At 39.7% G+C, this 60,948-nt stretch overlaps 1 protein-coding gene across 5 annotated transcripts; it reads right to left on the reverse strand.

Moving 5' to 3' along the window:
- Positions 1-19,781: 19,781 nt before the first annotated feature.
- Positions 19,782-47,899, reverse strand: LOC134355533 (suppressor of cytokine signaling 2-like). 5 transcript variants are annotated; one of them, XM_063065540.1, is made up of 3 exons: positions 47,672-47,899; positions 42,994-43,211; positions 19,782-29,968 (listed from the first exon to the last, which is right to left on the reverse strand). In XM_063065540.1, the coding sequence occupies exons 2-3, from the start codon at positions 43,121-43,123 to the stop codon at positions 29,496-29,498; spliced, it is 603 nt and encodes a 200-aa protein (XP_062921610.1). In that variant the 5' UTR covers positions 43,124-43,211; positions 47,672-47,899; the 3' UTR covers positions 19,782-29,495. The 5 variants fall into 5 exon arrangements, with proteins under 5 accessions (XP_062921610.1, XP_062921613.1, XP_062921611.1 ...); XM_063065543.1 differs by lacking the exon at positions 47,672-47,899 and adding an exon at positions 44,590-44,637; XM_063065541.1 differs by lacking the exon at positions 47,672-47,899 and adding an exon at positions 44,148-44,286.
- Positions 47,900-60,948: the final 13,049 nt, after the last annotated feature.

Consider the following 60,948-nt stretch of genomic DNA (forward strand, 5'->3'; position numbering starts at 1 on the left):
CACAGCAAAGGTTCACCAAACTGAATCCTGGAATGTCAGTTTTAACCATGAAAGAGATTAAAGATACTGATTGAGAAATGAATTCATTGCAAGACATAACATTCTTAACGGACGTGATATGGATGACATTTCTCCTGGTTGGAGTATCTACAAATGAGGCTCACAGTCTTAAAATAGGCAATTGGCTATTTGGGACTGAGATAAACAAAGGGGAGTGAATCTTCTAAAATCTACCTAAATGGGCTCTGAAGACTAGCTACTGAATAGAGTCAAGAGAATACAATAGATTTTTGGATATTATGGGAGTCAAGGTTTATGGAAAGAAAAACCAGAAGTCAAAGATCATCCATGGTCTTATTCAATGACAGAACTAGCACAAGAGGAAAAAATTTACTTCTGCTTGCATTTCTCTCATTCAAATATTCATAATGAGAAACAATTACAAAAACAGAACAATGCCATCTAAGATCTATATCAGCAGCATGTTGTCACATAAGAGACAGCTGAAATCTAGCATTAAGACAGAAAATACTGGAAAGTTCAGCGACATTTGGAGAAAGAACAAAATAGCCAAATAAATCTTATTGCAGAAATGTTATAGACAAAGCAAGCTTTAAGATGCAGGGAAGAGATTAATAGTTAAAAACCAAAAGGATTGATATTGATAGGTTAGGGGTCAAGAGAAATAAAATGCATATTTTTTCTTTGAAAGATTATTGATATTTTCATGATTGAAATTGAAAACATTCTTTCAAGGATATTATTAATAGAGAGCAAAGGTGAAGAAAGGATTTTGAAGGATATATTAGAAATATTGAATTGACTTGTGAGACTGATTCCACGTTCATAAAATCACACTTCAGAAAAATTCGCATTAAGCCTAAATACTGTAGTATCAGTAAATTATTCTAAAAAGTGCTACTATAATATGATTTTGTTTAGTAAAATAGGTGGTCTGATAAAAACCAATTTGTTACTAACTGGTTACCAAAATGAAAATTGAATTAAGCCTGGATTTCTTCTCAATAAGAAATGCGTACAACTTCCTATCACACCCGTACATTAGTTAGGTTTAAGTGGGATGTTTGTTACAATGGTGTCCCATATGGCCCAAAGATAAGTTGCCAAGTCTACATGCTCTCCATCAAAATGATTATTACCTCTTGCCTCCATTCTTATTCAGTTCATCCACTGCTGGACCCCTTGTCATTGTATTTGTCACTTACAGACATGTCTTCTCCCGTGTGATCTCCTGCCAACATGCAATTTTTCATGTCATTGGTTCACAACATATTGTTCGTAAGCCACGCACGGCCTGCAAGATCTTTCCTTCTGGTGTGCTCTAGCTAACTACCTAAAATGTTTTTCTTTTTAAAGATTGATTTTATTTGTCACATGTATATATGAGGTTTAAAAAGGCACTGGTGAAGCACAGTGATGACTTCCTGGCAGCAAAAACAACCATTAACTACTTTATTAATCACACTTTTTCTGGTAAACGATCACTGCAATCAATAGTCTGTAAATTCCCTTTCGGAGTCAAGCTTATGAACCATCTGTGTGCCCTAACATTTTTGCAATGTGAACCAAAGTCTCAAAGGCGCAGAACAGTTGCGGTGTGGCCGAATCAAGGCAGTGGGGCCCAGGCCCGAGAGCGGTGAATGAGCCAGTGTTTGGCTGCTGGAGCAGACTTGGAAACAATTCGTAGCAGAACCTAAATGAAGCAAAGTCAAGGCAGTGGGGCCCGGGCTCAAGTGTGAAGGAGAAGCCAAAGATTGACCGATTTAAGTACCAGGCCAAATTAGAAAGGTGGGGTAATGACTGAATTGTGGCAGCAGGTCCTGGGCCCAAAAGTGTATCGAAGCTGCAGGGTCCAAGAGTCAGAGCGAGAAATAATCCATTATTTGGCCAAATCAAGTGCTGGGCCAGATTGAAAAGGTCAGGGTGTCGGGGCAGGAGGCGAGGAAGATGTGGAGTTCAGCTCGCTAATCTGTGACATTTATTGGTCTCTGTGCTGAACTGAGGCTCTGGCCTGCAACTAATGGGCTCTTGGATTGGTTGTCACTGTCTTCATGGCTGTGGACTCACCTTCGTGAACTTCAGTTCCAAATGTTATTTTGTTTGTTTTTATTGTTTGCACAATTCGATTTTTTTTCTGCATGTCGAGTGTTTGATGGTCTTTTTCTTAATGGTATCTGTTGGGTTTCTTTGCTTTGTGGCTGCCTGTAAGGAGATGAATATCAAGGCTGTGTATAGTACACGTACTTTGACATTAAGGGTACTTTGAACTTTGAAACATGCAGTATCAAATCAATCAGCAAGGATTGTGCTGGGCAGCCCACAATTGTTGCCATACTTTCAGTGCCAACACAGCATGCCCACACCTCCCTGAAACGTGGGAGGGAACTGGAGCACTCAGAGTAAACCCACTCAGTCGTGGGGAGGATGTATAAACTCCTAACAGGCCATAGCAGAAATTGCAACCTCGCCAGTGAAGGCAGGAGCAATAAAGCAATGTGCTAATCTACTACACTAACGTGCTACTCTTTTTAGTTCTAGTTCGTCGTCAACGCTTTGCAACATAGACATTCGACAAATAGAGCTACTTATGGTGAATGAGAAGAGCTCCTCCATTCCTGTAATGTGCTAATTTGGTTTTGCTTTTCCGTAATAATCATTCAATAGCTGAAACACAGAAAGACAGCATTATCTTAATGTAATGTGAGCAAAACAGAAATAACAAACGTGAAGGCCACTTATTCCAACTTCCGTTATCAGGAAAGACTGAAATCCATTATTAAGGATATCAGTAAGACATTTAGAAAGTTATAAGCTAATTACTGGGTAGCACAATAGCATAGTGGCTAGCACAATGCTTCACAGTAGAGGAAACCAGGGTTCAATTCCCTCCACTGCCTGTAAGGAGTTTGTACATTCTCCCTGTGACCACATGGGTTTCCTCTGGGTGCTCTGGCTTCCACCCACACTCCAAAAGTTGGTAGGTTAATTGGTCATTGTAAATTGTCCCGTGATGAGAGTAGGATATCGGGGTTGCTGGGTTTTATGGCTCAAAGGGCCAGAAGGGCCTGTTCCATATTGTATCTCAATAAATTCAAAAAGACACAGAATCAATTTCAGCTTTATGAAGGGAAATTCATGTTTGACACGATTCCCAGCATTCTTTAAGGATGTAACAAAAGGGTGGATAAAGAAGAACCAGTAGATATAGGGTATTTGGTTTTCCAGAAGGCAATTGGGAGATCACACCTGGAGTACTATGTAATGTTCACCATATTTAAGAAGCATCATACTTGGAGACAATGTAAAGAAAATTCACTGGTTGATTCCTGGAAGGAAGGAGTTCATGAATCATGAGAGGTTCTGGGAGTGATTCTGCGTTCATTGACGTTTAGAAGAATGAGAGGGGAACCTATTGAAATAAATTAGATTTTGTGTTTTATGTTGAGAAGGCATTGGGGGCTAACATGAGCCAGAGAGGGGCATACGTACAGAACAAAGGGTCATCCACTGAAGACACAGTTCAGGAGAAATTGCTTTTGCCATGGTGCAGTGACTCTTTGGTATCCTCTGCTCTCGAGAGCCATGAAGGCACATTTATTAAGCCTGCTTCAGAGGTAAAGTGGGGTTGAGGCCAAGATCAGACCAGTCATGACCTTATGGAATGGTGAAGCAGGTTTGAAAAACAAATCAGGCTCCTCCCACTCCTGTTTCTAAGTTCCCAAATCAAACAATTGAAGTATCTAAACTGCCACAATTTTTTCACCAGTTCTGTTGTGACATTATTCTTCTCTCTCACTCTCTTTCCTGCTCCAGTGCCATAAATATGGTAATTAGCATGCAATATATCCAAGCAGGAATTTCATGATATTTTTAGGAAAATTACATTCATATATTCCAAAATTAAATGCCCTATCCCTCATTTTGGTTCAGTACTATGCTGTAGATCAAATGTTTGATTTTCAGTCTGTAAAACATGGGTAGGAGTCCTATGCATATTTGGTAGTGCCTAACTCCTTATTTGTAAGCTTATTGGTTTATATGCAGGATATATGACCTGTATGTTGACAGCTGTATGGTGCAGACTGTAATAGTAACCATAAACCAGTAGTATGTCATGTAAAAGTAAAACTTATAAAACTAAAGAAGCAAAAGCCTGAACAATCCCTTGACTACTTGCAATTAATTAAAGAAGAAAACTTAAGACAATTATTTACAATTGAAGTAAGGAATAGATTTCAAAGTCTAGAAATAGAATCTGTTGATGATAGCAATCATGTAGAAATGAAATTTAACTCTCTAATGGATGCCTTGGTAGAATCAGCAAAGTCAGTGATTCCTACAAAAGAAAAAAAACACAAAGAATAAATGGATGACAGATGAAATCAAAAATCTAATGGAAGAAAGGAGACGGAAGAAAGCAAATCCTGTAGAATATAAGTCCTTAGATAAAAAAGTTAAAAGCTTATGTCAAAAAGCCAAAGAAGAATGGTTAAACCAGGAATGTGAGCAAATAGAAAGAATCCCTATTACTGATCCAAAAAGGCTACATCAACAAATCAAGAATATCACTGGTAAAAAAGCTCCTCTGTTCTTCAGTTGGATGTTTAAAAGCAAAGCATGGTACCATTATCATGGAAAAAGATGAGATTATGAACAGACTGAGTATATTCAGGAATTGTTTGAAGACGATCGAGGAGAAAAACCAGAAATTAAGAAAAATATTGAAGGTCCAAGTATTTTAAAACCTGAAGTTCATAATTCAATAAATAAGATGAAGAAAGGAAAGGAAGCAGGTCCTGATGAATCAGTAATAGAACAAATTATCACCCTTGAAGATTATGGAATTGAAAAACTTACTGATTTAATCAATGACACTTATGAGACTGGAATAATACCAGAAGAGATAAAAAAATCAGTATTTATCACTCTTCCTAAGAAACCTGGAGCAATAGAATGTGAATTACATAGGACCATAAGTTTAATATCACCAAGATACTTCTAAGAATTTTGATGACAAGAGCTAAAAGTAAGATACAAGCTGAAATAGGTAAAGAACAATGTGGTTTTGTGAAAGACAAAGGTACAAGAAACACAATATTGATGTTAAGGATACTATCAGAACGAACTATTCAAGTGCAAAAAGCTTTGTTTGTTTTATTGACTACACAAAAGCATTTGATAAAGTGAAGCACAATAAGTTATTTGAAATATTACAGAAAACTCTAGATCTAGATTCGAAAGACCTCTGCCTAATCAGAAATCTGTACTGGGAGCAAACTGCCGCTGTAAGAATAGACGGAGAAGTAAGTCAGTTTACAAAAATCAAGAGAGGCATTAGACAAGGGTGTGTTTCCTCCCCTGATTTATTTAATGTGTACAGTGAAACAATATTACAAAAAATAAGAGACATCTGGGAATCAAAGTTGGTGCGAAAACATCAATATTTTCATATATGCAGATGACACTGTGTTAATCGCAAGAACGGAGGAAGAACTACAAAATATAATTGATATAATTGTTGAAGAAAGTGCAACAATGGGTCTATCTATCAATTGCAAAATTCAGAATGTATGGTGACATCCAAAAAGAAGGAGAATCCTATCTGTAGGCTGAGAATAAATGGGGAAGGCATAAAACAAGTACAGAACTTTTGCTACTTAGGAAGCTGGGTGACATCAGATGGCAGATGTGACTTGGACATCAAAAGAAGAATAGGGATGGCAAAAGACACCTTTACGAGAATGAAGAGTATACTGACCAACACTAAACTAGGCATCACAACCCACCTCAGAGTACTGAAATGTTACGTTTATCCAGTTATGTTATATGGCTCAGAATGTTGGACAATATCTAGTAACATGAGGAAACGAATTGTAGCAGCAGAGATGTGGTTTTTGAGGAGGATGCAAAGAATATCATGGATGAAACGAATATCTAATGAGGATGTCATGAACAGAGCAAACACAAAAAGAGAAATAATGTATGAGATCATGAAAAGGCAACATAACTTCATTGGACATGTGATTAGGAAAGAGGAGTTAAAATGCACGGTAATTATGGGAAAGATTGAAGGGAAGAAAGCAAGAGGAACACAAAGCCAAATGATGATGGAGACAGCAGCCAGAGAACTGGAAATGAATACCAATAAATTGATCCACTTGACCCAAAACAGGAGTATGTGGGCTATGGCAGTCAAAGCATAAACTGGGCACGGCACCTGATGATGATGATGATGATGTTGTTGACAGCACAAGACTTTACCAAAGCACAGTGGTATGCAAAAGTTTGGGCACCCCTGGTCAAAATTTCTGTTACTGTGAATAGCTAAGTGAGTAAAAGATGAACTGATTTCCAAAAGGCATAAAGTTAAAGACGACAAATTTCTTTAATATTTTAAGCAAGAAAACTTTTTTATTTCCATCTTTTACAGTTTCAAAATAACAAAAAAGGAAAAGGGCCCGAAGCAAAAGTTTGGGCACCCTGCATGGCAGTACTTAGTAACACCCCCTTTGGCAAGTATCACAGCTTGTAAATGCTTTCTGTAGCCAGCTAAGAGTCTTTCAATTCTTGTTTGGGGAATTTTCGCCCATTCTTCCTTGCAAAAGGCTTCTAGTTCTGTGAGATTCTTGGGCCGTCTTGCATACACTGCTCTTTTGAGGTCTATCCACAGATTCTCGATGATGTTTAGGTCAGGGGACTGTGAGGGCCATGGCAAAGCCTTCAGCTTGCACCTCGAGGTAGCCCATTGTGGATTTTGAGGTGTGATTAGGTTCATTATCCTGTTGTAGAAGCCATCCTTTTCACATCTTCAGCATTTTTACAGATGGTGTGATGTTTGTTTCCAGAATTTGCTGGTATTTAATTGAATTCATTCTTCCCTCTACCAGTAAATGTTCCCAGTGCCACTGCCTGCAACACAAGCCCAAAGCATGATCGATCCATCCCCATAACAGTTGGAGAGGGGTTCTTTTCATGAAATTCTGCACCCTTTTTCCTCCAAACATACCTTTGCTCATTGAAGCCAAGAAGTTTGATTTTAACTTCATCAGTCCACAGGAGTTGTTTCCAAAATGAATCAAGCTTGTTTAAAGGTTCCTTTGAACCTTTTGAATAGAACTTTTTGGCTGCAATAAGCAAAGGCATGCTTGACTCACAGTGCATTCTTTGGACTCTTGACAAAGCATTCCACCAAGCCATTTGCGGCTGGGTGGTATGATGCAGATGTAATGTGCCATATTACATTCATTTTCAGGAATGACTGAAACTGTTCTGCAACAAACTGTGGTCCATTGTCACTGACTAAGTGTTCTGGAACACCAGTCCTTGAGAAGAGGCTTCTGAACATGTCACCAGTGTGCAAGGCTGTAGTGGAGGCTATTGGAAACACTTCTGGCCACTTTGTATCTGCATCCACTACTACCAAGAAATTTATGCCCATCTACAAAATCTGCATGAATCCTCTGCTAAGGCAATGCAGGCTATTCTCAGGGATGGAGGGGCACTGCTCTGATATGGAACCTGTATGGACTCGATGGGCCAAATGGCTTTCACAATGGGGTGAGTATTCTATGATTCTGATTTGGTATCCAAATCCTTTTATGGCTTTGTGGTACCTAACCTTCACAGGCAGCATAACAACTCTTACATTCCTTCAATTTCTTTCATACTCTTCCCCTCATTATTGGCAGCCATGTCTTCAACTATGTGGGAAGTATGTTCTGAAACTAAACATCAAAGAACAAAAAAAAATCAGGAAATTCCTTGAGGCTGCTCTGGCTTCAGAAGTGAGGCAGAATTCTTTATTCACACATCAATTCTCAATTGCAATGAAGCTTCCATTTTTTTTTGGCTAAAGCCTAGTCTGCACTGAGCTGTTCCTCTTGTTTTCTTCACATCCTTAGGTATGTACGTCATAATTTCTGCATGTCCTAAAATGTAGATCTATTCAAAGATTCAAGTGAACTTGGTTCATATCATAAATTCCATCAGTGCAATGATGCAGTTAATGGTGCTTTCTACTCAGCTTGCTGATTGGTTGCTGTGGAGCTTGTTGAGGATTGATATATTATTTCAGTGTAACTACCAGTACAATTAAGATGAATCTTAATGATCATGAAACAAATCAAGTGGATCTTTGCTGCACTTCATTTATTACAAGCACATTTTTTCTTAAGTAGATTAAAACTGTGCAGGACACTCCAAGTGCATTCTCACAAAGGCCTTACACAATTGCAGTAATACTTCCATTAGCCTGTATTCAAATCGTCTCATAATAATGGGTAACATACCGTTTGCTCTCTAAACACTGTACCTACATAACAGCCCCCAGTAACTTATCTACATGCACACCCTAATCCCCTTTGAACAGCAACATCTTATAATCTCTCCCTATTTAGCAAATACCCTGACTTTTGGTTACGTGCACTGAAGTGGATAGCCTCAGCTTTTCCCATAAACTATTCCATCTTCCATTTTCTTGCTCACTCACTCAGCTTGTTCATGTCCCTCTGATGCCTCTTTACATCCTCCTCCCTACTCACAATCCCATTTAGTCTTCTATCCACAGCAAACTTAAACAGATGACATTTAGTTCTTTCAGCCAGATCAATGTTGTAGATTGTGACAATCTGAAGTCTGTGCACCAATCTCTATAGTATGCTTCCAATCACAGCATGGCAGAAGGAGAATAAACAGTTTATGTCCACTCTGGTTTATGTTCACTAATTAGTCTTTAATACTTTAATCCTCACCAATGTATTACCCAAATCCTAGCTGTTTTAATACTATTGCTCTGCTTCCCATGCAGGACCTAATAGAAAGCCTTTCACAAATCCAAACAAACGATATTTACTGGTTTCCCCTTATCTATCCCTCTGGTCAAATCTTTAAAGAACTCAAAACAGGAGTCTGAATCTCAGCCTGACTTAAGAACTTAAGAAATACGAAAAGCCCAAAGGAGGAAGCAAAAATGCGTATTATAAACTGGATTTTGCAATGTACAGGGGACAATACAGAATATTGAGAAATATAACTAAAGCGTTAAGGCAGAGAAGTTAGAGATAGAAAAACTGATACAGTCAAACTCTATTTCTTTTGTTGTGAGGATGAGATTCCATGGGTGTAAGATTATTATCTTCAAAGATGGTTATTCAGTGATAGCTATAATTCATAATACTGAGATTTGGAGCAAGTGTTGATGGACAACAAAATTGGGCTTGATAGTACCCGAGGCATGGATATTACTAAAATGTGTATCCCCTTAATATACCAAAACAATTTCTGAAGTGTGCATATGAATACATATACACACATCAGTGATGTGAAGTGCAGTGTGCATCAACTTAGTAAAAAAAAGATGTATTTAATATTCAACAGAATTATATAGAGTAAACAGATCATGGCATCATCAGTAGGCAAAAATGAGTTGGTATCAAATCCACTCTTCACCAACTGGCTTCTGTTGGCCACATGATATTAAAAATGTAAGCAAAAGAAGATTCTCTCTTTAATAAGATGTTCTGGAAGTGGAGCACAGTAAATGCTTTTAATGCTCTCCATTGCAAAGCCAATTTCAAAAGTCTGCGGGGAGTGGTGCAAAGAGTATCGGAGGATTCTCTGTTAACTTCAAGGCTTTAGACAAATTAAGAAATAGAAGCATTATTGAGCCTTTCTCTTGAATCAAACATGAATAGAAAAATAAGAAGCTTCCCTGAGTAGGATATTGGTATGGAGAGGGAGAAGTAGAAGATTAAGCAGGAAGAGGAGGAAAGGAGACTGGAACCATGCAGTCCCTCAATGCCCAATGTGCTTTGTAAGTGAAGAACAAGTACAATGGCCCTAGTAACCCAGAAACCCAGAATTGCACAAAATTATCATCTTCCGTTTCTAACTGACCATCAATCATCCTCTTAAACAAATGCAAAAAAAAACTAAGCTAATTAAAAATGTCCAGTCAGAATCAAATATATAATTTAAATCAACACTATACTGCGTATAAGTTTAAACCAATTGAATGGATGCACTATCCCCACTGCTTGCCTTCTGTACATCTTTCATCTTGTTAGTACTGTCAGCCTGAAGACCCACACTCAATGATTCAGAAACAGCTTCTTCCCTGCCGTCATCAGATTTTCTGAATGATTCATGAACATTACCTCATTATTCCCTCTCTTTGGCACATTTTATTCTGTAATCTATAGTAATTTTATGTCTTTGTAGTATACTACTGCCACAAAAACAGCAAATTTCATGCCATATAAGACTGTGATAATAAACCCAAGTCTGATTCTGTTCTCACAAACTACTAGTCCAGCTGCTGCATTGTGCCTGATGGAGAGCTGACAGCTGTCAGTGGAGAATACTGCCGTGCTGGTATATGACCCCAAGCAGCTAACATGCTCATCTCCACCCAAAGCAAGGAAAAAGGGTGCCATGGTAGTGTAGCATTTAGCATGATGCTATTACAGCTCAGAGCGATTCAGAATTCAGAGTTTAATTTCAGTGCTGACTGTAAGGCATTTATATGTTCTCCCTCCAAGTGCTTTGGTTTCCTCCACTGTTCCCTCTATGCTGTGTGGGTCCATGGCCATGTAATACCTGATATGATCCTGCACACATTGCCTTTGTTGACAGACAGCTGGAATTTTCTTTTATATAATGTTTATATAATTTTGAAATTATGCTAATATGAAGTACCCTGTAATTGTGTTAATGAACATAATCCATAAATTTTCTGAATAATAAACATATCACAACCTTTACTTTGAAACATTTTAGAGGTTCGATATATTTCCATTGTTTGTGTTTCAAGTTACAACACTGTTATAAATTGTAACAATAAACACAGAATGAAAGCCAGTAGTTCATTGTTGGATCTGACTGTTTAATTGTTACTTTCTTTATAGTTAAACAATTAATTATCTACTTGTATTTTAAGTATTTCTTATATGCATGTAGCAGTTCAATGTAAGATTCTGGAAACTTTGTGTTCTGCATTATTTTATTAAGAGCTACCTCATTGGTTAACTCTTGTCTACAAATTTGAATGCAATTTTTCTTATCTCTGTAGTACAAAAATAACTGACAAGGCAGCACCATCTTTCTTTTGTCTCACCCTTCACTTATTAGACTTCTATCATTTCAATTTACTTTTGTTCTATCAGCACTTAATAAAACAACTGGGAAGCAACGCATTTTGTGCCTCTTTCCTGACTTCTGAATGAACTTTGGATTAAAACATCAGAACCCTACAATGACTAAGTTTCTTTCTCCATGGAGCCACCGTCACTCCCCTGGACATTGCAATGTAATAAAGCACGACTTCATTAATCAGCACCATCCCGGTTCAAGTGAGGAAGTAGAAACCCCATTCAAATGGTAAGGAAGAGAATAAAAATAAAACAGTAACTAATGGCTGTTTGAACATCGCCATGGAATCTTTGACCTACCACATTTCCTTCACGTTATAAAACTATGTTCAGTCTCCATAATGGTATCTTCTTCTTTTTCTTCGTTTGTCCATTGAAATCCGATGATGACGTCCACTCCTTTAACGGTGAGATCTTTGATGACTATACCGTCCTGTCCTGGACCCACAAGCTCTATTGCAGGTGGAACATGTATACGTGGTAGTGGTGGCAACCATGGCTGCATTTCTCCTGGCTCTCTTCTGCTGTCTTCTGGTTGTTCTTTCCATCTCCAGAATATGAACCCCATCCCTACACAGCCATCGCCATGTGGTACGGTCAGCAGCAACATCCTCCAGGTCCTCGGGTCTGATCTTGCACTTCCTTAAAGCATTCTTCATCTGATTCTTATAGCACTTCTTCGGCCTTCCAGCTGAGCATCGACCATGATGTAGCTGACCGTATAACACTTTGCGGGGTAGCCGACATGGGGGCATCCTTATCTCGTGCCCCAGCCACTGCCGCTGACGCTGGGTGATCATGGCCTCAATACTCCTGTAGTTGGTCTTTACAAGTATTTCAGTGTGAGGCACCCGCTCACGCCAGGTAATTCCCAGGATGTGCTGGAGGCAGCTTATGTGGAAGCGCTCCAAGGACTTGATGTGACGGCTGTAGGTTACCCAAGCTTTCCAACTATAAAGGAGGGTGATGACACAGACCGCTTTGTATACAGTGACCTTTGTGGAGGGACGAAGGCTCCTGTTCTGAAAGACTCTACGCCAAAGTCTCCCAAAGGCAGCTGATGCCTGTTTAATGCGGCTCTGGATGTCGTTGTCAATGCTGTTGTCCTCAGAGAGAATGCTCCCCAGATATTTGAAAGATGGCACTACTGACAGCTTTTCACCTCCAACAGTGAAGGCAGGTAGAGTGGGTGGGACACTGGCACTCCACTGGCAAACCACTTCTGTCTTGGTGGTATTGACAGTCAGCCCCATCCTGCTGTACGCTCTCACTGCCACAGCAGGGACAGTCTGAACATCCTCTGGAGTATGGGCCACAAGAGCACAGTCATCTGCATTCTGCAGCTCCTGGACCCATTCTCTACAGAGCTTAGTGGTTGCATGAAGCCTCCTGATGTCAAAGAGGTTGCCATTTAATCTGATGTCCACTGCCACACCACTGCTGTCTTCAATCTGGTTGTGAAGAAGCTTGATAACACACAAGAGGAACATGTTAAAGAGCGCTGGCACTAGTACACACCCCTGCCTCACCCCTGTGCGTACAAGGAAGGGCTTGGACTCTTGTCCTCCTATGGTCACCCGAGCAATCATCCCATCGTGGAACTGGCGGAGAATATTAACAAATTTATTGGGACAGCCAATCCTAAGGAGGACATCCCATAAGAGCTCTCTTTGCACATGCTTAGGAGAGGTTGACAAAGGCCATAAACAGGTCCTGATGTTGCTCCTGGCACTTTTCCTGAAGCTGCCGGGCTGTAAAGATCAAGTCGATCATGCTTCTGTTCTTCCTAAATCCACACTGCGGTTCAGGCAGCATTGACTCGGTGATGTTGCTGATGAGTCTCTGAAGCATCACCTTAGCCAGGACCTTTCCAGCAACAGAAAGGAGTGATATGCCCCTGCTATTGCCGCAGACAGCCTTATCACCCTTGTTCTTATAAATGACAATGATGTTTGCATTTCTCCATTGCTGTGGGATGTTCTCATCAGTCCAGGCCCTGGTGATGTACTGGTAGAGGGTGCGCATACACATGTACCCTCCGTTCTTCAGTAACTCAGCGGGGATATTGTCAGTGCCAGGGGACCTGTTGTTCTTAAGGGAATGGACAGCTGATAGAACCTCCTGGAAGGTCGGTGGTAGACTGAGGTCATGGATAGGTGGAATTTCAGGCAGTCGTCCAGGATGGTGGGGTCTGTGTCAGAGTCCTGATTAAGCAGGGTGTTAAAATGCTCAGCCCACCTCAGCAGAATGGTATTCTGATTCTTCAGAAGTGTTCGACAGTCTGCTGCTTTCAGGGGGGTAACGCATCGATTTATTGGGCCGTAGGTGGTTTCGACAGCATTGTAAAAATTATGCATGTCATTATTATCGGCAAAGGACTGGATTTCATGTGCCTTTTCAGTCCACCACTCATTTTGTATGGCCCGTATTGCCTTTTGCACTTTCCTCCGAGCTGCCTGCCAGTGCTGCCTGATGCTGGTGGATGACGGGTTGTCTAAAGTTGCCCGGTGTGCCTTGTGCATGTCCTTAAGCAAGTTGTGGATGGTGTCTGAGTTATCGTCAAACCAGTCTTGGTGGTCCCTGCTCTTATGGCCGATGGATTGGGCTGCTGCCTCATGGAGCGCAGAGATGATATTGGTCCATGTAAACACGAGGAACTCTGCAGATGCTGGAAATTCAAGCAACACACACCAAAGTTGCTAGTGAACGCAGCAGGCCAGGCAGCATCTGTAGGAAGAGGTACAGTCGATGTTTCGGGCCGAGACCCTTCGTCAGGACTAACTGAAGGAAGAGCTAGCAAGAGATTTGAAAGTGGGAGGGGGAGGGGGAGATCCAAAATGACAGGAGAAGACAGGAGGGGGAGGGATAGAGCCAAGAGCTGGACAGGTGATAGGCAAAGGGGATATGAGAGGATCATGGGACAGGAGGCCCAGGGAGAAGGAAAGGGCGGAGGGGGGAAAAAAACCCAGATAATGGGCAAGGGGTATAGTCAGAGGGACAGAGGGAGAAAAAGGAGAGAGAGAAAAAGAATGTGTGTATATAAATAAATAACAGATGGGGTACGAGGGGGAGGTGGGGCATTAGCAGAAGTCAGAGAAGTCAATGTTCATGTCATCAGGTTGGAGGCTACCCAGACGGAATATAAGGTGTTGTTCCTCCAACCTGAGTGTGGCTTCATCTTTACAGTAGGGGAGGCCGTGGATAGACATACCAGAATGGGAGTGGGACGTGGAATTAAAATGTGTGGCCACTGGAAGACCCTGCTTTCTCTGGCGGACAGAGCGTAGGTGTTCAGCGAAATGATCTCCCAGTCTGCGTCGGGTCTCACCAATATGACAGCGGTATCGTTGGTAGACTGGATGGTGAAAAAGTCAGGGCATAAAGCACAGGAGTTGGCATATTATGTCACAGTTGTATAAGTCTTTGGTGAGGTCACAGCTGGAGGACTGTGTATAGTTCTGGTTGCCCTGTTATAGGAAAGATGTGGATAAAGTGCCCAAAAAGACTGTGAGAGAGATTGGATTTAAAAGGGGTCTTGGGGGAAAACCTTTGGCAAACAGAGGTTGGTGAGGAAGTGGTTGAGTTAGATACAGTAGTATCACTTAAACAGCACTTGGATAGGTTCCTGGAGGGATGGGACTTAGAGGGGGTCACTGGAGTCAGTGCAGTTTCATTCAAATTCATTTAGATGCAAGGGTAGAGGAAGTGCGAAGGGAGTAAAGAAGGTCAAAAAAATCGCAGATGTTCCTCCAGAGAACCTCACAATTGCGTAGGGCCAGTTTCAAGATTTGTTGTATTTGTGGCAGCAGCAGAGTGCAATTTATAAAATTACTACAGTGCTGTGCAAAGGTCTTAGGCACCCTAGCTATATATACTGTATGTGCCTAATAGTTTTGCACAGTACTGTAGTTCAGAAATATGTCTGCAAGTAGAAGGGTTTGTAATAATCTTTCACCCAGGAACAAGTGAAGAAGTCTATTTCCTGGATGCCCTAAAAATGTGGCAATATCATTCCGTGGTCCTGACTGCAGATGTAGCTGACGGACTTTGATCTCTTCTTGGCAGATCTATAATAATTTGAGAAGATGGATACATATTGCCCCTGGGAGGCAGCAACTTTATCCCCATCAGATACAGCCAAATCCAAGATGGCGAGCCCTCCCCTCCATGTATGAGTGATCAGTATGAAAATAGATACCAGGACAACAAGAGGGCTTCCTACCACTTCTCCATCACATACAAGCCTGAGGAGAGAGCATGTTAAAGAGCAGGACAGTAGGCTGACGACCAAGTGAAACTCCTCTCATAGCAGTTCATTGCTTCTAACACCATATGTCCTGGGCTCCTTTTCACTTGAGCTGCTTTATAAATGCAATGTTACTTGCAAGTAACAACTGCTCAGTTGCCAGGAGCAGTTTCGTGGTCTTTTCAGTACCATTCACCCATAGCCGATGTAGCAATGCCTATCCTATCTATCCATGAAACACGGTTTATTTTTATTTTGTTTTGAGATACAACACAGTAACAGGCCCTCTGCCCTATGAGACCGCATTCCCCAATGACACCCATGTGACCAATGAACCTACTCGGCCATACGTCTTTGGAAAGTGGAAGGAAAGTGGAGCACCTGGAAGAAAACCATATGGTTACCAGGAGAACTTACAAACTCCTTACAGTAAACAACAGGAATTCTGCAGATGCTGGAAATTCAAGCAACACACATAAAAGTTGCTGGTGAACGCAGCAGGCCAGGCAGCATCTCTAGGAAGAGGTGCAGTTGACGTTTCAGGCCGAGACCCTTCGTCAGGACTCCTTACAGTAATGGGATTTGAACCAGGGTTGCTGGCACTGTAATAGAACTATTACACCACCGTGACGCACCACCATCTCTTCGTAATCACTGAATTACTCACAGAAACCCCATTTGCTTCTGAGAAATTGGGCCTAAGCTCCCAAAATATTCAACCCAAAAACAATCTTCCACAGGAACTCATCTGTGGGACGGACGGTGGGGGTGGGGGGTTGCGAGGGATTGTTGACACTTCAGGCCAAAACCCTGCTTCGGGACTGAGAGCAGAGAGGGAAGAGAGCCAGTGTAAAGAGGAACAGGAAGTGGTGACACAGGTCAGTAGGTGATTGGCAGACCAAGGAGAGGTGAAGGATGATGGATTTTGCATCCTGGTTCCATCCTGATACTGCTCTCACGTTTGATCACAAGATCAGCCCCTCTCCAGTCAGGTTCCATTTGCCTCTCTCCATTATCATCTTCTCTACCTTTAGTTTCTAGCACTGGTAACCTGCATATTCCTGCTTTAAACCATCCCAGCTGTCTCTACCTTCACCTTCCCCATGGCTCTGTCAACCTTCTCTTTATCTGCCTCGATCTATCATCTACCTCTCTTCTAAGACCAATGCTCTCCCTTCCTTGCTGTCCCTTACCCTTCACCCCTCCTTGCTCCATTAATTACCTACAGGCCTCTGCCTTCCTCCTTCCTCTCCCATATTGTCCATCTTCCCTCTCAACCCCCAGTCCTGATGTAGGGTCCAACTTAAAACAATCCCTTTCGCCCACAGATATCGCTTGACCCACTGAATTCCTCCAACAGATTGTTAATGCTCCATATTTTAGCATCTTCAGTCTCTTATGTCCCCAAATATTCAACAGGACGATGTGCTCTCTTTAGGCGACATGGCATCATTGCCAGAAAATTCACAGGAGCAGCATATTTCCATATATAGGCAAGCTTTACTAGGCAATGGGATCATATGACTCGCCTACTTTACACAAATATCCAGTCACTGGAACAATCAGTGCAAAATAGGAACTTGCAACAATTACACATTATTAAACAAAGTAAACTTGGAAAGAATTGTAAAGTACTATTCTTTGATCATAGGCTACTTGTTAAGAACTGCATGCAGAATACATTACAATGATTACGGAGAATCAACCCCTCTGAAATTTATAGAAGACAAGATCAGCTTTCACCAAAGATGACTCACCAGGGTAACTTATTCTTGAAGTAAATCTGGGTCCAATACCAGGCGATGGCACTTCTTCCAATTTTCCACTAAATGGCACTGACTACCACGGTCAGTGGGGAAAAAAAAATCTAATGTCAGGTTATAATTAAATATTCACTGCAAGATAGAAAAATAATTATGTGGTAGATTGGTTCGAAAGGAAGATTGGAATGGAGAATAAATGGAATAATTCACCACCTAAATCTAATAATAATTGGAGAAGGGCACTTCTTTGAAATCCTCATTTGCTTTGGCAGTTCCTGCGTACCTTGGGCTCATGTAAAATATTAAGTAAAACATAATGTCCTTGGCTATGATATTATGTTTTATTAAAGTCCTGGCACTGAGAGATGGGTGAGAACATCGACTGCCCTGTCTGAAGCTAACAACGGGCCCAGTGGAATTGGGATTAATGGAATTTGCCTCACCCTTCAGTTGTTGCTCTGGTATGAGCGGGCACTCGAATGTATCAGCAATGGGAAGGGTGACTATCAGCTGATCCAATACTAAACATTTTTGAACATTTTTTGACATTTGGTGGGCAAGTCTTTCTTTGAGCTTTTAGAATAAACTTGAATTTACATTAAATAATGTACTTGAAATCTAAAAATGAATCAAAAGAATAGTTGGCATAAACATAAAACAAAGGAAAAAATATTCAACTGCAATGGGCCAAAATGAAGCAAGGAATGTCACTAAAGGCTGCTATGGAAAGGCTGCCTGGATACTGGATACATCACCAAATACGTTCTTTAGCTGTCAAAACAGATTAGGAACTTTGGCTCCTGCACTGAAATCTAAAGTTGCATGTCATTGGAGGGATACTTTTTCTGTTTTGTTCCAAGAACATTTGGATTTGCCCTTCGCAAATAATTACCCAGGCACCTTTAGGACAAGATCAAACAAATAAGTGATGTCATCAAAAGAGTTAAAGAACTGAAAAGCTGAGGAACAAAAGTAAACCACCCACATCTGGTAGATCTTAGCAGCAAAATAAGCCTTGATGATTTTAAGGGAGCTGAAAGCACACATGGTCAATGTTGTATTTACAGGCATGTTTTGCTTTATAGTGAAAGAATACTTGATATGCTATTATTCTTATTCTGTAGACATACTATCACTTTCTGTTTTTAAAATGTAGATCAATGTGAATGTAGACCAATGCCTTGCACTGGTCAGCAGGGTATTCACATTTCATTTCAGATTGTATGAAATAACTAGGTGTTAGTGTGGCATTGTTAAATTTTAGAAGAAAATCAGATAAAGAACGTACCCAATACTCAAGTGTACCTGAAATTGATTACATCCTTACACACAAAATAAATGCTATTTACTTATGCAAATTTGGAATTTCACACAAATAAGTTGATACCAGACTGAATTTTAGATGCCAAATTATATTCATTAATCTATACAATTTTAATTATTTCTATAGTTTAAAGGCAGCCTTACCCAGCAAAGCAATTTAGTTTATGACTGTATTATAAGTCATCCACATGCTTAAATACTAAATGTATTATCAACCTCATCAGTGCCATTGGGAATAGTCTTGTTTAACTTGCACTAAAATGTCTTTATATTAGATTCCAAATTTCCTTTCTCTCTCTCTCTAATTTAATATTACTTCAATAATATTGCATTTTAGACAAAATAAACATTTTTCTTCAAAATTAAATTCTTCATTCGTGCTTGCACTTTCTTTGAATTAAAATATTGATAAATACAGCTCTCAAAATATGGTTCAGATCAAGAAATACCTTATAGTATTTGACTGAGATATAATTTTAACTCAACTGATCTAACCAGTATTTTAAAATTGAATTTTAGTGGATCTTTAACAGGTCAAATGGCTGAAGGCTATAAGCACTAACATCGCCATCTATACTATTTGGAGTAAAGCTTTGTTCCCTTCTGATGTGTGGTATAATGCATTTGTCTATATTAGATTGAACCTTTCAATAATTCACCTATTTTTAGTTTTTGATCAAAGTCCTTCAGAGGTTCCCAAATGCCTTCTCCAAAGTAGACCACAGTTTATAAACTGGGTTATATTTGAGCTTACTGTTGTGATGTTGACACACAAGATCAGAGTTAAATAATCAAGAATTATTTAATAATAGTCAATAGCCAGAATCTGCAGGTACTTAAGATGATTAAGATGATTAACACGATTGTAAGAGAAACCAGACAATAACCTGTCAGAAACACACCTTAAAACTGAATCAATGAGGTCAAGTTTGGAACATTAACCCTCAGAACTTTTAGTTTATTGGGTGCTAAAATTGTCATTATGAAGACTGGACTTTTTTTTAAAGTAACTTTAGTTCTTACTGCCAGCTCATTTTCTGAGATCTCTAAGGGCAGTGTAAATGCGTAGGGACTGAGGAAGAATTAGTCTGGTTTATCCACAATCAAACTCGAGCATTGTATTACCTTGTCTCCTTTCATGAAGAACAATTACTTTCAAAGATCTACCATCATAAGTTAGTGGGTTTGAAATGGGAAAGATGGGGGGGTGGAATGTAGAAGAATAATTACTATCTCAGTAACCATTTCTATAAATCACTCAGATAATTTGTACACAGAATGAAAAGATTCAGCAGTACTTTATTTGCGTGTGAATGAAAACAAGTTTCACAAATTCCAAAGACGTGGTGTAAACACCAGAGAATATATTTTACAGTGCCTGCAGTTCCAGGAATGTAACAAACAGTACTGTCACTTAAATATAATACAGAATATCAATGTCTACAGGCCTATCAAAGTTCAATTTCAGGTCAACTGACAAAGCTTATTTATATATATATATACAGACTTGCATACAGAATCTATTAACAGTAACACAAGAACTGTGCTAGTCTCAATCACTTTATATTCTGTATATTTATGGGTTTTTCTTTCATCTAAAAGCATAAGGTTTGAACAGTCCAGTGTTTACCTGATGGTAAATTCCAATGTTAATACTGGACTGAGGAAAGATAACCTTCAAAAAGTGTCATAATATTCAGCAAAACAGTGTAAAGAGTATATTTATGATAATCTAGTATCCATGGAGACTATATAAAGTGCAGACTGCCATATATGATTATTTTAGTTATTTTATTTTTTCTCATTTCATATCCCAAACAATTATGCGCCAGCTAAAAGCCTAGACCTTGAATACGTCCAACATTTTACTTCCCTTGTATCTCCACAGAGACAATACATTAACTGGTGATACTCTTCCTCCAGCACATTTTCTGCTGGAGATGAGAAGATCAGTTTTCCCCAACATCACAACACAGATCTGTTGGCCAGACCAGCTGACTCCTCTCAGCTAACAACCACTCAGTTATCTTGTGACTTTACCCAATCTCTGCTGTATATGAGATTCCGATGTAAAGTAAAAGCCAGAGATACCACTCTGTCAGTCATTGAGCAAATATTCCAAATTTATCAATATAATCATTATTTCAGAAACAATATAAAAATATAAAATAAAGAACTACATATATTCCTGTATCTTGTAAACAGAATCCTATATATTTTACCTTGTGCTTTATAATCAGACATACTGCTAATAAAAAGAATCCAAAAATTATTTGCACATATATGCAGACCTTCATTTCTCAGAAATGGATGCACCAACACTAATTGGAGGAGGAGAATAAAATTGCTATTGATGTAGTAATTACTAGACTCCAGGAATTTAAAGTGGAACCCTTTCAAAACGTGGTTAGCAATCATTTCTTCTAAAAATCAATGTTTTATTTAAAAAAACTGCAAAACAATAATTGAATTACTTTATTTGGTTAACAAATCATTTATCATGGTAATAAACTGATTTAATTCTTCCTATAGAGAAGAATGGTTTGACATATACTTACATGCTGCCTCTTTAATGGTGCAGCCATTCCCAAAACAAGGCATATTATTCTATAGTGATTTTTGGAAACTACCATTCAAAATACTTTTTCCAAATACATTTTAGATATATTATGTCAGAGAAAAGAAATTAGTAATGGTTGAATAGTCACCATTATAAATTTAATGACAGCTTTGCAGCTGGAAAATGGAATTGAGCATATTTGGCAGTTTATTACCAAGAAAGAATGACATGTTAATTACTAAAATGGTTCAGCACCAATAAGTTGTTAAATATTAACACAAAAGACAGACTTTTGTGTGTGCACCATTTTCATAACTTGGCTATTTCCCAGCAGATGATAAATCAGCTGCTTAAATCACACTGAGATAAAGCAGCACATTGGAGTACTTAAACTCCTCCTGAGAAAATAGATCTGTTCACATGAACAAGACCTTCTATACCGGAGAAAATTTAGTTACAAGATTTATATGGGATAGATTCATTCAAAAAATTCCACAGTTCACATTACCGGAAGTCAGTAAAATGGAAGCCAGGTGCACTGTGAATAGTTGTAGCAAAGCTATTTGCAAAGCTTAACTCGCGTTAAATTTGATGATTATTAATAACAGTTCAGTTTTACAAATATTTAGGAATACAAAGTGATACTCATTAATCTAAATCATTACACATGCTCCAGAATATTTTGAACAAATGCACAATAAGGAACTATAAGCACCTCAGCCAAGTCAGCTAAGCTATTATTTTTGTCTCTGTTGATTTCATTACAGAAATATATGCTGCTTTTTTTAAAAAAAACTTTTTAAGAATATAAAAAAAGCAGTTTCTTGTGTAATGTCCTCACTGACTTGCAGCTCACACAGTGTGTAATTGACAGATGCACGGCATCAAAGGCTGTAAAATTCCTGCATCACAGGTGAATTCAAACATAAAACATGAGAAGCACAGGAGATTTCTCTGACAGAAATTAAATACTAATTCCAAAACTTACAGTATACAAGTTATATCACTCATTTGAAACTTCACAAATTCTACAGACACCTTTAGCAGACTGAACCTCTACCACCCTAGAACGAAAAGGTCACATACAAACAGAACTTCACAACCTCTCGCCACCAACCTCTTTCTCACCCATCTAACCACAGATACAATACATAATAATAATTTTAAAAATTAGGTTACTAAACAGATTATTCCTCATAACTTTCCCCTTATGAAGTTTGACTAGATTAGATGCAGCATTGCTCAGTTATGATAGAGATGAAAAGGAATTTCTTCCCTTGGAGGATCATGAATCTTTGGAATTCTCTACTCGAGAACTGAGGAGGCTGAATCACTGGACGTACTTAAAACCAAGCCAGACAGTCGTTTGGTCTCTGATGCATTCGAGGGTTCTGGGAAATAGGCTGGAAATCTCCAAGCTAAGATTAGTCAATATGCTATTGAATACATAGTGAGCAATCTCAAAGGGCGACAAGACCCATACTGCACCTATTTTCCTATACGTTTTATATTCTTTCACCACTGTAGAGGATAATAATAACTGGCTATTTTTCTACATAACCAATCAAACCTGGACTTGCTTCTTTTTAATACATATGAATACTTCCCATTTTGGGGTACAATTATGTGGTACAATTAAAACATCCAAACAGTAGCAAAGTGTGAAGATACATGTTTTCGCAAATTTGCACCTCTATCATTAGTGTGGAGTGATGGATTATTTCCAAGTACTGAGACAGAGACGATACTTTGGTGAATTTGGATTTGGCCACTGGTAATTGAGCAGAATTGCTGCCCAAATGTCCATAACATTTAGACACAGATGGAGGGTGTTAAAATAAAGTTATAACATTTTCTTTCACAGAACCAATACAACTTATTCATAATTATATAGAATAAATCTCAAATAACCCTCCTTATCTTTCAAGTTAAATGAAAAGCTGGCTGCCATTTTAACAGTACAAAGGACACTGCCTTGATTCCTCTATCGGGTGTCTGTCCTATTTTAATCAGGAAGTTAAACTCAAGGGTTAGGGATGGTGCGGATGTGTATGTGCATGTACATAAGCAATACCAGCTAACCGACTTCTTTCTTGACAGTCTCAATTGGTTTACACTAGTATTTTGTAGTTTAGCCAACAAGTATGATAACTGAATATTTAATAAGGTTTCTTGAAACAAATATTCAGGAGGGGCATATGCAGTATATGCATATTATGGATTTCCTCATGTAAAGCACTACAGTTTATTTCCTCATCCCACCCTTACCATCCCAATCACACCATCTGCTCAAATAATAACCTCTGAGTTTTTCTACTCATGCAATGGGTCACACAAACTGTATATAGGCACAATGTAACCTTATAACTAAAAATCGCACAAGACATGGGAGTACCCTGAGCCCCCACATGATTTGACTCCTTATGGCTTTACATCTTCCTTATTTTAAACAGGTAATTCCTGATGAACATTAACCTCTGATCTTCCACCTTCATTTTGATATTATGTGGATATTAACACAAATCAGTTAACTAAGAAACTTTTGTATTAGATGCTCTAGGTTTTGAAAAGGACTGCTTAATTTTAGAACATTTAATCAAAGCTAAATTATTTTAGTTTCAACGCAGATTTCTCAGCGACCTGATGATGTTGGGGTTTTTGCAGAAGTCACTCTCCAAGATTAAGATGCATGGATAGTTTAGAAAGAAAAAAAAAATCAATTGTGTCCAATGATGTCACTTTCCAAAATAAAACATGATAATTATTCAACTTTCAATTAAAGTATTTAACGAACAGTTTTATGTAACAGATCATTTAATTCAATTATTTTAAATTGTTATTTATTTCTACATTTTAGTATGTTGTCAATCCTGCTCTCATCACAATTTTCTGATTTTTCTATTTATTGGAAATATCAGGTTCACTCATTGTTCCAAAAAAATTATATGATTGATATCGCAGCACAATTTCCGACATGTACAATGAGCTAATTTGGGTGGGATCTTTTGCTATACCAAATATTCACTGTCCTTAGTGTAATTAGCCACACATTTTAATTCCATTAAGTAAAGACCATACCCACTTTATGCTCTCCTGGGATCTACTTTCAGAAGTCCAATCCATTATGGGTGGAAATGCAGAATTAAGATATGCAGAGTGACAACAAATACAGTGGCATTCCAGTTAATTGGGTAACCACTTACTTGGGACAACTCTTAAAGAGCAAAAACTAAGAGAAAATAGCCAGGATTCCCTTCATTATTTGGGACACTATGTTGCTTAATTGTGGCAGGAGACTGCCGGCAAATGGTTTCTAACTAGTGGCAGATGTGTGCATTTGTATGGCCAATAGATTCTATGTCATGCTTTGAACGAGCAGTTATTAAATAGCATAAGCTGCATGTGTTTGTGTTAAAAATGCAGTGATGTTTGTCACTGATAAATAGGAAAAATAAGCAGTAAGACAATTCAGAACTGCTCTGCTCACAGCAGTTTCAAGCATCCAGGCTTGGAAATGTCAGAAATAGCCGGGAGTAAAAATGAAATTATTTCATGACTTCAACAAGTTAGGAACTACAAAGAATTTGAGGGTATTGACAAACATCTCGAATGTTACAATGAAAATGAAGATTTGGAGGGTGCAATCATTGATCGCATTGTATGAAGCAGTCCTATATCTTCACTAAGTTCTGCACTGATTTTCTTCATTTACAGTCAATCAAAATAAAGTGCTTACTGAATAATCTCCTCCATCGATAACTATTGGGAACTAGTGAAGTTTTATAGCACTGTAGTATTATTGGTAGTGTTCTAATTTGCTCTATTTCATTTAAATACATAATTTGCTACTCAGTTAAACAGTAGTTTGTCTGTTTTTAAATAACTTTTTAACAATTTCTATGAAATATCAGCTAATTAGGACAGCCACTTAATTGGGCCAGAATGTACAGATCCTGAGGTGTGCTAATGAACCAGAATCTGCTGTACAACTAAAAGAAGGCAGCCTGTTAAATCAGAATGCACCTTTATAACTATCCTATCAACAGAGATACTTTGTGAAGAAAACTAGGAAGGTACAAAATAAATCCACCTATTACTATTGCTGATCTGCCATTCCAATAACTTGTGTCGTCCCTCTTTAAAAAATACTTTAAGCTTTTCAACTTTTGGTGACCATGTTAAAATATTTACTGGAGGAAAGGTAAAAATCCAAATTCAAAGCACATGTAGGTATTAAATGTATTTAATCTATACAGCAATGGCTGGTTTTAACACCACAGCTGAAGGCGGATTTGAAAGGAAGCTTTGGCTCAGCTAGTTTGATCATCACCATGTGAAGTAACAAAGAGTTTTATTGTTCTCTACCCACAACTGCAAAAATGACGATGCCTTGCTCCTCTTTATTTATAAGAAAAATAGTTAAGGATCAGCACTCTCAGTCATTAAAAAAAAGGATCCATTAGGCCATCTTTTTTTTTAAATGACTGAGAGTGATGGTCCTTAAATATGTTAAATCCCAAAATCCCAAGATAAACGTGGAACATTTTTCTCCAAATTTTGGCCCTTAAAGACAATTCTTCATTTTTTGGAAAACTTGAAATAAATATGAAAAAATAGGTTTATGGTCCATGATAAATACGTCCAACACATGATAAAATTAATAGGTTACCTATGCAACGCTAAGTAATTAGTATACCAATTCCAGCCATGCAGACTAAACTTGAATGCGTGTAATGATGGAAAGGGAAAAACACTTGGTTCGAAAAGCAAATAGCTGGGGAGCTGGAGGTGAAAAAGATTTGGTATCTGGTGACATTTTCTTTGAATTTGTTGTAAAAATATTTAAGCAGGTATTGGAATCACACATCATTAATCCTTAAAAACCGAGAACGAAGCATATTTGTTAAATTTCCCATCATGCAGTTTAATATCTGATCAGAGGCTGCTTTAGATGCAAATTAATTTTAGAAATGGCCAAAGAGTGGGGTAAATCTAAGTGGAGATCTTCCAATTTGTAACAATTGAGAGTTAATTGCAGGAAATGTGTTATCACATTGTCATTTCCACCCCATCAATTATTGTTCTTCATGAACACATTTTTTTTTGCTGGGTTTTGTCAACATTTCCTGCCAGGGAGTCTATCACTTTGTTTTTGTCAGAGTCCTGAAATGGGGCACCAATTTGTTGAAATTGTCCAGGATTTTAGATGGGGAAATCTGCTCATAAATCCTGATCGAGCACAGAATATACAACTCCACAGAGATTATATGGGCCATAAGCAAAAGAAAGAATAAAGCTAAAGTAAATTGTTATTTAATTAAATTATGCAACTTTCTGTAATGTTTTAAATTCGGATCATTTAAAAAGCTTGACAGCCTTGACAGCGAGCAAAACTGGTGTGTGGCCTTGCAGTCTGCTAAACAGTTTCTCCAGAGGTTTGGTGGGACTTGTTCTAGCTCAGCCACATGACCAGGTTACTGGTAGCATGCAGTGACATGCCAACTAAGTGTACGAAGGTCTCAAAACAAATTTTTTCCAGGCACATCCAAGGCTAAGTGCCAGGTATTTGGTGGTTAAGGGATGAGCGTACATGGTCCAAACAGCAAAATCTGGACAATTCAGTGCCAAAATATACAGTAAAACACGCCCTTATTTTTAGAGCAACTATTGCCTCAAGAACTTTGCAACCAATTGAATTGTGTGGGTGGAGGCAGGAAGAGTTGCAGGAAACATTGGTCAGGACTCAAAGCAACCAATGCAAATTTACCCAGTCTACAATTTGTAATTGAATCAGTATAGCTTTGTTTGTACGGTAATTCAGGGAGTGGATTTTAGCTTTATGCAAGTTATATGTTTAATTTCATTTTCAGTAACAAACAGGAACATGGTCAGCAGACCCAAGTGACAAAGGAATTGTCCAATCCTGCCCATACTGCCTTTTCACTACCATTCAATTTATTGGGTTAGAATTTGCACTTATGAAGCCTTCAACCTTGTAATTCAGACGAAGTTTCAGAAGGTGTGGGGACCTTTTCTTGAATATTTTCATAACTCCTCTTTAGGTTAAGTTTATCCTTTTTTTTTGTATGCTACAATCCCTTACTTTCAGCTTTTTTTTCCTGTAAGTTTTATGTTTTTTTGTTGTGAATTACATTATAGTTTCAGTAGTCGGCATTATACTTTCTTTTTTCTTATATATATTTACAGCTCTGTGGGGTTGAATGCTCCGATTAATTTTTTTTCTTTAATACACAGAAATGGTTGGCCTGGTTTTTTTTTCAGTGGGAGGTTGGGGTGGATACTAATCTTACATGATATTATTTTATATATTGGACTTGTTTGTTTTGCACTGTATAAATCTCCATTTTGTTGATGGTTTTTTTTCTGTAGCTCTATTATAGAAACACATAAAAAATTAATTTAAAAAAAACTTGCAATGGTAGAACCAAGACAAACCAAAATCCCTGTTCTGTAAGTAGAATATCCCTGGCACATAAATGGGATAAATAACATAATAAGGGGATGGATGTCATATTGGGCAACAGCTTGCCGAGTTTTGTCAGCAGTTCTTAATGGATCCAATAATACTCAGTCGTTTGAAAGGCTGGGAATTTCGAGATTTACTAAAAAAACAGCACCGCATCTGACAATACCTTCTATTGAGAGACTGCACATAAAGAAATCGTTGGGCAGATCCAAAACCCAATTGATTTTCTTTGGCACTCCATGCCTGTTGCTCAGGAGTGAAAAAAGAAGGAAGATTAAACATATTTTGCTTTAGGGAGTTTAATTTTTAGTTAGTTTTTCGAGTGACTGTGTTTTCATTAAGTCCATTTTATAATATTGCTTTAATGTTAGTAATTTTTAAATACATTTGAACTGAGGTATTAAAAAACTTCAACTGACTTATGAATTTTATGAATGGCTTTTACATTGCCAACTGAAAAACTAGTGGCACTTTTTGGGGGCAGTCATTACTGAGACTTCACTGTTGGATTAATGGGCAAGGATGCTTGAAGTTTGTCCTCTGCTTCCAGCCTAGCTCTGTGTAGGCATGAGGGAACCTCAACAACAATGGGCCTGATTCAGTTTAATCCTCTTGTTACACTGTGTACATGCAAGACAAATTTCCGACATTTTGCTCTCAGAAGGGAATCTCTTGCACTGATTCAGTATTTTGCGTAAGGTGATGCCTAGCACTGATGGTACATATCCTACTGCAAATCCCATCTGAGGTAGGTGTTGAGTACTTATGGAAGATTACGCTTTGACCAAGTCAGTGACAGATGGGACAACAGATCCTAAAGTGGGTCATGGCATACTGCGACTATCAATAGCACACATTCAAAAGACAAAACAAGTTTTACAGGTTCGGGGCCTTTTCTTGTTCCAAGGATTCTTAGGCATCAGCAAGTCAATTAATCAGCTGCTTTTGTCGTAGACAGAAACAGTGCAACAAGGGTATCACTCCAGTTGCACAAGGTAATGCAATATTTTTAAGGATTATCCGGACTGCACATTTTATTTTTGCTTCCTGGACAAATTTAAAAACAAGTATCTTTTGTATTCAATTCTTTTGGTTCATTGTTTAAAGATTGTCATCAATAGTTAAACATATTAAAAACAGATAAACTATCTTGTTTTTGATATTAAATGACATTACGTGGCCTTTCCTCGACATTTCTGCTGATTGGCTTACTATGTAATCCCTTTCCTAAAGCTCGTGTTTGTGTCAGGTATGCTCCTGGTACAGGTTACCTAAATTCTCAAGAGGAAGCAAAACAGAACAATGCTTATTTCTTCCAGCAACTTCCACCAGCGTCCCAAGAGCAGATCATTAACTGTCTTTCACAGGAAGAGACCAGTTTGCTTTACTACTTAAAAATAAACACAGGCAACTTGTATCAAGGTGAATGTACAGAGTTTACCCATGTTGGGGTTTATCCATCTCATCACAGGGAGCACCAGGAATTCCAAAATCTCAACATCACGTCGTGCAGTTCCCAGAAAAACAGTTGAACTAAAAATGAAGGCGCACCCTCCGTTCAACGCCATCACACTATAGTACTTCCTGGCACTATATTGCTTTATCTATCCTTATCCTCTCTGAACCAATCTATTCCTTATATAATGCATCCCAGGAGTTCAAGGTACTTGCAATGTATAACTGTCAACAGAAATACAGAATGAAAAAGCAAATGGGTGCCAAAACCTTTGAAGAACAAATTAGCATTAAATAAGAAACTGTAGAAGTGGTTTTGATTAATTTGTTCCAAATAAAAAAGTGTTGGTTAGTTTAAACTCATCATCCACAGGGTGTTGCATTCTGCTTCAGTACTTAACATAAAACAGTTGAATATGTTCCCATAATGAGGCCTTCAGCCATTTATTTGAGTTGTGTACTCATTCACATCCTTGGAATGGTTACCACTTGTTTATAAGTGGAAAGGATATTCTAATAAATATTCCTTTAATCTAGTGGGCAAAGGAAGTTCTTGGATTGTCTTAGTACTTTTATTGATTATAATCCTACAAAGATGTTGCAATGAGGGAGTTGCAACATAAAGAGGTTTGGTCAGTTTCAGATGAATGACTGTGTCTTTAGTCACTGGTGCAATTGACGGGTCGTGTGCAGTGTGAGCACTTTTAGACAGCGAGACATAATGCTGGATGAGATCAACTACATCTTCAAAATTCTTGAGCTTTGGTTTCGCCAAAACTACCGAATCAAAGCCAAACTTGCCCTCATTGTACTCGATGCGAAGGTGTGCAGGTCCTGAGCTTGTTTTGACAGACAGCGTTAGGAGATATTCTGGGTTGGAGCTGTCCCGGACTAGAAATGTGCCTTCGGTGGTTTGATTCAGAATCTGCCGTGCTTCAATTGATGTGAGCGCTCCCCAATACCAGCCTGGATGGAGAAAGAACCAAGGGATAAAAGTAAGACAAAGCTTTCATTTTGTAATATTTCATCAGAAGCTGGGAAATAAGCCAAATAGGATTCAATAGTTCATTTATCACTTTCTCCTCATCAAAACCTTCACAAACACTAAAAGAAATGATTACAGAAATAATCGTAGCAAGGATTCTCCGGAATCCAATCATTTCCATTTACCCGAGCTGCACTTACTCCTAAGAGAAAATTCAGCTCTGATCGATTCCTGCAGCTTTTGCTCTTCAATGCTGGCTTCATTCTATGTCAAACCATTCTTTACTTTCTCCACTGATATCATAACCCTCTTACAGATATGCACATATTATGGGGAATAGTATCTCTATGTCATAGCGTTCTGCAGCATGGAACTACAAAAGCTATCCATAATGACATTCTGTTCCTAATCCCCTAACCAGATCATACTTGGTTCTTCCAGGGTTTTCCAATAATATATTGACTGTTTGTAAATTGTACTCAAGGTGATTGATTGCTTCTCAGCTAAACTGAAAACTTCTTACTCAACAGTGTTATTACATTCTTCGATCAGCAGTAGAAAAGGCGAGTAGTTTCAAGTTCCTGGGTTTCAACATCTCTGAAGACCCATCCTGGGCCCAACATATCAAAGCAATTATGAAGAGGGTACAAAAGCAGTAATATTTCTTTCGCAGTTTGAACAGATTCAAAATGTCACCAAAGATTCTAGCAAACTACCATGGAGAGCACTCTAACTGGTTGCATTACGGTCTGGTTTAGGAGGGGCCGCTGCACAGGACTGGAAAAAGCTGCAGAGAGTAAACACAGCCAGCCCCATCATGGGTGCCAGCCTCCCCAGCATTGAGGACATCTTTGAAAGTCCATGCCTCAAAAAGGCAGCGTCCATCATCAAAGACCCCTCTACCCAGGACATGCTCTCTTCTTATTACTACCATCAGAGAGGAGGCATAGGAACATGAAAACACACAATGTTTTACGAACAGCTTCTGCCCCTCTGCCGTCGGATTTCTGAATAGACAATCAACCCATGAACTCTACCTCAATATTTTTGCACTACGTATTTAATTTTTTATTTCTTATTATAGTTTATAGCATATTTATGTATTGCACTGTACTGCAGCCACAAATTTCCTAACGCGTCAGTGATAATAAACCTGAATGATTAGATCCTCTGATCACCTCTTGTTACTTCCGCATTAAGTGTTATCTACCTCATGCTCACCTGTTCACATCCACCTGAAATGTCCTACCTTCCACATCGCAGAGCTGTTTTTATTTCAAGTGCAAAGCACAAATAGAGTCGCAATGCAAATTTTCACAAGCCAATTTGCATGGTTTGTACTGCTCATCCAAGAACAACCACATGTAGGAAACCTGCCGGAGAACTAAATTGACTATAATGAAATTAATTATTTCCAATTAAGAATCTTTCTCCACTTACAATTACATAATTGTTTCTATTAGTCTGATTCAAGTCTCACCAGAGAGCAATGCTCAGGACAGACACGCTGGAGAACCCTTCAATCACTGATGTAAATCTTTAACACAAACAGAGCTTGCCTCCTATTAAAACTTTTTTATTCTTCACAGATATTTTTTAGATACCTTAGATGTCAGAGGAGAAGGATACAGGTGAGAGTTGATTTAGAAAGATGAAATAAAAGGGCTAGTTTGTATTGCTAGGGAGTGTGACAGGACAGAACTTGAACACACAAATGTCAGAGTGAACCTGCATATGGAGCAAACACTGGGAACATGGGGTGCAATGACAAATTTTTAAAGCCTTTGTCTGAATGCCTGCAGCATTGATGCAAAATATTGATGACTTAAATGAAAAATATATAGATATACACACTAGTTCAATAAAATACTACTTCATTATATTTTAAATTTAGAAAATGAGACAGTAAAATGTGAAAGTAGTTGTGGGAGCTGAATACTTTCTGAAGGCACTGCAAATGCAACATGACCAAAGCAGGTTGCTTCGGATTTAAGATGGGTAGAAAGGAAGAGGAAGTAGTGTAGCTCTGTTAATAAGGGATGAAATCAGTACAGCAGTGAAAATATCTCAGAAACTCAAGTCTGGCTAGACATAGAAGTGCAAGGGAAAAGAGTTGCTCTAGCAGTTTATAAGCCCCTTAATATCAGCAACACTGTAGGACAATGTTTAAATCAAGAAACAATAGACACATGCAAGAAAAGTACTGTGATAACTGCGAGCAAATCATCCTCATGCAGACTGAACAAAGCAAATTTGCAAACATTGAAGATGAAGCAGGAAACTGCAGTCAAGTTAGCTAATATCTAAAAGCCAAAATCCATTATTAAGTGTAGCAGGACACTTGGAAAATCATTATGCCATCAAGCAGTGTCAACATAGTGTTAAAGGAGGGAAGTAAAGTTTGACATGTTTATCAGTTTTCAAAAAATCTAATGATAAGAGTGGATCAAGGGAAACCATTAGACATAGTGCATTTGAATTTCGGGAAGCCTTGTGATAAAATACAGGGCACAAGGTACAAGTCTTCAGCACTATGGATATGACAGCGGTCCCCAACCACCGGGCTGCAGACCGGTAGCAGGCCGCAAAGCATGTGCTACCGGGCTGCGAGGAAACGATATGATTTGGCAATATGAAACGATATGAGTTAGCTGCACCTTTCCTCATTCCCTGTCACACCCACTGTTGAACTTGAATGCACATGAGGTTATCACGCACACTAGGTCATTACGCACGTGAGGTCACCAGTTAGTCATTAACCTACAACTGCTCAATGAGTAAAAAACAAACGTCGTTTGAGAGTTTCTTTGGATGAGGTGGTAGGGGACATAAAAGATCTAACGATGCTGATAACGCAGAGACAGCTGAAGCCGAGACTGCAAAAAAGAAAGCTTCCTTCAACAGAAAATACGACGAGTCGTACATAAAATATGGCTTTATTGTGACCGGTGACTCACATGCTCCAAGCCCCCTGTGTGTGATATGTGGAGACAAGCTGTCTAATGAGGCAATGAAGCCCTCAGACCTGCTTCTGCACCTTGAGTCCAAGCATCCTGCACTTAAAGACAAACCCGTTGAGTTTTCTGAGCAGAAAAAACATGAGCAAGTGGGACAGAAGCCAGTGCTATGAGCCACCACTTCCACAAATGCTGCTGCTCTGAGAGCGTCGTACTTAGTGGCTAGCCGTATTGCTAAGGCTAAGAAGCCTTTCACTGTTGGTGAAGAATTGATTCTGCCTGCTGCCAAGGACATGTGCCGTGAACTGTTGAGAGAAGCTGCAGCTAACAAGATGGCACAGGTTTCTCTTTCAGCTACCACAGTTTCAAGGAGAATCAATGACATAGCGGAGGACAGCGAGGCACAGCTGTTGGAACGGCTTAACGAGTCTGGTTTCACTACCCGAGTCAAAGGGGTTGCTCCTGAATGCCAGTCTACACACTGTGTCACACACAGGGAAATGCTGGCTAGCCGAAAAATGTCACCTGATCTTAACAGCGTATTGAGTGATGTTGTTGAAGTTACCAGTCATATCAAAGCAAAATCCCTGAACTCACGTCTGTTTGAGCAGCTCTGCGAGGAACTGGATGCAGAGCACAAATGCCTTCTCTTACACACTGAAGTCAGGTGGCTATCAAGGGAGAGAGCCCTGGCCAGGGTTTTTAAGATAAGAGAGCAGCTAATGAGTCTTCCAAGAAAAAAGTCACCACTGGCAGCACACTTCAGTGGCGAGGAGTGGATAGCAAAACTCGCTTATCTGTGTGACATCTTCAACCTGCTCAATGAACTCAATTTGCCACTTCAGGGCTGAATGACAACTGTCTTCAAGTTGGCAGATAAACTGTCTGCTTTCACAGCCAAACTGGAACTGTGGGGACAGCGAGTGGACAGGGGCATATTTGACATGTTCCCAACATTAGCTGGGATTTTGGGAGAGTCTGAGGCTGCATCGTCCTTCTCACAGTTGGTGCGTGATCACCTATCTTCGCTGTCGACAGAATTTGAGCGTTACTTTCCAACCGTAAATGACCCAAGACGTGCAAAGGAATGGGTCCGTGACCCATTTGTGAATGTCCCTGGTGAATCATCCAGATCAGCGGGAGAAGAAGATCAACTCCTCGAGCTTTCAAATGATGGGGGCTGAAAAGTATGTTTGACATAACACCTCTGCTGGCATTCTGGATCAAAGTCAAGGCTGAATATCCTGAGATAGCCACGAAAGCACTGAAAACGTTGCTTCCATTTACAACATCACATCTCTGCGAAGCAGATTTTTCTGCGATGAATGCAACGAAAACTAAATTGCGGAATAGACTGGACATAAAGAAACCCCTTATAATGGATTTATCACTATATTCATGCGAGGAAAATATGCACTGTATATTTAATATTAAATTCGTTAGATAAATCCTTTTAGAAACAAAATTTAGTGTATTAGCCACTGATAAGTGACTGGTAGTTGACTTATCACCTATATTCTGGTCGTGATTAACATCACACCCACTCCCCATCAGCCGGTCTGCAAGAATATTGTCAATATTAAACCGGTCCGGTCCGGTGCAAAAAAGGTTGGGAACCCCTGGGTTATGATATTAGTGCGTATAGAGGATAGGCTAATTAACCCAAAAAAAAGACACGTGGAATGTATATTTCAAGCTGGAACCAGTAGTTGTATAATAGTGATCAGTGTTGAGACTTCAAATACATACAATCTCTGTTGATGACAACTAGGAGTTAATGTATTAAGTCAAATTTACTGAAAATACAAAGAATGTTGCTAAACAAGTTGTTAGATGGACATAAAATTTGAGCGATTGTGCAAACATTTGACAAAAGCAAGGTTATCCATCGTGGCAGGAAAACAGAAAAATAGAGTATTATTTAAATAGAGGGAGTCTACTGAATGCTGGTGCTCAGAGATCTGGGTGGCCTTGTATATGAAACACAGGAACCTAGCATGCAGGTGTGACTGCAAATGTTATGGAGGAGAAAAACGTTAATACAATTTCATTTCATGGGATTATATCTCAAATCTGCTTACTGTTTTGTACTGCTCATTTCAGAAGTGGTATACTTTCATTGGGAGTAGAGCGGAGAAAGTCCATTAGTCTGATCCTGGGATGCAGGAAATGGCTTCCGGGTTGAACAGACTGGGATTACACCTATTGGAGTTCAGAACAGTGTGATGGTTTAAAAGGAGATTGCACGGACACGTTTTCCTTCACGGGAGAAGCTAGTCCTGGGACAGTTTGAGATAAACATGTCATCCATTTAAAATGGTGATAAGAAGTATTTACACTGTAGTTTCTCTCGGGCAGGTATATAAATACAAACGTATATTTGGAAATTTCCACCACAGAATGCTGTAGAGCTAGAAATATTAAACCTGTTCAAGTCCTGAACTATAGAGGAGTCAAGATTATTAGGAACAGGCAATGGTTGAAGCCCTTCAGTCAGGACCCTTTAGAACAAAGCTTGTGGAGTTTCCTCATGAACCTATGTCTTAAATCCCAACAGCTTAATAGATCATCTTTCCCATTTTCATCACATTTTTAGTTTCCTATAGTGGAAGTTTCTTGGAAGCTTTCTGTGAAAACAACTTACCAAAATAGTAAAAGCATCATACATCATACAAAAAGTATATGGAAAACACTCAAATTTAACAAGTATTTATAAAGAATCTATTTGGCATTTCAAAAGTGTTCTTTTAAAAGAACACAGATAAGATCTCTGTGCATTGCATGCATACTAAATCATAACTGTTGAAGGACTCTGGAAGCTTGCTACAAAATCATGATTTAGGAATACCCTTGCAAAATCCAGGAATCAGAAGCACAATCATATTTAAGTCCCTAGATGGAAAATAATGTGGTGTACAACAATCAATCTGAAGCAATGGCTTGTTTCTTCAAGAGAAGAGATACCAGACAGAGATATTCCCATTGACCTACCTAATCTTCTCCCCCAACCCACGCTCTCCAACTTTAAACTATTTTCCCTCTTGCCCAGTTCCAGCTGTCTTTGAGCTGAATCAGTAACTCCTTCTCTTTACATAGGCACTGCTAGCATTTTCAGCATTTTCTTTTCTTGTTAATTTCAGACTTCCAGGATCTACAAATTTTTGGTTTTCCTTCTCTAACTGATCTTCATTAGGTTCTCTGAAAATATATGGATGTACATGAAGGGGAAAAAGAGGGGATGAAGAAATAGACCATCATGAGAAAGCTGCATAAAAAGATCTCAATTCCACTACAAAGTGAAAATGCATCCACATACACTCAGTAACACACACAAAATGCTGGAGGAGCTCAACAGGCCAGGCAGCATCTATGGAAAAAAGTACAGTCAACATTTCAGGCCAAAACCCTTCAGCAGGACTGAGTTCCTCCAGCATTTTGTGTGTGTGCAATCTGCAGATATTCTCTCGTTTGTGATTTGACATATACACTCAGCGTGGATGTTTGAGTTACTGTCACCTGCCTGTCAGCTTGAACCAGCCTGGCCATTCTCTCTAACTTCTCTCATTAACGTGCATTTTCACCCAGAACTGTCCTCACTAGATGCTTTTATTTGGCTTTTTGCACCATGCCCTATAAACTCTAGAGACTGTTGTACCTGAAAATCCCAGGGGATCCACAGTTTCTGAGATACTCAAACCACCTCATCTGGCACCAACAACCATTACATGGTCAAAGTCATTCAGATCACATTTCTTCCCCATTCTGATGTTTGGTCTGAAGAACAACAGGACTTCTTGACCATGTCCACGTGCTTATATGCAGTGAGATGCTGCCATATGATTGGCTGACTGCATATTTGCGTTATCAAGCAGGTGGACAGGGCTACCTAATGCAATGGCCAACTGAAAAAGGTGGTTAGAAACACAGGGCATTTGTATCCATGTTACAAAGAGATGGTTTAATTCAGAAACTCAAATCATCACTGAAGAGCTGATGACTTTAGAATCCACACTCAGTAAAGTTATACAAAGTTAAAAAGATGCAATAATTGAATACAAGAATGACATTATGCTGAAATATCTACAGTTATTTGGATAACAACACTAGTCACAGATTACTGCAGCCTCATGGAGCTCTTGAGCTATTCATGCAAACGAAGTAAAATAAAATCATCCATTAAAAGACACACATACATAACCCCATTGGAATTTGTAACAAGCTATGCAATATTGGTGTGAACTTAATATACAAAAAAAAATCTGCCTCTGAAGTTCAATAATGATTGCACCTAAAAGTGTTTACAATTTGAACTCTGAATTGTTTGGCCATTGGGTCCTCAATGCCTCTCTTCACTTTACAATCAGCTGTTCGGGGCAGTATACTTTACCCATCTTCATCAACTTGAGCAGGTAGTGTGCCTTAACAGATTTTTAAAAAAATTTGTCTCAACTCCAGCCACACTGGTGGAAACCACAGTCAAATTTGCAGACAATACCCATGAGGAAAATGTTGAAGTCACCAAAAATATCTCCAATATAAAAATGAACTGCCCTTGAAAAGCAACAAACAAAATTCCACAGCAATATCAGTGGTTATCTTCAGTACATTTCTCTAAGAACAGGGGCTGATTCTCTGCTCCATAATCAAGTGTTATCCAAACCAAATATAGTGCATCAACACTTAATTTCAGTGGATGTCAGTACATCCCTGGAAACCGCCTGGTCTAATTGTACAGGTGTAAGCCAAGTAGTGTATTTACTGATTTAATCAATGGAGGTCATTGACTGGTATTTAAGATTGTTTGATATTGATCGCTTGAATGGGTGAGCAAGCAATAGATCATAACCTCTTTTTCAAAACAAAATGGCAACAACTGTTGACTGATGAATTTATTGGTTAACTTTGATACTAATGTCCAATGTTATGATGAATCACAGATATCTCCATACTTTGGAGCACAACACAGAGAACTAATTTGTTAACAATGATTTCTGCATTTATATAAAATATGAAACTTGGCTTTTGCAGCAATTCAGATAACAAAAACATACTTCTGACTGTGATTTTTTTTTGGGGGGGGAGCGGAGGGCAGAATTTTTCTTGCATGGTGATTGTTAATTGTTCAAAGACTAACTACAAGAAACCCAGAATTTAATTTACATAGGGATATCATATATGTGGTTCCCGCGAGTGCCAAATTATCGAGAACCTACTACTTAGAGTAACTAATCTATTTGTCAGAGATATTAAAATAAATATGCCCTCATTCCAAAAACAGCAGATAAGCCTATTCATTGTATAATTGTGGAATGCTCGAGGAGTTCAGAGGTTGTGTTTACACAGAGTACTGCATTGTTTACAGATTTCACTAAAATGGTGCACAGAAAAAAAAAACTTCACTCCAGACATATCATAAAAGGGAATACTTTTCATTACCATCTTCTCCTTTAGTAGTGGTTAGGAGACTGACAGTCAGCCAGGCATTAGACCTCAAGCCTGAGTTTTTAAAATGGGGAAGAAAATAACAGCTGTACTATAGAGTTGAAACCACAGTTTCTACACTGGCAAATAACTAACAATATAGCATTTAAAAACAAATGTTATTTTCAAGAGCGCAGTTTTGAAGTCATGGCATTAAACAAAGTACACATTATGTTGTTAAGGCCAATGGAATATCTGTTGATTACTAACACATAAAAATCATTTCTATTCTAATTTTTATCAGGAGCTCCTACTTCCAAATGTTTTAAAATTTCTATCTCCTGTGCTTTTAAAACAAAAATGCCACAATACTAGCATTTTAAAAATAAAAGCTCACCTTTAATTTTACCTCCTGCACAATCAAACTCCTGTTCATTCAACCACACCTTCATCTAAACCCAACCCAGATAATGTCTCCTCCCTTTAGACATAAACATGTATAATGGCATACAATCTAAAGCAGAGATACCAATGCAGACAAATCCCACCAATTAATGCAGCATATTATTGAATGCACTAACTCATGTGCGATTATTCAGTAAATACATAAAAGAAATCTTCCATGAAGTGGTGCTTGAGCAAGCAACAAGTTTTCTGGCTCAGCATTACCAATATTTTCTTGCCACTGTGTAAAAATAAATTTATTTCATTCCTTTGCTGTAAACTGAGCCTTTATGAACTTTGGACTGCTTTTCCTAGAAGCAGCCTTGATGAAAAGGGAAAGCACTTTAAAAAAAACCCGGAATTATGTGCAATATAAACAGACCAGGAATTTTAGCAGCTTATAAGTTTTCGATTAACTGGGCTATCTAAGAACCTCATGTTCTTTATTAATAAAAACAAAGATTAAATAGATTTTCCCCTTTCCACAATCATTAAATATTTTGGAGTGAAGGACTTCCTAGAAATACTAAAGACTACAATGTAAATAATTTGCTTACTAAACCTGATTTGGAGATTTTAACTAATGGCAACATGCAATCTTTAACAATTAATCAACACAGATCTAGTCATGCATCAGAAACCATTGAGAGCCATAGGTTCAGGTTAACTTCCCTCAAAGAAATGCCATCACTACCAAACAACACATTATAAATTACTCTTATGTCAAATTGAAAACCTAATTTGATCATGACTAAATTTTCCTGGGGTTGGCATTTGCTTGCTGAGGTAATCAGTACATGAAGCTCACTGATACTCGCACAGCTAATGGGTGAATGCACTTTAATGGCATCAAGTCACTGGATTTACAGTCATTACAAACTAAACACCAAGAAGGATAATTCATGTCAAATTGCTTCCTCTCAAACATCACAAATTATAGTTAGTGGAAATCAATCTACTGTACCTGGCGCTTAAGATTAACCATTACCTTTGCAGAGTATCGCAAGTTTGAATTTTTGGTGGTGATATTAAAAACAATGATGACTTCAAACTTCTTTTCGTTTCTGTCTCTATTCATTTCTTAGATTTGGCATGGAGATCTTACAGACTAAGTTTGTGCCGCATTCCCAGTCTTCAAGATGCAAACTTCATAGTCCTCCAATCTGATTGTTTGAAGATATACAACACTAGTTTCCTCCATTTTTGGGACTACAGAAGCAGGAATTGGCTCTGTCAAGGAGTATTATCATCCTGTAAACAAGGGCAGGGCAAGACATGCTCTGTCATGCAGTGCCACTTATTAGATATAAACCATTGCAAAATCCAAGGCCTCATTTTCCAGACAAGCTCATGGAACTCACGACTTCTGAGTAATTCCAGGCCACTCTTTCCATATTTGAGAAACTGGCTGAACTTTATGCCATTATGCATTTCTCTCGTAAAGTATCTGCCCAATTCTTAATTCCAGTTATTCCCTCAGTGATCCTTTTAAGTTCTGCCATACATCAGTGGGATTGGAACATTTACTCAAGGATAGAAGCATCCAATCTTATGTACAGTATGTACATTGCAAAACTTTCTGTTTATCATCACTGGGAAACAGGACAAATGGCCTCTTGTGTGACAAATTTCAATGATCCAGAATTCATTAGCCAGTACTTGTGTACTGGCTTTTGTACATGTGACCATTGAAGATAATTAGTAAAGATACCACCAGAAAACAAATAACACCTTTGGAGTTATGGTAATATTCATCAGGCTAATGGTAACCTCCAAATCAACATCATTTGAATTAGGCATTATTTCTCAAAATGTCTCACTAAATCGCACTTCATCTCAAGTAGCAGACTTTTCATAGAATTTGGCTCACAGGCCTTAATCAAATCTTTGTACACAGCATCCACTTGCCTGTCTTCACAAAGTTCGGCTGCCACACCCAAGAAAGTAAAGTACATTTCTAGAAAGCTCTCCTTTTACTTCTGTCCACAATTACACGATCTTTTCCCTCAAAGTAATGGAAAATGTCACCCAAAATGGAATGGCAGCCTCTGTGTTAACAGGTTCCTGGATATTTTTGCTGCAACTTCTGCTTTGAGTCCTCTAAGCAATTCTCTAGCCTTCAGAGAGTTCCGGGAGATTTGTGCTAGGGCTCCTGCAAACTTTAGTTTATTTAATACTTCTGCTTAGGGTCTCAAATGACTATCCCTCTTCAAATCTCACTTAATTACTTTTCTTTCTTCATATCCTTATATAAAAACATATTTCCTGTCACTTTCAATTCAGTATTCAGAACGTTTCCCCACTATTTTCACATCCATGCTGTCAAATCCTGAATTTGATGTTTGTAGCTTTACAAAAAAAAAATTGCTGAACCAGACTTGATCACAGTATTTTGCTTAAGGACTTTTATTTTGTTTTATTCTCGTGGAACAAAGGAGTAACTTATGCAACTGTGTCAAAGAAGGGAAAACCAGAATATACTGAACTGTCAATGACTCCTTTTATTAAATGTTGCTACTGCAGCAAAATTTCTTTCCTAAAGATATTAACAATGTGTATGCCAAGCTGGGGTTTACTGGACTGTGGGGCACACTAGCATAGTGGTTGGCACAATGCTTCACAGTACCAGCAACCTGGGCTCAACTCCCACCACTGCCCGTAAGGGGTTGGTACGTTCTCCCTGTGACTGCACTGCTTTCCCCCCAGGTGCTCCGATTTCTTCCCACAGTCTGAAGACGCACCAGTTGGTAGGTTAGTTGGTTATGGTAAATTGCCCCATGATTAGTCAGGCTAGGATTAAATCGGGGAATTGCTGGGTGGCATGGCTCAATGGCCGGAAGGGCTTATATCGCAATATATCACTGTATCACAATAAATAAATAAAACTAAGCACAAGGAAATTTGTCCTAAAAAAAATGCACACTGCATAACTTCCAAGTTAGCCCAGTGTAAAATTGCCGATATGATATATTTTAGCTTTGAGTCTCCATTTAGAATATGTGCAGTGCCCCATTTACTTTTTTAAAATTTATCTATTTATTGGAGTAAACAGCATAAATAGTTTGACACCATTGTGTGCTTAAGTCTCCAGCCTTACTAGTCCATGAGCCAGGACCCCAAATTTGGGCCACTGGTACCATCTGGGGGGAATAATTCTTATAGTGATTTTGGCAAGTTTACACCCCTAGAAAATATCATGACATTGATAAAAACTCCAGAAATCTCTCCAAATGAGGTTTTTTTTTACCTTTTGGGGGGTAGGGTAACACTTTCTGCTGTACTGATGTTAATATGGAATATATACAAAATGTGTTTACTTATTTGAAGTAATAAAGCTACCACTGGTGCAATGCTGTCACTTATTTTCTAACTTTAGAGATGCATACCTTGCCAAAAATCACTATGAGCATTATTCCCCTCAGATGGTACCGACCAACCCTACTGGCTCACGGACTATACTGTTTATTAACTTCAATTTGTCGATGACGCTGGGACAATTAAAACATGCGCCAAAACTCGGTGAATCTTTTACAAAAACAGTCTGCCGTTTTTCCACACCCTCAAAATGTGAATGTACACAACTCCACTGATTAAAGTCAAAGTGGGGTTTGAATGTTTACAGCTGAAAATCAAATGCAAAATTGTTTAATTCAAAATTAAACTTAATTTCAGAAAAAAGATAATTTCCTAATTAGCAATTTCGTTCTCACATGGGATATTTGTAACGCAACATAATAATATAGGCGTGTATTTTAAGAATCTTACTCCAGAGCCCTGAAGCAGGAAATATTTTAAACCTCCTATCTGCAACTGACAGTTTCAAAATACCACATATTCAATATTTCCGAAGTTTTAAGGACCCAATCGAAACAGGGATTTAGTTTTCTGTTTTAAGAATTCAACGTTATTATACATTAGATCTCAAAGATCTGCAACAAGCAATCATTCACAACGTTATGCTAAAATACATCTAGAATAAAATATATTGCTTTATAAAACAAATGTCCAAGGAAATTGAGTATTTACATTGGTGGAAGTTGTTAATTTTATGTAATTAAAATACAAAGGAACGAAGCAATGATAGTACAAAAGGGGCTACGACAGTGCCGGACATTTTAAAAAACCCATTCACAGATCCACCGCGCGTCTTCAGATCGCCGCGACTATATTCATGATAAAGGTACCTGTGAGCTGTAAGTGACTCATGGTGTAGGAGATACGGAACAAGTCAGAATGTCCTTCCCGGAGGTCAAGCGTGTCTTGCGGCCAGTTGCTGGGGTACAGCGGAGTTACTGCCTTCTCCTGACAAATCATAGATGTGATGAATTCAAACAACCGCTAATCCCACTTCGATCAAAAGGCTTTCACCGGCCAGAAAGAGCGTGTATTTGTCGCGGTAGATCTAGACAAGGAGCAAGGTGCACAATAGTAAAACTGGAGCGAACTCTTTATATTATTTCAAGTTCTAAACCATAAACGCGAAAAGCCCCCAAATATCTCAATTGCCCGCGGAAATTGCTTAAAACTAATACGAATGTTGTCCATTATCTTTGGTGGAATTCGGGTCCATTTTTTCCATCACGATCAAAAACGGCCAGCGTTAATTTATACAACCAAGATCGCTAAATGCTTTCAAGTAAAAATCAATGGCCCCGGCATAAAGCTTTGCAATTAAACAAAGGCACGAACGATTTCATTAAATATTGACTTGCTGTTTTAGTTGCCCTTAAAATGATACTCCGAGTATATTCGTTTCGTCTAATTAATAAAAGTCATTTACATGTTTTCTCCGAAGGCGGGCGAAAAAGGATTAAACGAACTCGTTTCCGTGTATCACGACTCTGAAACGCTGTATGCGCGCGTACATATATCTATACATACATTTATATAGATATATACACCTTCGGTTTAAACCGAGCATTTGGTCGTTTGTAACCTGGTTCAGTGGTTTTCAAACACGACGCCGAGCCTGGGAACAAACCTGCTTCCCTCGTTTAACTCCACTAATAACAGCCAGTCACTAATTGAATACATTCGGCCTAATTCAGCTCTTTCCCTCCTGCCAGGCAGAGTCCAAGCACCACAGACGGCACAGAGAAAGAAAACGAAAATGGACCACCTTTTGTTCGTTTCTGGTTCTTGGAATGAGTTAACCCTTTAACCTAGAGCGTTCGTTTCCCCCGGCCTAATAAATCAATCTCCATCGCTAGTGATGCGCGGCCACACACTGAACTTCACCCACAATCGACAGTACCCACGGGCTCTTTCTGAATGATTTCAATTTACATTTTTTTTTCCCAGTGATTAGCGAGAGGAAGGTAAGGTTTACAGTGCATACTTTCCAGCCATGGAGAAAATGTCGTTGTTTTTAAAATCCCGAGAAATGAAAACAAAAGAAAAATTTTAAAGCGAGCTGTCATGTGAATATAGAAAGCTGTGCACGGCGACAAGACGCTAGGAGACTGAACTCGAACTGGGCAAATTCAGCCTCAGATTACCCTTCTCCCTCCCCCTTCCTCTTTCTCCACATGCGTTCATTGCTGAATGCATTAAATCAGAGACACGCCTATGAGCGCCAACGCCTCCTGTTTCCCGTTTAACTCTGCCCCCATCCCCCGCCCTAATACTTTGTGTTCAGAGAGATCGTTTACAAACAACTAATTGTTAGAGAGAGCGACACTGGTGAATGTGAGTAAAATAAAAGATGGACTGCACTGGAGGGATGCTGCGTATTAATCTTGCTTTTTTTTTGTTTCGCGCAGCTAGTTACGGATGCAAACATTTGTAAGCTGCAATTTTTTCCCCCAGCAGGAAGTCTTGTTTCTCGACTCGAAAGGTCACCGTTGCCAAGATTTGGGGTTGAAATTTCAGGCAGAAGCGCACGCGCTGCTTTCCAGGAACTTTCCAAGAATTCGCGTCACCTGCTCTTGTTGCTATTTGGTCGTCGACCAATCAGCAGCGGGCTTGCCCCCCGCCTGCTATTGTTGCGTCACGGAGCACTGCCTCCCCGCGGGATAAACTCGGGTGAAGTGAGCTCGGTGAGGTCTCGGCTGCACGGTATTGATGGGGGTGGGGGGATAAATTACGGGCCGGCAAGTCGAGGGTTATAGTAGTAGAATGGTGATCGTGGCGCCTGAAAATAATTCAAACAAAGCTGATGGGGAGTGACTCATTACAATGCTCGAATGCATTATTGCTTTAAAAATAACAAGCTGTGTTTTGAGGAAATCGTATCCCTAAACATTTCGCGTGTTCTTGAGATTCAGACTATAAGTGTATTTAAAATGTAATGGAATTAGGCATCCAGAAGCATCTGCGATTGTCGTCCATTATGTTGTTTTTGGGACTCTCGTTTTGTCTTTAAAATGTCACGTAGGTGAAGCTCGTCGCTCTTTTTTAGTGTGGGAGGCAGAAGAAAGGAAAGCGTAGGCCAATTAGCCTGACTTCAGTGGTTGGCAATGGTTCCGAGAGGTTGTTATAGCCGCGGGTGGTAATGGGGATAAACGTTCACTACCTATTACAGGTTTCCAAAGGCGTGCGCCTCAAATAGCCTCTGACAATCAAGTCCAGCTCCTGGCCTTTATGGGTGGCTTAGCTACCAAGCCCGGCGGAACCGTTAGTACTGACAGGAAAAGGAGCAAAGGGAGGGGGAGGGGGTAATCGGCGCCCTAAAACCAGTCGCTTCGGGCAGATAGAGCTCGTCCGGCATGGCTGGCAGCTCATCCAGGGGACAGAAAACTGACCTCAAATCTCCGCTGCCTTGCGGCTACACCCACTCGTAGGAAAGGCTTTGGGAGTAAACCCAGATGGAAAAATCCGGACCACATACACGCAAAATGTTGGGGAAACTCAGCAGGATGTCCTGCAGCTGCGGATTTTCTCTTGTTGTGAAAAATCCGGAGCTGGAGTCCCTAAGGCAGTCCTACATTGCGTTCAATGCCGACTGGCAACTTCTGTGGTGCTGCTGGTGGCACAATGTATCGGTCCCTGCTGTTCCTTTGGGTTCATCAGATGCGTGGAGAGAGGAAGCTTGCTACATGGGCAACAGCTTGCTTTCCATACCGTACTGCACAGGCTTGCGTATCTAGACAGCGAGGTCGCAATGTCCACAGTCGACCCTGACTAACAGAGGCCTCACGTCACCTCAGTGGTTGGGAAGATGTTGCAGTCCGTCATGAAGAATGAGATTCTGGGGTACTTGGAGGAGCATGATAAAACAGACCAAAGTCAGCGTGGTTTCCTTACGGGGAAATGTTGCCTGACAACATCTGTTGGAAGGCCTTTGACAAGGTGTCGCATATGAAGCTGCTTAAAATAAGAATCCATGGATCGAAGGTTGGCTGGTTGGCAGGAGGCAAAGAACCGGGCAAAGGGGGCTTATTCTGGCTGGCTGCCGGGGACTAGTGGTGTTCCACGGGGATCGGTATTGGGACCGCTTCTTTTCCACGTTGTATGTCAGTGATTTGGATGACGGAATTGATGGCTTTGTGGCCAAGTTTGCGGACGATACAAAGATAGGTGGGGGAGTGTTGAGGAGGCAGGGAGTCTGCAAAAGGACTGAGACAGATCGGGAGAATGAGCAAAGAAGTGGCAGATGGAATATAGTGTAGGAAAGTGCATGATCATACACTTCAGAAGAAGGAATAAAGGGATAGACTATTTTCTAAACGAGGAGAAAATTCAGAAATCAGATGCATAAAGAGATTTGGGAGTCCTCGTGCAGGTTGAGTCGGTGGTAGGGAAAGCACATGCCATGATAGCCTTCCTTTCGAGAGGTGTAGAATATAAGAGCAAGGATGTAACGCTGAGGTTTTATAAGACATTCGTCGTACGGCACCTGGAGTATTGTAAACAAGAAAAGATGTGCTGACATTGGAGAGGGTGCCAGAGGAGGGTCACGAGAATTATTCCGAGAATGGAAGAGTTAATTTATGCAGAGCATTTGGTGACTCTGGGCCTGAACTCCGCTGGAGTTTAGAAGAATGGGGGGGGGGGTCGGGGGCGGAGAGATCTCACTGAAACATTTCGAGTATTGAAAGACCTACATAGAATGGATGTGGAGAGCATGTTTCCTAGAATGGGTAAGTCTAGGACCGGTGGGCATAGAATACAGGGACGTCTATTTAGAATAGAGATGAGGAAGAATTTTTCTTTGACCAGAGGGTAGTGATTCTGTGGAATTCATCGCTACAGACGGCTGTGATGACCGAGTCATTGGCTAGATCTAAAACAGAGACTGTCGGGTTCTTCATTGATAAGGGCGTCAAAGGTTACGGAGAGAAGGGCGAAGCAGACTCCCTGGAGGACCGAACTCCTAATTTTACTCCTATGCTTTATGGTTTTATCAAATACGCCTGCATTTCCAACCTAAACCCTGTAAGAATAACAGGCCATTGAAGATCCTGAAGCAAAATAAGGCAGGCGAGGTACTTGCCAGAACAATACTTGAACATAAACACATCGTAAATCCTGGGAGGAGGCAAGACTCGGAAAACAGAACGTGCTCCAGAAGAGGTGGAGTAGACTCCAAGAAACCGGTATTAGTTAATACAAGGTTCAGGGGGAAATGCAATTTTGGGCGAAAGCGACACATTTGCTTTTGACATAGATTTAAAAACCAACGTTGAATTTTGGTGGTAGAAGTAGCTATCAGATAAGAATTTAAATGTTTGCAGTTCTACATCGCATAATTTTGTGCATTTATTTATTTTCAGCATTCAATTTTATCACGTCCGTCTGAATCTCGAAACGCTTTTTAAAGTGGTTACAACCCGACTTGGGTAGTTAGAATACCCAAGATGTGTCTGATTCGCCAGATGATGATCTCAAAGTGTGTCTGCCGGTCTTATGTACAGTACTTACATTTCCGATACAAGATAAACCTTTTGATTCCACAGAAGAAAATCGGCTTTTTTTTCTGACGTAAATTCATAATTCACATGGCAGTCGATCAGCACAGGAGCGTGTCCCTCGTGGAAAAGAAAAAAAATCATAATTCTGAAAGCGTAACACTGACCAAAATGATGATATCCATGAAAGGAAATGTATAACTATTTAAAAGCGCCGCGACGAGAACTGAGAAGAGATAGATCTCTGCGATAGATAGTGTTGCATCGTGATGTAAATAGCACGGAAAAGCAGGAGGGGAAATTCCTAGCCACAAACAAAGGGTGCATCATTAGGAGGAAATTGATGACTGACATGTGGATCAGTGCACCACAGGGGAAAAAAACGAGGCCAATCATAACAAAAAAAGAAGAGAAGCAAATGAGACCGAATGCAAACAGTGTTGGAAAGTTTTACATTGTTTGAGGCCTCCGCTTATTAAATTTGGGATAAGAAGCTAGTGAATCATACATATTGTGGAAATTGTGATTTATTTTCTCAAATCGGGTTTAAAAAGTGCTTCGTGATCCAGACGGATGTGATATAATTAAATGCTGCAAATAAATGCACACAATTATACGACATGGAAATAGAAGTATTAAATTCTTATAGCTGATTCCATCACTAAATATCAAGTCATTGTCTAAACTTAAAGCAGAGGTATCGCTTTCGTCTAAGATTATGTATTTTCGAAGCATACTATTATTGACAACGGCTTCAAACATTCTTTGAACGTTATCTCATAGAAGCCACTGGGCTCCGAGTCAAGCTTCCAAAACACAACGTTCTTCTAAAGCACAAACGTCACAATTCTCAGGGACACAAATCCCTTGTTAATAAACAATGGTTGATTCAGTTTTACACAATAATTGCAGGGTCAAACTGGAACTCTGGTAGAAACTGAAAGCTGTTCAAGTTTTTCCCTCTAAAAGAAGGTTGAAGACACGAGTGCTTTCCATTTTCACCATTGGGCTACAGCGTCCTCCTATGGTATAACTCAAAATATTCCCAGGATTAAATAGTTGATAGCTTCCTGATGGCTTCCAAGTGTACGGAATATCCTAAAATACTTTGCACCCAAATATATTGTTTTATAACGAAGATTATGATATTTATTTAAACAAATCTTGTTTATGTTAAAGACTCTGGGCTCTGCGAGTTTTGCTCTTCTACTTCATGTGTATTTCATGGCTATCTGCAGAAGACAAATATCAAAGTTGTATGTGCATGCTTTGCCAATAAAATGAACCTTCAACCTTGAAATATTCAAAATCCTATAGGCAATGAATCAATGATCAATCGATCTGAATTGGCTTAAATGTTAAATAGTTTCCTTTAGGAACGGCTTTGTGATAGTTTACAGCCAGCTGAACAGACATCAAAAAGGCAAATTGATAAACACAACACTGAGATAGCAAAGATCATAAAATCAAGTACAGCTTGCTACCACTTGTGCCAGTGTTAGGTTTAATAGGGTAGAAAATGTTAATATCTGATATATTTTACTGAGCCCTGTTAATTCAAGTAGAAATGTTATATCCTATATTATAAATATCAAATTTTAAAATATTACTGTCCATGTAAATCTTCAGATTGCAAATTTGCATTGTCAGTGTTGTGTTCCAGATTGATTAGATAATTATGCATTGCATATCCGATCGAGAAACATACATAAAAGTAAGATCACATGAAGTAGAAGTGTAAGTGGTCCATATACAACAGGAGTGGATCCATTATGGACCTACTGCTGCAGCCCACCCACTTCAAGGTTGGGCATGTTATGCATTCAGGTATGCTCCTCTGCAAACCCTCGTTGTAATACATGGTAATTTGAGTTACAGTTGACTTCCTGTCAGCTTAAACTACCTTAGCCACACTCCTCTGACCTCCCTCATTAACAAGGCATTTTCATCCACAGAACTGCTACTCACTGTATGTGTATATACATATATAGTTTTTCACACTATTCTTTGTAACCTCCAGAGACTGTTGTCCATGAAACTCCAGTAGATCAGCAGTTTCTGAGATACCCAAACCACCCCCATCTGGCACCAACCATCATTCCACGGTTAAAGTCACTTAGAACATATTTCTTGCCCCATTGTTTGGTCTGAAGAACAACTGAACCTCTGGACCATATCTGCATGCTTTTAAGTATCAAGTTGCTGCTAATAATTGGTTGATTAGATACTTGCACTAACAAGCAAGTGTACAGGCGTGTCTAATGAAGTGGCCACTGAATGTGGTTATTCAGTGAGATCAGATCTGATCATTTACATTATGATCTCCTTCTCATCCACTCTGCAGTCTCTTCATTCCCTCGTCTGCTGCAAGTATTGATTGCTGGAGGAACTCGGGCTCAAAGTTGATGATCTAGAACAGGGGTCGGCAACCTTTTTGCCTCTGTGGGCCTGATTGCATATTAATGAGCGGACGGTGGGCCAGATAAATGCAATAAAAAACTTGCTATATGGAAATTACCCATTTAAATACATCTTGTTATGTTTTGCCTCAAATTAATGAATAATGCATGCTAGAAAATTATTTGTGCTTAACCAAGGATGCCAATTAGTAATCAAAGAACTGTTTAGTTGCAATTTATTTCAATCAAGGCATCTTTTGAATCTATTAAAAGGACACAAAGAATTTTTAAACATAAAACGTATGAACATGATGCATAGAATGGTGGTAAATTAAGTATAATAAAAAAGAAAATTTTAATGCAAACAGTCCATAAATCAATGTGAAACTTGATACGGTTTGTTGCTTGAAAGCTTCTCAATATTGGGTGTTGGACTTGTTGATGCCAAGAGCAAGACATTATCCAGATGGGTATCAGTCAATCTTGTTCTCAAATGGTTCTTGGTGTGCTTCATTTTTGAAAATAATTGCTCACACAGGTAAGTGCTGCCAAACAATGATGCCATCTTGGTTGCATGGTCCACTATGTTAGGATACTTCCCACTTGGATGAATATATTTTCTATAGAAGCAAGCACTGACACATCTTCAGAATGAAATTTCGATCTCAATATGTCCTCACACTGCATCTCAATCAATTCCATTTGAAAAATTTCTGATGCATTGTCCACTTTTTGAGACAATACGTTTTGAGACTTCGTAGCTGGCACGGGTATTTGCTTCATTTTCACTGCTTTTCTTGGCAAAAAATGACATCTGTTTTCCGAAACTAGCCTTCATTCACTCAACTTCATCTTTCCCTGCTTGGCCAGTAAACTTGTTAAAATTTCCACTATGGCAGGTCACGTAATGTTGCCTGATATTTTCCACCTTTTTCACCAGCAACATTTTCTAGGCAAATGAGACAAACTGGTTTCCCAGCTTGCTCGATGAAGAAGTAATCCAGCGTCCAAGTCTCTTGGAAATTTCGGCACTCAGTGTCTATCTTCCCGCGTTTTGCATTCATTGCCATTGGAATTTTTTTCTTCGATTTTATTTCGAAACACGAGTTATTCAACAAGTATCATAGCACATGTAAATATCTGGATATTTAGCGTGGATTTCTTGTTAAAACACAGTGACGCTGTTTCTGTTTACAAATTTGAACGATCCCATCCGAAAACCTGCGCATGCACGGAGAGTATCTGACACATATTAGTAAGGTAGTCTGCCTTCCCGTCACTCGTATATACCAGTGTTTGGTTTGGAACAAAACGCCATGCCTGTCCGTCAGTGTAGTCGCGTGAAACACTCAGAATAAGGAGAAATCGCTCGCGGGCCGGATAAGCGTAGTATCCCAATATTTGCTCGCGGGTCGGTCAAAATACCTTCGCGGGCCAGATTTGGCCTGCGGGCCGTAGGTTGCCTACCCCTGATCTAGAATTATCAGTTTCAAACACTGCGATTTACTAGGAAGGGGGAGAGTCGCCCGGGTACTGTGTTTCAGAAGGCAATCACAGCAATTAGAATTTTCAGTCTGTGGGTGGGGACAAGAGGGTGTGAATGTTTGTGAGGCAGATAGAGGGATCCAAGAGGTGGTGCTGGAAGAGCCTGAGACCTTGAGCCTGCCCAGATGGTCTGAGACTGTTGCTTCCTGTGTGGACGAGAGTGGGGCCTGTAAGAAGGATGAGCAACCGAACTGTGGCATGGTCATTCAGGGAGCCACTCAAGAGGGAGGAGGGGAGAGAAACATGGTTGTAATTATGGATACTATACTCAAGGGAATAGACACAACTCTCTATAGCAAGGAACAAGAGTCCCAGAGGCTGTGTTGTCTGGCTTGTGCCTGGGTTCAGTACATCTAATTTGATTCGCAGAGGAAGAAGGGGAAGAGTCCAGGTTTTGTGGTCTATGTGGGTACCCATGACATCAGAAGAACAAGGAAAGAAATCCTAAATTAGAACACAGGGACTGAATTAAAATGCAGAACCAAAAAGGAAATAAGCTTTGAATTGTGATCTGAGACACCTACAAATTGGCAAAGGGTTAATAAGATCAAGGAGCTTATTAACAAGGATCATGGCACAAACATAGGTGAGGGGAAGTGGGACACTGACACCAGTAGACAATAAGACTACTACAGAAGCAGAATTAGGCAACTTGGCCCATCGCATCTGCTCCACAACTCCATCATGACAGATACATTATCCCTCTCAACCTCATTCTCCAGCCTTCTCTCCATAATCTTTGACATCCTGCCTAATCAAAAGCCTATCAACCTCTGCTTTAAATATACCCAAAGATTTGCCTCCACAGCCATCTGTGGCAATTAATTACACAGATCCTCTACCGTCTGGCTAAAGAAATCCCTCATCTCTGTTCTAAATGGATATCCCTCTATTCTGACGCAGTGATCTCTGGTCCTAGACTCCCCCACTATAGGAAACATCCTTTCCACATCCATTCTATCTAGGCCTTTCAATATTTGAGAGGTTTCATCAAGATCCTCCCCTAATTCTTCTAATCTCCAACAGATACAGGCCCTGAGTATCAATCGCTCCTCATACGTTACCTCTTTTATTCACAGAATCATTAATGCAAATCTCCTCTGGACCCCTCTAATATTAGCACATATTTTCTTAGATAAGGGGCCCAAAACTGCTCGCAGTCTGACCAATGCCTTATAAAGTCTTGATTTTATATTTTAGTCCTCTTGATAGAATATTAACATTGCATTTTCCTTCCTTATCACTAACTTAAACTGCAAGTAAACCTGCAAGGAATCCTACACAAGGATGCCCAAACCCTTTTACACCTCTGATATCTGAATTTTCTCCTTGTTTAGAAAAGAGCCTGCGCCTTTACTCTTTCTACCAAAGTGCGTGACTAAACCACTTCCCTATACTATATCCATCTGCCATTTCTTTGCCCATTCTCCCAATCGGTCAAAGTCCTTCTTCAGAATCCCTACCTCCACAACACTGCCTGACCCTCCACATATCTTCCTATCATCCGCAAGCATGGCCACAAAGCCATCAGTACCGTCACCCAAATCATTGACATATAACATGGAGAAGTGGTCCCAACACTTACCCCTGCACAACACCATTAGTCACCAGCAGCCAACCAGGAAAAGCTCCCTTTATTCGCACCCTTTTCCTCCTGTCATTCAGTCAATCTTCTATACATGTCAGTATCTTGTAAAAACGTGGGCTTCTATCTTGTTAAGCAGCCTCGTGTGTGGCACCTTAAAATCCAAGTAAACAACATCCACTGACTATCCTTTGTCTATCCTGCCTGTTATTTCCTGAAATAATTCAAACAGATTTGTCAGGCAAGATTTCCCCTTAAGGAAACTAAGGAGGGAACTGTTCTAATGGGAGAGGCTCCACCCGAACCATGCTGGATTCTGGCGAATCGCACAACTAAAGCTTGTGGATAGGCCTTTAAATTAAACAGTTGGGGCTGGATTCAACAGCTTAGAAAAATACGGTTTAAAGGGAAGAGGAGTGCAGGAGAGGTATGGAAGTCACCAGAATGAGAAATAAAGACAAAGAGTTTTGAAAGCATAGGAATTTAACTTAAGGCAACGTGAGAAACAAATGTGTGGTGGATACAGGACTGAAGGCATCTGAATGCATAAATACACGAATTAAGGTAATTGCTCTTGTATAACATCACTGAGATGTGATTGAAAAAGGGCTACAGCTAGGAACTAACATCCAAGGATACACAAAAAATCAAAAGGACACGCTTGGTGGGCAAAGAAGGTGATGTGGCTTTGTTGGTATCCTTGTAGGTATCGTTAGAAAGAAGTGACAAAAGATCAGAAGATGGAGAATTTTTATGGTGGAGTTACTGCCAGGCTAAAAAGGCACTTTTGGGCCTATTATCCAAGAAAAGATGTGCTTGGAATCATACAGTATATGGGCCTCCAAACAGTGGCCAGGATGTGGGGTACAAATTACAATGTGGGAATAGAAAAGGCACATAAAAACAGCAATATTATGATGGTCATGGGAATTTTAATATGCAGGAGGATTGGAAAAATCATTTTGTAATATAATTTTTATTGAGTTTTCAAAAAGAATACATGAAAAGATAAAATCTATCCTCCCCCCTCCCCTTAACCCTCCCCCCCCCCATATATATAGTCCTACCTAAAAAGAAAGAAAGAGAGAAAAAAGAAAAGAACCGCCTGGATGTTGGAAGGTTTCCACATGCTCCATGGGATTCAAAAATAAATATTGGTATAATTATTCGTTACTTTCCCCAAGGGACCAAGGTCTTTATCGGAGCACTTAAATATGCCATCCTATCTTTTGTAAATAAGGGTGCCAAATATTCAAAAATGTTACATATTTATCTCTTAAATTATAAGTAATTTTTTCGAGTGGAATAGAACTAGCCATTTCATTATTCCAACGATCCATACTTAAATACGAATCAGATTTCCAAGTAATTGCTATAGTCTTCTTAGCTACTGCCAATGCAATTTTTATAAATTCTTTCTGATATTTATTCAATTTAAGTTTTGGTTTTATCCCTTCAATATCACCTAATAGAAATGGAAAAATCATTTTGGTGCTGGATCCCAAGAGAAGGATTTTTTGGAATGCTCTATCTTGGGAGCAGGTTGGGGTTGGGCCCACTAGGAAAACGGCAATACTGAATTGGGTGTTCTGTAATGAACCAGATTTGATCAGGGAGCTTAAGTTAACAGAAATTTTGCGTGAGGACTTGGACAGGTTGAGATCAGAAGTGGTAGATGGAATACAGCGGTCATGCACTTTGGCGGAAGGAAAATGGTGTAGACTGTTTTCTAGATGAGGAGCATATTCAGAAACTGGAGGTGCAAAGGGACTTGGGCCTCCCCTTGCAGGATGCAGGTAGAGTCGGACGCGAGGAAGGCAAATGTTAGCATTCATTTTGAAAGGACTAGAACAGAAAGCAAAGATGAAATACTAAGTCTTTATAAGGCATTGGTCAGACCACATTGTGAGCAGTTTTTGGTCCCTTTATCTAAGAAATGATGTGCTGCCATTGTGGATGATTCAGGGTCTGTACTTGCTGGAATTTAGAAGAATGGGGGGAGGGGTGGGGGGGATAGATCTTATTGAAATCTATCAGATATCGAAAGGCCTACATAGGTGGATGTGGAGAGGATACTTCCAATAGGGGAGAGTCTAGGACCAGAGGGAACAGCCTCAGAATACAAGGACATCCCTTTATAGCAAGGAATTTTTTAGCCAGACGGTGGTGAATCTGTGCAATTCATTGTCACGGATGGCTGTGATGGCCAAGTCATTGGCTATATTTCAAACAGAGGTGATGGGTCCTTGCTTAGTAAGGGTGCTGAAGGTTACTGGGAGAAGGCAGGAGAATGGAGATGAGGGGGAAAATAAATCAGCCATGATTGAATGGTGGAGCAGACTCAATGAGCTGAATGGTCTAATTCTGCTCCTGTATCTTCTGGACTTGGTTGTCGTACTATCATAATGGCAATTCAGGTATTGATTGAATATAAGGATGTCTTAGGCATAATACTATCAGATCTCAACTACTTACAGGGATCTGCAAGGCATGTGAATATAATGTAGGGAAGGTGACGGTGTAAGTTACTGAGAGAGAGAGAGTGCGACAAAGAGAGACAGAGAAAGATACACAATCCTGGAGATAAACAGGTTTCTCGCTCTTCCACGGCAGCAGGTAACAAATACTTCTCCATCTTACCAGAATATATATTCATGTGAGTGATTCCTTGCTCCACAACATTATGTTAACTTATAATTTGGTTCAAGCTGTGCAAAGTTTTGTCAAGCACTTGTACCTGAGCAATTCTGCAAACTAGCAGATGTGGTTGTCGCATTTCTGTTTGTGGGTGCATTCTATAAGCCAGCTGGATGGCACTTTTCCTAAAATCTGACAGGGACTGTAAGGATAATGCAGTGCTTTAAGCGTTCCATTGTTTTTTCTATTCTTTGGACACGGATCAATATGATGGAACCCAACTTTTCTTCTTACATTCCAACTGTGATTGCACCTGCATGATGGAAGAGAAAGAGAAGTATTGTGCAGAGCGCAAGTCTTGAGTGAAAGCATGTTTGATTTGTCTCCTGATATTGTCAGACATCCATGCTTCAACACTGTGCATCAATAGGTAAGACAGCTATAATTAAGTAATATCTACCTTTTCCATCTACAGCCTGCTTTAAGTCAGATGAACATCTGTTTCTTAAACACACTGTTCCTTTTGCTCTGTAAATTAAACTAATGATCATATCTTTTGCCTTCTGAAAGTTTACTTTTGAGCTGTGCTTGATCAAACATTAATGTGCTATTTAATGGGGGAGGAGGGAGTGGGTGGGGAAGTGCATCAGTTTTGACACTAGGGATAGCTACCTCTTACAGAAAATAGCTTCACTTCATGCACTGGATACTTCTGGGAGAAGACCTGCCCTGTGTAAATGATCTGAAAATTCAAAATTCAAAACTCGTTCAGACTGAACAGTCAAGTACAAGAGGCATAGGGATTCACAAATTCAAATGCATCGTTAGATATACTGAGTGCTATCAGGCAAATAAAGGCTCTTCTTCCTCTTGCAATGAAATGAAACTTTGGAACAAATAATGCAATTTCAATGACACAAGGTCTTGGAATTTGAAATGTGATTATTGTTAAGTAATTAGCAAATGAACCGAGTTCATTTCTCTGGTTACACATTTCTACAAATGACAAAGTTTTCATTGATAGTTATTTCAATGTGACAGATTTTGATTCCGCAGATTAAATCGTGAACGTATAAAACAGTGGGTGAATTTGAATGGTTTAGGAAAATTCATTTTCACTCAATGGAGAAGAAGTACAAACTGGCAAGTGATAGACAAAACCCAGGGCAGGTGGATGGGGGTGGGGGGGGGTGCTGGGTGATAAAGTAAGAAGCTGAGAGGTGCTAGCTAGAAGAAGTAATGGTCTGAAGGAGGAATGACAGTGGACCATGAAGAAAGGGAAGGAGATGGTGCACCAGAAAAACGTGATAGGCAAATGAAAAGAGGAGTAGGAGGTGAACCAGAATGGGAAATGGAATAAAGTGAGATGGGGGGGGGGAGGCGGTGGCAGAGAAGTTATTGGAAGTCGAGAAATAAGTATTCATGTCATCAGGTTGGAGGCTACCCAGACAGAATATGAGGTGTTGCTCCTCCAAACTGTGTGTGGCCTCATAATGACAGAAACGAGAATGGGAATGGGAAGATGAATTGAAATAGATGGTCTCCAGGAAATCCCGCAGAAGGTGCTTGTTGAAGCAGTCCCCCAGTCTATGTCAAGTCTCATCGATGTAAAGGAGAACCAGATACAATAGATGAACCCAGAACGACCATTCAGTCCTTCCAGGTGAGGTGGTATTTCACCTGTGAGTCTGTCAGCGTTATCTATTGTATCCAGTGCTCCCATGTGGCCTCCCCTTCTTACTTAATCCCCTCCCCCCTTCCCCCAATGACCCACCTACCCTTCCTTCCTCCCTCACTTGGTCTCACCTATCACCTGTCAGATTTTCTCCTCCCCCCACCCTTCATATTCTGGCTTCTGCCCTACTTCTTTTCCAGTCCTACTGAAGCATCTCAGCCTGAAATGCTGGCTCTTTATTTCCCTCTGCAGATGTTGCCTAACTTGCTGACTTCCTCCAGCATTTTGTGTGTATTGCCCTGGGCTTCCAGCATCTGCAGAATCTCTTGTGTTATATGTATGCAAATTAATGCCTCCAATTGTATTGTTAATAATGATAATCAAACATATTTGGCAGTAATTCCTAACAATTAATAAAAGATGACATCTATTAAATAAGCAAGTTTGAATTAGATTCATCAATAGACCATCTTTATAATTTAGGCCAGTGTGCCTCCTCTAATTTTATCTTATTGTTTTCATCTTTAGATAGAATTTGTAGTTGTCAGTTTGTTCTTTTCGGAAGCACACGAGATTGGTAACTTGTCACAGCAGCAAGCCTCATCATCCTGTGCATTTTATGTAACAAAAATACATGCAAGTAACTAGTCTAACTAATACCAATGATCTTTCGAAATATAAATTGGAACTGTGAAAGAATGAAGTCTTATTGAACCATTCCATCATGACGAATATATAACTCAGGTTATTTACATAGATTTCATAAAAATCTACAGCACATTCCTGCCCCTTTGGTTCACAATGTTGTGCTGACCATGTAACTTACTCTACAAATTACCTAGAATTACCCTACCGCATAGCCCTCTATTTTTCTAAGCTCCACGTACCTATCTAAGAGTCTCTTAATAGATCCTACTCTATCCACCTCCACCACCACCGCTGGCAGTGCATTCCAGGCACCCACCATTCTCTGTGTGAAAACTTACCCCTGACATCCCCTCTGTACCTGCTTCCAAGCACATTAAAACTATGCCCCCTTGTGTTAGCCATTTCAGTCCTTGGAACAAAGCCTCTAGCTATCCACATGATCAATGCCTCTCATCATCTTATACACCTCTATCAGGTCACCTCTCATCCTCCATCACTCCAAGGAAAAAAGGCCAAGTTCACTCAACCTATTCTCATAATGCACACTCTCCAATCCAGGAATATCCTCGTAAATCTCCTCTGCACTCTCTCTATCATAGCCTCATCCTTCCTATAATGACTTGACCAGAACTGAACACAGTATTCCAAGTGGGGTCTGACCAAGGTCTTTGTTCAGATGTTCCTAACATTGTCCACTTTAAGGCATTTGTGTTTATAACCTTTAAGTCATAACATGGGTAAGTCAGTAAGAAGAACTGATGCATTGGGGTTTTAATGATCCAGTCCTGCAAAGAATTACAGCAGAATGATTTGGAATTTCTACTGATTCACCAGATATATTTGGTTAGCATACAAATAATATATGAAGAGCAATTAATGTTAACTGGTATTTGGATATATAACAACCGTTATTTCTTACCACAAAATAAAATGTTTTGTTGCAAAACCAAGTAGAAAGCTAACAGCTTTCTTGCTCTATATGGTTTTTTAAATTTCAAAATATACTTTATTCAAAAATAAAATTATATACAATAAACCATTCAATAACTTTTCATCCTTTACATACGTTTCCATTATAGTCAGTACATATCCATACTTATGGCTACCCATGTGGCACTCCAGTTGTTCACCTTACCACATCATTGTTGAGGGGTATACTCCCTGCCACCCGACCCCTCCCACTCCCATGGGTGAAGAAACCTATACTGTGGTCCTTCCCCACCGGGCCCTTGCAGTGGCTGCACCGAGTTTCAGTGCGACCCTCAGCATGTACTCCTGCAGCCGAGAATGTGCCAGTCGGCAGCATTCTCCCACGGACACCTCCATGTGCTGGTAGATCATCAAGTTTCGGGCCAACCAAAGAGCGTCTTTCACCGAGTTGATGATCTGCCAGCAGCACTGGATGTTGGTCTCCGTGTGCGTCCCCGGGAACAGCCCGTAGATCAGAGAGTCCTCTGTTACGCGGCTGCTGGGGATGAAACATGACACTAGCCCGTCCATCCTCGTCCACACCCTCTTTGCGAACTGACAGTGTGCAAAGAGGTGGGTCACAGACTCCTCCTCACTGCAGTCCTCCCATAGGCAGCGGGGTGTGGAGACGATGTTCCGGGCGTACAGGAGGGCTCTGACTGGGAGGGCCCCTCTCACCGCCAGCTAGACGAGGTCTTGGTGCCTGTTGGTGAGATCTGGTGATGAGGCATTTTGCCAGATGAACTGGACAGTCTGCTCAGGGAACCACCCCACTGTGTCCATCACATCCTTCTCCTGCAGTGCCTGCAGGACGTTACCTGCTGACCACTGCCTGATGGCCCTGTGGTCAAAGGCGTTCTCCTGGAAGAACTTTTCTATGTAGGACAGGCATGCCGGCAACGACCAGCTGACTGGGGCGTTGCGCGGGAGTGGGGCCAGACCCATCCTCTGTAGCCAGGGCGACAGGTAGAACCTCGGCACATAGTGGTACTTGGTGCCCACATACCTGGGTTCTACACACAACCTGATGCAGCCATGTACGAAGCTGACCATCAGGGTGAGGGCGACATTGGGGACATTCTTGCCCCCGTTGTCCAGGGACTTGTGCATGATGGTCCGTCTCACCCGCTCTTGCTCTATATAGTTGTTTTATCTTTCACACTAATCTAGGACAATAGAAGGATTGTCTATCTTACAGACCATTACATGAATTCTCCTTCTGTTGCTGTAGTCATCTTTATAGTTTGAGGTTGTGTAGCAAGGTGCACATTATGCAAATAATTTCAGGAAAATGGCACAAGAACATTGCCTAATCATAAAGTTATTTTTGCCACTTAAGAATTTACACTATTTACAACTAGCAATATATTTGTTGGAACAACATGGGCTGCTGGTTGTTATTGTATATTAGTGTGAATATATTTATGAAATAAAGTACATGCAAGTTTTGAAAAAATCAGAGTTTATATTGCACATTTACAGACCTTCCCTGTGAAGCAAGAACAGACTGGCAGTGTCTTCATTAGGAGTCAGTCCGATGCAGGCTTCCCAGCTCCATGTTTAAAATCATGAGTTGGGCTGTATTACTGTAGCTTATATATTTGAGAACATTATAGATTTTTTTCAGATGTGTGAATTCGAAAAAAACTATCACATAGTAATAGGAGCGGGAGTAATCTAGTAGGCTGTTCAATCCAGTCCACTATTTAGTATGATCTTGGATAATCTATGCTGACCTCAACTGTTCCATACCAATCTCATGGAGTTTATTGTCATCTGCTTAAGTATGGTGATATACAGATAGTTCCTCATAACTCCCAATTCTTTGTCTT

Source organism: Mobula hypostoma, chromosome 13 (assembly GCF_963921235.1).
Source record: "Mobula hypostoma chromosome 13, sMobHyp1.1, whole genome shotgun sequence".
Classification (NCBI taxonomy): domain Eukaryota; kingdom Metazoa; phylum Chordata; class Chondrichthyes; order Myliobatiformes; family Myliobatidae; genus Mobula; species Mobula hypostoma.

Bases quoted from the DNA above. Each gene is read 5' to 3' on its own strand.
- LOC134355533 (XM_063065540.1), bottom strand. From the start codon at position 43,123: ATGATTTGTCAGGAGAAGGCAGTAACTCCGCTGTACCCCAGCAACTGG. The intron at 29,969-42,993 runs GTACCTTTATCA...TTCTCCATCCAG, and splicing joins GAGTCACTTACAGCTCACAG to GCTGGTATTGGGGAGCGCTC.